The sequence below is a fragment of the Natrix helvetica genome, assembly GCF_964273705.1.
Source record: "Natrix helvetica genome assembly, chromosome: Z".
In the NCBI taxonomy this organism is placed as follows: Eukaryota; Metazoa; Chordata; class Lepidosauria; order Squamata; family Natricidae; genus Natrix; species Natrix helvetica.
Window position 1 is genome coordinate 57895736 of NC_138554.1, and position 72089 is coordinate 57967824.

The window sequence follows — 72089 nt, forward strand, 5'->3', positions numbered from 1 at the left end:
AACCACTGCATTCGTACCTTTGCAATGTTGGGATGCCCAATTGTCCAACACACACACAATTGGCTTGCCCTGCGGTTCTCATGGCCAGGGAATTGCAGGGCGAGCTAATTAGACTCACAAACATGCCCTGAATTAATCAAAAGAGGAAAAATACCTCGGCCTCCCAGCCCTGCAAAACAAAACTCAATCCTTGTTTATTTACTTTGAATCAATTGAATTTTTCAATTTCTAATTCGACCGCTTATCAGAGGCATTTTCAACAAAAAACAAGTTTGCCTCTCTGGTATATTTACACCAATTACCAGACAAAACATGGTTAGGACCGATTACTTTAATTACTTGGGGGTGGGGCTAGGCTGCTGTGTTTACATCTACAGGGTCCAGCCAAAGATGTTGTGCCACCAACCCCTGACTCCTATCCCAGAGATGGCAACGGCGACTCTACACCAACCCGATCCTGTCATGCCAGTCATCATTATCACACATCAGTCGCAGAAGAAGATCAAGGTATGTAAAAAGAGAAGTCACCTTCTGGTTGGTGATTCAATCGTAAGAGATGTTAATTTAGGAGAGGATACGGAGGTTTTAAAAGAGGTCAGGTGTCTGCCAGGTGCTACTGCCAGCAGAGACAAGAGGCGTATTCTTAAGATAGTCAAGAATGCAAGTAAGGACTGTGACGTTGATGCTATTATACATCTTGGCACTAATGATCTATCCCAGAAAGATGTACTTTCTGTGCAGAATGATTTCCAGAACTTGGGGTATGAACTTAATAGTATAGGTTGTAGGCTTATCTTTTCAGAGGTTTTACCTGTATATAAGGAACAAAAAGGGAAGGGCCAGCGTGTAGCAGAGTTTAATGTTTGGCTAAAGGAGTGGTGTAAAAGGGAAGGCTTTGGTTTTATTAGTCATGAAGCCTGTAGCTGGTCCAATGAAAAACTGTACAAGAGATGGGTTGCACCCATCCAAGAAAGGAACTGAGTTACTTGGCATTAAATTCACAGATTTTCTTGATAAACATTTAAACTGAAGAGTGGGGACAGAGAATTAATAGATACAGAACATCTCTGTCCCCAGCAAACTAAAATTCATAGGGTTATAAATGCATGTAACATAGATGTGTGTGTGGGTAAGATTATCACTCCTGCTGTCAAGCAAAACCAAGCATGTAATAGTGATTGTCATACCATGTGCATGAATCACACAAGTGGCAAGAAAATAGGGGCAGTCAGGCATAATACAGGTTATGTAGACAGTAAACACAAGGTCAATCAAAATGGACTCAAATGTCTATATACCAATGCACAGAGTATGAGGAATAAACAGAGAGAATTAGAAATTCAAGTAAAAGAGGGCAGATATGATATTATTGCCATTACAGAAACTTGGTGGGATGAAACTGACAAATGGAACATACAGCTAGAAGGATTTAAATTATTTAAAAGAAATAGACCAAATAAAAGAGGAGGTGGAGTTGCACTATATATAAGAAATAACTACGTCTCTACAGAAATAGAGCACAACAATAATGAGAACTATCTTGAATGCATTTGGGTCAATATTAAAGGTTGTGGGGGAAATGACATTGCCATAGGTCTATACTACAGGCCACCCAACCAAGCAGAGGAAGAAGATGAACTTTTTGCTAGTCAGCTAACTAAAGTATGTAGGAAGCACACCACAATAGTAATGGGAGATTTTAACTACCCTGACATCAACTGGGAAACAAACTCTGCACCAAGTGGAAGATCCAACAGGTTCCTAACAAACCTAGCAGACAACTTTGTTTTCCAAAAAGTAGAGAAGGAAACCAGGGGATCAGCCATACTGGACTTAATTCTCACTAACAGAGAGGAAATGATAGAAGGTGTTGAAGCCATAGGAACCCTGGGGGCAAGTGACCATGCAATATTGGAATTCAACATTATCCAAACACAAGTAGTAGAACAAAGTCAAACTAGAGTCTTGGACTTTAAGAAAGCTAATTTCAATAAACTTAGAGAGAGCTTGGGAAAAATTCCATGGATGAGAATCCTCGAGGGGAAAACAACTCAAGAAGCTTGGGAAATTTTGAAAAATGAGATTAGAAAAGCCCAGGCTAACACAATACCAATGAAGAAGAAAAACAACAGCTCCCAAAAGAAACCAGCATGGCTGCATAAACAACTATCTGACAAACTGAAAGACAAAAAAAGTAAGTATAAAAAGTGGAAGGAGGGGGACATAACTAAGGCAGAATATCAGCAAATAGCCCGAGCCTGTAAAGATGAAGTGAGAAAAGCTAAGGCTCACAATGAAGAAAGGCTTGCCACAAAAGTAAAAATTAACAAAAAAAGCTTCTTCCAACATGTTAAAAACAAGAAAAAAGTTAAGGAAACAATTGGTCCATTGCTAGGAGAAAGTGGCAAGAAGGTGACAAGCAACAGGGAGAAAGCAGAACTATTTAACTCATGTTTTGCATCTGTCTTTACACAAAGGGATAAAACAGTCCAACCTTTCAAAAGCAGCACCACAAAATTAGGAACACAAATTGAAATAGGGAAGAAAATGGTAAGTGAGCACCTGTCTACCCTAGACGAGTTCAAATCACCAGGACCGGATGGATTACACCCCAGGGTTCTGAAGGAACTAGCAGATGAGATCTCAGAACCACTGAATTATATCTTTCAGAGATCCTGGAACACCGGGGAACTACCAGAGGACTGGAAAAGAGCTGATGTGGTTCCCATCTTCAAAAAAGGGAAAAAATTAGATCCAGGAAACTACAGACCTATCAGCCTAACCTCAATACCAGGAAAGATTCTGGAAAAAATAATCAAGCAACGAATTTGCGAACACCTAGAAGCAAACAAAGTAATAGCCAAAAGCCAACATGGATTTGTCAAAAACAGATCATGCCAGACTAATCTTATTGCATTCTTTGATAAAGTGACAAAATTAGTGGACCAGAGGAATGCCGTTGATATAGTTTACTTGGACTTCAGTAAGGCTTTTGATAAGGTAGACCATAACCTACTACTAGATAAAGTAGAAGAATGTGGGTTAGACAGCATCACCACCAGATGGATTGGTAACTGGCTGACCAACCGCACTCAACGTGTAGTTCTCAATGGAACTGCATCTACATGGAGGGAAGTATGCAGTGGAGTACCCCAAGGCTCTGTTTTAGGCCCAGTACTCTTCAACATCTTCATCAATGATTTGGATGAGGGAATAAATGGGGAACTCATCAAATTTGCAGATGATACCAAGCTGGCAGGAATAGCCAACACTCCAGAAGATAGGCTTAAGATACAGAAGGATCTTGACAAACTTGAACATTGGGCACTATCTAATAAAATGAAATTCAATGGTGAAAAGAGTAAGGTTCTACATTTAGGCAACAAAAACGGAATGCACAGGTACAGTATAGGTGATACCTTACTCAGTAGTAGTAGCTGTGAAAGGGATCTTGGAGTCCTAGTGGACAACCATTTAAATATGAGCCAGCAGTGTGCAGCAGCTGCCAAAAAAGCCAACACAGTTCTAGGCTGCATCAACAGAGGGATAGAATCAAGATCACGTGAAGTGTTAATACCACTTTATAATGCCTTGGTAAGGCCACACTTGGAATACTGCATTCAGTTCTGGTCGCCACGATGTAAAAAATATGTGGAGACTCTAGAAAGAGTGCAGAGAAGAGCAACAAAGATGATTAGGGGACTGGAGACTAAAACATATGAAGAACGGTTGCAGGAACTGGGTATGTTTAGCTTAAGAGAAAGAAGGACTAGGGGAGACATGATAGCATTATTCCAATATCTCAGAGATTGCCACAAAGAAGAGGGAGTCAAACTATTCTCCAAAGCACCTGAGGGTAGAACAAGAAGCAATGGGTGGAAACTAATCAAGGAGAGAAGCAACTTAGAACTGAGGAGAAATTTCCTGACAGTGAGAACAATTAATCAGTGGAACAGATTGCCTCCAGAAGTTGTGAATGCCCCAACACTGGAAGTCTTTAAGAAGATGTTGGATAGCTATTTGTCTAAAACGGTATAGGGTTTCCTGCCTAGGCAGGGGGTTGGACTAGAAGACCTCCAAGGTCCCTTCCAACTCTACTATTGTATTATAGATAGTATCCAGTGACATGGGGAGGTGTGAAGAATTTAACCACCAAAGCGCATCCGAGAATTTGTGTGCTGCAATTTTTGTGTTGATTGATAATAACTGTATTTTGAGCTGTCATATCACCCACACATTCACTTGAACAACACATGAAACAAGACTTATATGTACAGCTTGCATACATCACACAAACTGATGCCTTTTGTTTGTCTGTAGTGTATATATGGAAAATTTGCTTTCTACATGTTTAATCCCAAAACCACTTCTCACGTTGCCCCAGGGTCAGGTTTATGCTTTGTATAGACAACTGCAGGGATATCCCTCTCCTGATCATAGCCCCTTTTCTAGCCCTTTGTAAGAAGATGACTTTACAAACCATCACACTATGAACAAAACTTACTCAGTGACACTTTTTATCTAATTTCCTGCGGAATTGTGCATCAAACGGAATAGTTCTGCCACAAGGAAGCTCTCCAGCATTACAGACCCTGCACAAAAATCCTTCCACTGCCTGGCACCTGCCCTGAGAAACCATGGTCTCCAACAATCCTGTGCAAACATGGAAGGGGATGGACCTCTCTGATGCCTTTAGTGGATGGTGGTCAAAATTGCCTGGTTTGCAAACTGTAGTTGCGCTTATTGGAATGATTGCTTTAGGCTGCATAATATTACCCGGTGTTTTGCCAATCTTTGTTCATACTATCTCAAATAGTTTGTCATTGTTAACTGTTCCTGATTGGAACACATATATGGAATTTGGGACTGGAATAAATTGAGTAGTAAATGCGGGTTGAGATGGATGCCCACTGGGAGGTCCCAAATTAGAAAGCTGTGCTTGCAAAGCTAAAGTAATATCGAAACCATCTTAACAGGGACTTTCAAACTGAGGAAGTAACAGCTTGCAATGTGGAAAATGTAGCTGCACTGTGTATATTTCTGCATATCCTGTTCCAACCACATAACCATGAACTGTATGAAAATTTAATCTAAGTAATTGTTGTATTGAAATTGATGATAGTGGTCATGTAATTAAGGAAATCACTGACAGAATGATGAAAATTGCCCATGTTCCTGTACAGACATGGACTGGATTTGATTTTGGAGGTATGTTTGATGGTATTTTACCCAAATTCCCAGGTTTAAGAGCTGTTTTTATATTTGTTGCAATGATTGCTATGGGATGTATATTATTTATTTATTTATTTATTTATTTTATTGAACTTATTAGTCGCCCCCTCTCCCCACAGGGACTCGGGGCGACGTACAGAGCAATAATCAAGATAGCACCATAAAATCGTGCAGAGGAGGTAAAAATAAGTCCATAAATAAGCATACTTACAAAGTTTAAAACCCCAAAAATATTAAAAACAAAATTTCCCATTGTAAAATGACCTGGGGTGGCAAGATAGTAACGTTATGCCAGGCCGGCTTAACAAAACAGGTAGGTCTTCAGCTTCATACGGAAGGAGCGAAGATCGGTTGTTGTCCGGATGTCTGGGGGGAGGTCATTCCAAAGGGTAGGGCCCACCACAGAGAAGGCCCTACTCCTGGGCACCGTCCCCAGGCACTCTCTAGAGGACGGCACCCGGAGTAGCCCCTCCCTGTGTGAGCGAGTGGGTCGCAGGGATGTATGGGGCAGGACGCGATCCCGCAGGTAACTAGGCCCTGTGCCATGGAGCGCTTTGAAGATGGTAACCAGTACCTTAAAGCGCACCCGGTAGGCCACAGGAAGCCAGTGCAGCTCGCGCAGGATAGGTGTTATATGGGAGAATCTCGATCTCCCCATAATAACCCGCGCGGCTGCATTCTGGACCAACTGCAGTCTCCGGGTGCACCTCAAGGGGAGCCCCATGTAGAGAGCGTTACAGTAGTCCAGGCGGGATGTCACCAGCGCGTGAGTGACTGTGCGCAAGGCCTCCCAGTCCAAAAGGGGCCGCAACTGGCGCACGAGGCGAACCTGGTGGAACGCCCCCCTTGCCACGGCCGCCACGTGATCTTCTAAGGTCAGCCGATCATCAAGGAGGACGCCCAAGTTGCGCGCCCCTTCCACCGGGGCTAATTGCTCATCCCCGATGGTCAGCGATGGAATATGCTGATTGAATCGGGAAGCCGGGAACCACAGCCACTCTGTCTTGGAGGGGTTGAGCCTGAGCCTGCTGTCATCCATCCAGACCCGTACGGCTTCCAGACATCGGGTCATCACTTCGACCTGCTTATTACCCTGCTTATTACCTATTTTTATGTTGGTGCCAACAGATGAAAGTAAGCAACCCTTGCTACATTCCTCCTCGGATAACGATTCGGAAGATGACGCTGAGAGTATGGTAGGTGCGGACACAGGAAGCTTGGGGTCGGAGGGCAACTCGCGACCTGAGATAGCACTCACCTCCATGGACGTAAAAGCTCCATGTTTTCAGCTTTAATAAAGTAAAAACAGAGGAGATGTAGCTAACATGCCTAACGACATAAAAATACCACATCCTTTGTCAAGCTAAAGCACCTGCTGTTTACGCAGAAACGCTAAACCACAAAGCCTGTCCGGAGAACTCCGGGCATGAGAGAAAACCACATCCTATGGAAAGCTTTTAACCTGCTTAAGTTTTGCCCTGCAACAGGCTTTTAACCAATCATGTAATCGTGTGTTGTATTACGAAAACCCTTCTTGTATGCCTTAATAAATACCATCTCAATCAGCCAGTGGGGATTCTTTTGGCATCTCGCTGAGCTGGTTGATGCGTTTTAACACATCATGGTGTTCGTGCTTCCTTAGCAGAGCCAGACCCACCTAGCTTAGGCTCACCCTAACGAGGGTTCTCACCCCTTCAGGGGTCCACAAGCCTAGCTCAGGTGCACCCTCACGAGGGTCCCAAAAGCAGACGAGGTCGTTGCCGTGTGGCAGCCAGCCGCACAATCACAGTAACCCACAGCTATAGGATTCTTGTGGGTCTTGAAATAGTGGCATTTGTAAAAGCAAGATGGCACTGACACCTCCTCACCTTTTTCCATGCATAAACAAAGGGACATCACATCATTTGTATGGGTGCAATTGCCATCTTACTTTTTTGCCTCCCCTCTGTCCAGAGAACAGTGACTTAATCTTGTTTTTATTATTCCCAACATCTCCAGATCATGCTGCCAAACTGTTGCAGAAAATGACAGGCTTTAGACTTCTCAGGATACAGGAAAAGTTTATTTGGCAGCCAGGTTCAGAAACGTTAGCCCATGGCTAATATTGCAAATTCTGAACAACCTTTATTATTGATGCACGCATTCTTACACATTCTCAAAGACAGTGTAACACGGAAACACTTAACTCATTTCTTATTGATTACCTTGAGAAAAAAGCCTTATAAGGAGATGGGGATCTTACTTCTCCTTTTGTTACAGGTATGGACTACGTGCCATTAACGAACTTTAATTGAACCTTGTGGTTTTGGACTTTTGACATAGGGACATTTGCTGGAACATGTTGTGGTTGAAGGCTGATGACATTTTCCTGTCCCTTTAAGCAAGCTTCTAACTGTCCCTTTTATGCCACGTCTTCATTCTTATATTTTAATCCATATTTTATTCTACTTTAAAACCTCAGCAGCAAAATTGTGCACTTTTAGAAGCATATTTTTTCCTGATTTTCTCCAATTGAAATAAGAGACAAATGTATTGAAGTATTTTGTCCCTTGATTTAAGATGGAGAACCATTTCTTGTACATATTACTCATGCAATACTGTAGTATGTTTGTGTCCATTCGCATTTCTTGACTCATTTGTGCCTATTTATGACTTTTATTACCATTTATGACTTGGGAGGCTCAAGGACAGCCGATAGGGTAATCAAGGGCAAAAGCAAGATACAAGTTATGAAATATTGATGGGCCTTTTTTCTGTTTGATTGTAGGCTATACTTGTTTGTATTGTTATTTACACAATGAACCCATAATGCATTTTGTGACTATGATTGCTTCTGATTTCAGTTGGTTCTGACGTTTTTCAGGAGGGGAGGGGGCTAAGATTGTATTGTGATTTCCATGCCTAAGGGGTGGGGACAGAAGAGTCTTTCTTTACTCCTAATTTAGCACGTAATGACTATATCAGGGTGGTGCTCAAATAGAGATAACATTATGAAATGAAATGTAAGGTAACAAAAGACATTAATATTTGAAGCAGAGTTATTTATTGGTTTAATAGTTACAAAAATGAAAAAATAAATAAATTCAGTTTAGTTGGATCAGAGATGAAAAGAAACAATAATCTAGTAAATTAGGATGCTTCAGCTTTTAACATCAAAAATAGTGTCTTATCTGAGGAAAAATGATATACTTTGCTGAAGATAAGAGTAAGTGCTATTTTTTTTAAAAAAAAAACCTGATCAGACTATTTGCAAAAATAAAATGCCTACTACCAAAATGAATTAAGCAGTTTTCAGAATGAAAGAAAAAGAGGGAAGATTATAATATAGATTATATAACTAAATAGTAAATAGATAACAAAAAGTACTAAGCAAATCAATGAACATTGTGTGTGTGTGTGTGTGTATTAATAAAAAGAAATTGAATATATATTTATTGATGTTTCTTTTAATAGGAATATTCTGTTCTGATCCAACATGATAATTTGAGCAAAGGCTTAGAATCATAAGTGAAAGATTTAGTCTTTTATTGCAAGAGATGATTCAGATCAATGTAAGTGCAGAGTAACATAAATTGAGGGCAATAAATGCAAATAATTTATTTTAAAATAAGTACATGAATATATGAACCAATGCTGGTCAATACTTAGGTAAAATAATCATTGAGAAGGCTATCATAAGCAGGTCAAACGTGAAGAAGGAAGACTATATTTACTGCAAGTTCATAATACAGAAGAAGATAAAAATCAAGTCCTGGTCAATAAAATATTGCAATATATTCCTAATTTCATCTCTCCATTAGTCTTGAAAACTAGTTAGAATATCCAAAATTATTCTACATTCATGGAATTTGTTGATGACAATGGTTTTTACCTTTCATCAAAAGAAAACACACTCATCAAATATTTTGGTTTACAATATTCACATTTTTTGCCATTGAATTTTTAGTTATTATTTCTTTATTGATATTTAGTTTATTTAAGGAAAGTTAAAATACCAAAATATTTTTTAAAAAGAAACAACACAACAAACAAGGCATTAAAAAGAAAAAGTCAGAAAAAAAGACCAATCAATATACCAGTGATGGCGAACCTATAGCACGTGTGCCACAGGTGGCACGCGGAGCCATTTGTCAGGGCACATGAGGCACTGCCCTGTCAGCTGGCTAGCACGCATGTGCACGCTTGCCAGCTGAGTTCACCCTTTTTAAAAGCTATTTTTTGCCTCCCCAGGCTCCAGAGCCTTTATAGGAGCCTGGGGAGGGCGAAAAGAGCCTCCCCCACCCCCCCAGAGGCCCTCAGGAGGCTTCATGAGCTTCCCTGAAGCCTCCGGAGCGCAAAAAAGCAGTCCTATGGGCAAACCGGAAGTTCAGGAATGGACTTCCAGTTTGCTTGGAGGTTTGTTTTGACTGCTCCGGAGGCTTCAGGGAAGTGTCCTGAAGGCCCCTGAAGCCTCCGGAGGGCTTCCGGGTTTGGTTTGGTTTGGTTTGGTTTATTTGGATTTATATGCCGCCCTTCTCCAAAAGGACTCAGGGCGGCGTACAACATTAAAAAACACACATCCCAAAAGTTGAAAAAGATTAAATCCATTTCCAAAAAAACAAACCGAATAAAAAAAAAACTAATACATTTAAAATAAGTTAAAATTAAAATTAACAGGCCAGGCCGGCTTGCTGGAAAAGCCAACTTTTTAGGGCGCGTCGGAAGGACCGGAAATTCGACCTGTGGCACCGCAACCTTGCACTTGGTAGTTTTGAGTTTCAACCCCACACCTCGGAAATGATGAAGCACGGTACGCAAATGGGACAGGAGGTTGGTCAGGGAGCGGGCTGATACCAGGATATCGTCAAAATAAGGCACGACGCCTGGTATACCCTGTAAAAGCCTTTCCATTAAATTTTGGAAAAGTCCAGGTGCCACACTGACTCCAAATTGGAGTTGGTTGCACTTGAACGCACCCCTATGCATGACAATTGTTTGGGCTTCAGCAGTTGCCTCATCCACAGGCAACTGCTGATATGCTTGGGCGAGGTCTAGCTTTGCAAATATGGTCCCCTGCCCCAGAGAGTGCAGCAGATGCTGCACTACGGGCACAGGGTATGCGCTCTGCTGTAGGGCATGGCTCAAAGTGCATTTAAAGTCAGCGCAGAGACGCACAGACCCATCGCTCTTTACTGGGGTCACGATTGGGGTTTCCCAACGGGCGTGACCTATTGGCTCTAACACGCCTTGGGCCAGCAGCTTATCAATTTCTGCATCCACCTTGGGTTTTAACGCAAAAGGTGCCCTATGCGGCTTCAGCCATCGTAGAGGAACCTGGGGGTCAAGGTTAAAGGAAATGGGAGTACCAGTGTACTTCCCCAGACCTTCCCCGAAAACATCAGGAAATTCCTTAATGAGCATATCCAAATGTGGATTGCTCTGAATTTGGTTAATGCCTGTAATAGCCAGCCCTAGGGCTTCAAACCACTCTAACCCAAGCAAGCTTGGCCGGGGGCCTTTTACCACAATGAGGGGCAACCTTTTGCTATATTGTTTAAAAACCACCCTACAAAAATATTATTCCAGTACAGGAATTGATTTCCCCTGGAAATCCCTCAACTTTAATAGACACGGCATCAAACTGGCTTTAGATATAGCAGGCACAATTCTTTTAATTATTGCCCAAGATATAATAGAGACAGCTGAGCCTGTGTCAATCTCCATTTTGCAGGGTCTGCCTTCCAATCTAACCATGAGGACTATTTTTCCCCTTGGACTGTGGATAATCTGATCCACTTCAGCCTCTTCCCTGTCTTCCTGAACAGAAAAACAGGAATCCCTTTTTCTGAAATTCTGGGGTCTGCCTGATCTGAAAGGTTTTCTGCCGTACTGACTGCTGCCTTGCGAGTTGCCTTCTAGCGCGCTCGCACAGGGCACAGCAGCCCTGCAGACTTTCGCTAAATGGCCTCTCTTCCCACAACGGAGGCAGGTTGTATTTTAAAATGACACTCTACTCTGTCATGCCTACCTCCGCATCCGGGGCAGTTCGTTTGGGGAAGACTCTTACCCTGCTGACCTCTGGTTTGCTCCGCCTTCAAGTGATGTACATCATCATTTCCGTCAGCTCCGTCCTCACTGAAAATGTCTTCATGGTGAATGTTCTAGCTGGGAGAACGCGGGTGGACAGACAGGAGGTGAGCCAGGACTTCAAGCAGCTAACAACTTTAATGATAACAGGTTGCCAAACGCGGCACTTCACAATTCGCATGTCTCAGCTAACTGGCAATAGCTGAGCCCTGTTTGGCAGCTTTTTATATATGCTGGCTGTCAAACAGGTAAACAATCAGCGACGAACACAGGACCCTCTAGCGGAACAGACCAGAGGGAAAACTATCAGTGACGTGCGGTCAGGGGAGGCAGGGGAGGCAGGGCCTCACCTCTCTTCATGAAATAATAGTATATAATATTATATACTATATATATATAATATTATAATATTCTATACATTCGTCTGGCCACGCCCGGGAGCTGCGGAGGCAGAAATGTTGTCGGCGCTTCCGGATGACGAAGGCACGCAAACACGCATCTACCCAGCTGTCTTTTCCAGCTACCTAGCGCTCTTTTCCACCGATCGCGCACATTGTGCGTGCAAGAAGGAAACGTCCGCGGCGAAGCCCTTGTCGCCCCGAGCTCTTGTTTGCGCTTCCGCCCCTTTTTCTTCGCTCCATCCCGCTCCGGCTCTGGAAGGGCCGGCGAGGTTGGCTCCAGCCGAGAGCGACAGGGAGGAGAGGAGGGGGTAGCTGCGGGCTACCTTCCGCCCCTGCCGTGCGCGCCTCGCTCTTGTCGGAGCCTCGGCCGCCCGCAGCTTCCACTGAGAACCGCAACTCCGCCTGCCTCGCCAAACCAATTTTGAAATAATTCTTTATTCCAAATGCGCACGAAAAGCGTGCACGATCGGTGGAAAAGAGCGCTAGGTAGCTGGAACACAAACACTCATCTACCCAGCTGTCTTTTCCAGCTTTTCGTGCGCATTTGGAATAAAGAATGATTTTGAAATTGGTTTGGCGAGGCGGGCAGAGTTGCGGTTCTCAGTGGAAGCTGCGGACGGCCGAGGCTCCGACAAGAGCGAGGCGCGCACGGCAGGGGCGGAAGGTAGCCCGCAGCTACCCCCTCCTCTCCTCTCTGTCACTCTTGGCTGGAGCCAACCTCGCCAGCCCTTCCAGAGCCGGAGCGGGATGGAGCGAAGAAAAAGGGGCGGAAGTGCAAACAAGAGCTCGGGGCGACAAGGGCTTCACCGCGGACTTTTCCTTGTTGTGCGCAAAACGCCTCTTTGGTGGGAAACCGCTCGCTGTTCTTGCGCACCTCTCCAGCCACCGCCTTAGAAGTGAGTCGCGTGGACGGAGCTTTGGGGCTGAGGAGAGAGGCAGGGACGGAGGGAGTGGGGGGAGAGGAGCCGGCCCCCTCACCCCCAGGCAATGGGGAAAGCTTTCCCGAAATGGGGGGGTATCACGGGAAATAAAAAGGGCGCGCGCTGGGGGGGGGGACAAAGGAGGCTTTGGTGCGCCTTAGAGGTGGGTGGGAAAGCAACGAAAGGGGCAGCGAGGGCGGGTGGTGGCTGCAGGCGGCAAGGCTTGAGCGGGGTGAAAGCGCAGCCCCTTACGTTGCTTTCCCATTCACCCCGCTCAAGCCTTGCCCGAGGGAGCTGGGGATCGGGCTTTGGGTTGGTGGGAGACCTTGAAGGAGTGGGGGGGGAAGGGACTGGCGCCGGTGGAGGAAGCAATGCTACGCGGATCAGTGCACTCCGCGGTCCTCTTAATGTTCACTCAGGAAGGCGGAGAATGGGACCACGTGTGCTGCACACATGGTCTCAATCCCCGCCTTCCTGATGACGTCACCAGCCTCCCCAGCCATAACCCTCACCGCATGTCACTGAAATCTATAATACATAACAAGGTTGGCAGAAGCTAGGACAAGTAATGGGAGCTCACTCCATTATGTGGCACTAGGGATTCAAACTGCCGAACTGCCAATCTTTCTGATTGACCAGCTAAGCTTCTTAGCCACTGAAATGTTATCCTGGTATAGGTTTTTTTTTCTTGAATCAGCTGCATTTTAATTCAATAATGGGAATAAACAAACATAAAAAGAAATGCTGGGGAAAAAGGAAGAGAAAGATAAAAACATTAATGTGAAGGGTTTTTTTCTGATTAGAGTGGAGAATGGTATAATTTCTAGTGGAATGTTTTTAGTCAAAAATATCCTAGCCAATTTTGACTGAAACAAATGGTTCCACTGGATCTGCTAATTTTAACTTTTAACTGACTGCATCCTGTCTATATTTCTGCTTTTCTCCCTTTGTTCACATCTGAAGCATCACAATTTAAAAAAAAAAGCAATTTATGTACTATAAAATTTAAAATACAAGATGGAATGTGCACAAGTTAAACAGATCTAGCCCAGAAACTAGCAACATTAATTTCGTCCTGTCACATTACCATGAGCCTCTTATGCTGCTCTTTTGCCTAGCAGGAAACAGGCCAAAATCCCAAGTTCGTTCTGAAGAATTTCCTCACTTTGTTTCTGAAATATAAATATAGTAACCAAACAACAGTAACCAGCCTATGACTGGCAATTCTTATTATTCCAGATTGTACTCAACATCTTGATTGATGATACAATTATATACTGTACACGAACATTTATAGCCCTTCTGGCGCTGATTGGGACTTTATGTTGGACTGCATTGCTGATGAGGACTAACAAAGTACATGACTCATAGTCACCCAATAAGCATTCATAGCTGAGCATGGATCTTGTTGTCCCTATTCTAGACAACACCCTAGTTACTGTGCCATAGTGACTCTTTATAGTGACTCTGTATAACTGATATACACCGCTGGCAACAGACAAATTCCAGAGAAAAAACGTAATATTTTTTCAATAAACTTATTTACTTTAAACCATGCTGCTTTGTCTGAGTTCAAGCTTCCTGGGAGATGGCATGTGGTTGAATTCAAGCAGGGATTAATACCTCCCTGCAGAAGGAGGTAGTACCACTTGCCCTAAAGGAGGTCGTGGTATGCCCCTTTATCATTCTTGGATAGTCCAACATACCCTTGCCTGAGAGTCCCACTCAGCCCCAAAAGGGTTATTTTCGTCCATTCTCCAATCTTCCTTTCTTTTAGAAAGATTGTAGAGAGGCATGTAGCTACAAGGGGTCCTGGAGGAAGTGGATTATCTGAACCCTTTTCAGTTTGAGTTCAGGCTGGGACACAGCATTGAAAAGGCATTGGTTGCATCTGTCAATGACTTTTGGAGGGCTCAGGATAGATGTAGTGCAATCCTTCTGGCCCTTTTGGATCTTTCAGTAGCTTTCTATATCATTGACCATGGTATTCTTCTGGACCAACTTCAGGGGTTGGGAGTGGGAGGCACTGTGTTATAATGGTTTTCAACCTCCATGAATGGTTCCAGTCAGTGTTGGTAGGAGAGGGGAGGTTGAGTTCTAGGCCTCTGCAATGTGGGTGCTTCAGAGCTCAAGCCTTTTGCCACTCCTTTTTAACATCTACTTGAAATCACTAGAGAATGCTATCCATTGGTATGGGGTTCAGTATCATCAGTATTCTGATGATACTCAATTATACACCTCCATCCCCTAGCTAGATAAACGATATAATGATGGAGCTGGCCAAGAGCCTAGAGACTATTAGGGTCTGACTGGGGAGGAACCAGCTTCAACTCAACCCAGGTAAGTTGGAGTTGCTATAGGATTATTCATTTTTGAGTCTGGTTGGGGTGGAATTTCTTTGGACTGAGCTGATATGAAACTTGGGACCCTTCTGGACTCACAAGGCCTACTTGAGGAGGAGGTGACCGCCATGGCTAAAGAGGCCTTTGTACAGGTTTGTCTGGTGTGCAAATTGTGTTCTTTCTGAGACCAGGTTGCTTTGCTTACATTCACCCATGCCTTGGTCATCTCCTGTCTGGATTATTGCAATGAACTCTACATGGGCTGCCTTTGAAGTCCACAGTTCAGAATGTAGCAGTGTGCAAATAAAGGGGCCCCCTATATTTGTCCATGGTAACTCCTCTGATGTATGAGCTGCACTGGCTTTCAGTTTCTTCCTGGGTGCAATTAAGGTCCTGGTCATTAAGGTACAAGCAACCAGAACCACTCATGAATAACAACAGCCAGAAACTTGATTGTTTACCACCTATGTTACAAGAATTTCACCAGACTACTGGCTTTCCCCTGTGAATGACCAGTTAAGCCTTGTGGAGGAGGTCAATCTTATGTTGCTTATGGCTGTGCAAGGATCCCAAGTCAATTTCTTAGCTAAGTTTTAGGTAGCTGTTGACTAATTCAAGCTAATTCTTGCTAACAGAGCTGAAGTGATATAAGGGATCAAAGTTCTTGGAACTTTGGAAGAGAACGATCATGTCATATTAGAATTGCAGACACAAATAATAGAACAAAATCAAACTAGTTATTAGAACATAAGAGCTGATTTCAACAAATATAGACTTTGGGCAAGATTCCTTGGGTAAAATCTTAAAAACAACTCAATTCAAGAATCTTGGAAAAGCCTAAAAATGAGATTGTAAAAGCCCATTCTAGCACAGTAAAACTGAAAAGAAAAATAAGGGATTCCATAAGAAACCAACATGGTTACATAAACTGAAAGATAAAAAGGACAAGAAGTTTCAGGCAGCAAGGAAAAAGCAGAACTACTTAATTCATTTTTGCACCTGTCCTTTCATGAAAGATAAAAAATAGTCCAACCTACCAAAACTGTATCTTAATTGACAGACTAGGAATACAAATCAAAATCGGTAAGAAAAAGTAAGACAACATCTATCCAGTTTAGACAAGTTCAAATCACCAGGAACAGATAGATTATAGCAAACGGATCTTAGAAGCACTGAATCATATTTTTCAAAGACATTGGAGCCCTGAGGGACTACCGAGGACCGGAAAAGAGCTGATGTTGTTCCCATATTCAAAAAAGGAAAAAAAATGTATCTAGGAAATTACAGACCAAGCAGCTTGACATCAATATTTGGGAAGATCCTAGAAAAGATAATGAAGTAATTGATCTGTGAAGAAATGATGGATATGACTTTATCACAGAGAGATACAAATCAGAATAAAGAGAAATTTATTGTCAGTGACAACTATTAGTCTTGGACTTAGAATAACTTTTATTATCACTTTGAATGTGCACTAATTGGCATGCATTAAAATGAATATAAAAAGAAATAAAATCAAAATTAAATAAAAATAAGAGTCACCACTATATACACTAATATACACATAATATACACTACATTAACATGACTAAATAAATAGATATTAAAGTATGCATATACCCACATATATTATACAACACAGAGAAACAACACAGTATAGTTCAGATGTAAACATGTGCATTGTGAGAAAAATGAATCTTGTGAATTTACCAGATGGATGGCATAAACAATAAAGCTATTACAGAATCTGGTAGTCCTGCTAGAAATACTTTGAAACCTCCTTCCAGAGGGAGGCAACTTTCTAAAATCAACATTGATCACCTTTGTTTTATTAATATTTAGAACCAGGTGACTTTTATTGCACCAGTCCACCAGAGCCTTCACCTCTTCCATATAATAATAATAATAATAATAATAATAATAATAATAATAATAATAATAATAATAATAATAATAATAATAATAATAATAATTTTATTTGATTAGCCGCAACCCTCTCCCGAAGGACTCGGGGCGGCGTACAATCAAAGCAAATAAAATACAGATAAAGACAACATACATACATAAGATACAAAGACATATACATGTGCATGGAGGAGGTAGACTAATAAGTGAAGACAATTAAAAAACACAATTTAAAATCCCATTAAATCCCATATAAAATGTCATTGTCATTTTAATGTAAATGTAAATTTTCATTTAATGTATTAGTGCAATGTATTACATTTAAAGTGGTAATAAAGTTATTCTAAATCTAAGTTCTAAGTCTAGTCAGTTGAATTGGCTGCCTTTGGAAATGTGGGTGCACTACCACTGGGATTTTTAACAAGAGATTGAATAGTCATTTGTTCAGAATGGTATAAGATCTCCTGCTTGACTAGGAGGTTGGAGTAGAAGATCTCAAAGGTCCCTTCCAACTCTGTTATTATGTTAGTTTCTCACATTAGTGCTCCTTTAAATCTCTATTTAGCATAGGGCCAAGCTATCTGCATGATCACTTTTCCCTAAGGACATCTACTATGCTACCAGGTCAGATAGGATGGACAAGCTTAGTACTAGGAAGCTTGTCCTAGTAGGCAAGCTCCCATCCTAATAGGCAAGCTTCCTTCCTAGTAGACAAGCTCCTATCAGATGACCTAAATATTGTCATGCAATGGGAATTAAAAAGTATGCCTCTTCCATGGCAACCCCTAACCTATGGAACCCTCTGCCCCCTGAAGTTCAGCAGTCATCCACCCTTTTAGTTTTCTGTAAGGCTTTAAACACCTTTAAATTCCCCCCAAACATTAGGAGAAAATTAGATAATCACATATTGGAACAAACTGGCACTGGATTTTTGTTGTTTTTAATGTTTAAAAGGTCAGCCTTTATAGCTTTAATATGATTTTATATCTTTTCATTTTTGATTGGGAGCTTCCCAGATTTGGTTGAAAGGTTATATAGTTGCCTATATAAATGTTTTAAATAAATAAATATCTAATTGATCACCTATTAAATTTCAGGCATATGATGAGGTCAATAGTTCTAACTTATTCATTCGAGATTGAGGAAATAATAATATGAAAATATTGCAATCCCAAGACGTGCCAAAGGGCATCCAGCAGGCCAAAGTTGAATATCATCTCCTAGCCTGCTTTATTCTTCTTCTTATTTGAGAGTTAGATACGCTGTAACACTATGGTATAATTGTTCTTTCTTGCTCTTACCTCTTCCTTCCAAGAGCCAAAGGCTTTCTGTTTCTTCTGAATGTGGAGTCTGCTGAGTGGTTGAGTACTATTCTAAGATTATTGGCTTGGGTATCCCCATAAACTTCAGAGGTTGACTGATGAGGAAGACCATCTTACTCTTTTTTATCATCTTTGATTTGACTAAAACAGGTAAGTACTAACAAGAACTTGAAAAATCTATTTTATCATTGTATTTTTATTGAGTCTCTAGTTGGTCACATCTAACTTTCTGCTTATTCCAAAACACATGGTATATATACTTCTATCTCTTGGAAAAGTTAAACTGGAGTTGACCAACGCCTCATGGTTCATTTTGGTGCAATTGCAAAATATCTGAGATAAAAGAACTATAGGTTTTGGAATATTCTTGGGAGGGATGGGAACTGGGGAGAGAACTTCCTCTGGGTATAAAGATACAATTTCATTAAATGTCTCATCCTAGGACGAAGCAGCAGAACTACTGAGTTTGAGTTTTTGACCATGGGTATAAGTGACGGATCCTGTGAATTTGCTGGCTCTGCCAAAATCAGAATGTATCATTGATTCTAGAACTGCTGGAATCTCCAGTGATACGACTGCTGCTGCTTCTCCCCAGCTGAAAACACCCCTCCTAGCAGGGCCATAGTTCTGGTTCCTCTTCCCCTTCTGAACCCAGCTTGTATTTTGGGAGTTGTTGTTTCAATTTATTGCTGAAATCTGGGAAGCAAACTGATTTTTAAAAGAACTTTTGATCACTTTTATGTTCTCCATATCTGTTTACAAAAACAAAAAGCACTTTAATTGTATAATACTTTGTTCTATAAAGTTTTACTGCATTTTTTCCAAAGTAAAAAGAAAATGTAAATCTAGAATAGAAAGGGGATGAAAAAGGAGTAATTTCTGGAATTTTCATGCATAGTTTTGCAAGAGTGTCATCATTGACATGAAATTTCATTTGCAAAATTCCATATGCCACACAAAATATTATATCAACAAATTCAGAGCAATTCAGAAATCTCAATTTTGAATTGAAAATTGAGATCAGAAAACTTAGTTTGTATAAGATTGCTATGTCCCTAAAATACGCAGGAGTTTTTAATTAAAAAAGGAAGTCAAAAGGTTCCACTACATATTTTAAAATGTTGACATAAATTCAGTGTAATATTATTGTCAGTTGTACAATAGTCCTTAAGATATAATCTGTCATTTAATGGCCAATCAAAGTTATGCCAGACTCCTCAACTAATGATCTGACTTCGAAATTATGCCTGCTACAGCACCCCTGCAGATTATTCACCTTTACAAGATGTAAACAGTCCCTTTGTGGAGATGGGAGCGGCTAACAAATCTAATAAAAATAAATAAATATTATTGACAGTCTTACAGTAGCTAGAAATTAGGAGTAACACTTCAGAAATAGTAAATGGTATTAAAAGGCATAAACTGTTATAACTACAGCTCAGTATCGTAGGCACGCAGTAACTAAAGCGATATAGGATTTAAATTGGGAAGATACAGAATGGGGGGAAAGATGGGGAGAAGATTAGTTATGCAGTTTGAGGTTACATGTGAAATAGACTAAAAGTATCTTATCAATTAACAACTGTGAAGTGTAAAATTCCATTGTGCTTGTTGAGTTTTTCTTTTGACTTCCGAATGCATAGAGCTTTCATTCAATTACTGTTAAAGTTTCTTTTTTTTTCAAAATCTGTAGTAGGAGGGTGTTCCAGGAGATTGAAATACTAGAGGTATCTATCCATATATATTATATTACAACTGTGAGTTTAGATGAAATTCCTTGACTCCTAGCTGCTGGTATAAACTGACCTTAAAACTTAATTTTTGTAGTGTAATCATGAGGAGCCACTATCCAGAATACATATGGGCAATCTCACAATCTTACCTTTCTTTGAAAATTTCACCAGACAGCATCCAGTAACTGACTGTGAATCTCCCCCGTAATTATGATCCCTCCTCCCTCAGGGGCACTGGAAGTTCAATTTTTCTATTGAAATTAATATTGTCAGTGCCTAACCATAGGACCAATTTGCGCTACCTGCCTAGTGAAGTACCCCCCTAGTAGCTACATTCAGATGAATGTTAGAGTTGAAAAAAGCCATACCTTTATGTAGTTTAGAATGGCTTTTGCAGCTATGTAAGATCATAAATGCAGAGAGACATAAGTTATAATGCCCATGTTTGAGACTGATAATAGATCTTCCTTTTCCTTCTCTCTTCAACATGCAAGGAATAAAGATTAATCCTTGTAGTTCAATTACAGTCATGAATAAGTTTTTGTATTATTCAAGAACCCTTTCTAAACAGCACACGAATCATTTCCGAACGTTTATTTTCTTAATGATTACCATGTCAATTTCTGGGATTTCTTAGGATGTTCGCCTTTAAGGCTTTAATTCTAATGTTAGAATTTAACGTTATCTAATAAATCCCTCTGTAGGTTTGCCTCATAGCAATGTGTTTGATGCATTCCAGATTGAAAGAATTTGTTATGTCTACCCTAATATTAGTCAACAATTGGTTTGATTGTCTAGTACTGCTACATTATACTCAGTTTCAGTGAATGATTGTTTCACAGTAGACTGTTTCTTGATGGCTCAATTATGGTTCCTTCCCCAAATCTGACTGACTTGTTCACCCAATCTGCATGTAGCTATAGCTTCATTGCCACTGTTTTTTTAAATTTCACTACAGTCCAGTTACTTTTTGATAGTATAACAACCTTCTGGGGAGAGGGGGCGGTCTAGAAATCTAATAAATTATTATTATTATTATTAATAATTATTTTTGCATAGAATTCTCACTGTATTCTTACCATGTTCCCCCAAAATGACCTTAAATAAGCACTAGGGCTTATTTTGGGGAAAACATTATTTTAGGGTGATCTCCCTGTCTGGGTACTCCACCTATCCAGCACAAGGGATGGCAAATATGTGGGGACTAACAGTATCTGGCAGCAGCTGCAACCCACTGGTCATTTGGTCAGTGCATTATGGGGCTGTGCAGCCCATTCAATACAGGTGAGTTGATTTACACTCCAAGTAGCAGACAGAAGTGCAGGGGGGAGGCAAGTGATCTGAGCATACTGCGTAGACTATGGGAAAGCCAAGAGTTTTGCCCTTGGAGTGGCTGGATGGCTGCAGTAGGCTTGCCTTTGCATGGCAGCTACAGCAGCAGATGGAGGCAGAGGTGTGGGGTGGAAGGCAAGCGATCCACAGGCAAGCCAAGAGATGCAAAGATGAGCCTCCCATGGCTGCTGGCCACTCTGGCCCATTGATTCTTGGCTTTCCCGCAGCCCGCACAGCGTGACCAGATTACATGCTTCCCCCCACCTCTATCTCCAATGGTGCTTGCACAGGAATCAACTTACTTGCACTAGGCACCTGTGGGTGCTGCCAAACAGCATCGGCCCATGCATGCTTACCGCCTGCTGTACTGGCCATGCCCACCCCCTTCACTAGGGCTTATTTTTTGGGGTAGGGCTTATATTAGGCACACACATAAAAACAGGCTAGGGCTTATTTTGGGGAAAACACAGTACTAGAATGCTATGGGAAAAAGCTTCCCCATGAACTTTGTTCTGGTAATTGCCAGTGTATTCTGATTCTTGGTCACATTTTTTGTAGTCTATTGGGAAAGAGATCTTTGCTTCTTTGGCTTTCTCTATTCTAGAGTGGCTTGCAATTTAGGGTTGTTGTTTTTTTGTCCTCTGATTGAATAAAAAAAACCTGTCTTCATGTTTCTATACCAGGATTTGACTGTAGTGTGTAGTTGACTTCTGGATGATCTAATTGCCATCATACTTTTGTTTATAACACACAGCCCAGTATTTATGAAAATCAAGGCATGGACTGTTCTTCCATATGTTGCCTTGGTTTAGAGCAGTGGTTCCCAAAGTTGCCGGTATCGCCATCTGGGAGGGAGGAGGGGTGACTTAGGGGGGCATTAAGAGGCAAGAGGGGCGGTAGGGGGGTGCTAAGAGGCAAGGGGGAGGTAGGGGGCACTAAGAGGGTGAGGAAAAAAGATCATGTATTGTGTTGGCTGCAGAGGGTGTTGCCCCTAGGTCGGTAACTTCCCCTTAGCTAATTCTCAGATGGAAAGGAGAAACTTGCCGAGCAGAAGATGGACTGTTTAAAGCCCATCGGTGCGGGCAGAAGGATGAAATTACCCAAACAAACCTGGAAATAGCTGTGAGTTTCCTTTTAAGCAACGTTACCACCCTCCCCTCCAATCACTGCCTTCCTCCCAGGAGAGGGGTGCATGCCTGCCCCCCAACATCACCAGAATCTTAACTGACTGGCTTGGCTTGTGAAAAGGTTTTTTTTTAATGGTCGGTGGGTGGGGAGATCGTGCACAGTGTTGTTAGGGGTGGAAAAAACCCCACCAATCAAATTCTAGTTGAGCTTGTGAGAGAGCTCTTTGCCACTGTTTAAAAAATGGTCACATATTTTATGCCATCCTTTTCGTTTGCATGGAGACGCTGCTGGGTAAAAATAACTGGGGGGGGAGGGGGTGATGAGCGGAAGTGCGGTCGCTCCCTTTTGGTGGTGTGAATTTTGGCTAGGGAGGTTTGGATTACCATCAGGAGGGAGCTCGCATTGCAATCTTCCATTTCTAGCCTTGGAAATACGGGTGTTGTTAAACTCACGGGAGCTTTCTTTGATATAGGTATAGTATACTGTTGTGGCCCAGCAGGTGCCGTTGCCGCTGCCACCAGACTCCGAGAGTGAGGGCCCCTACGAGTCAGCTCCAAAGGAGATGGGGGACCCTGGATAGGGTTCGGACGCTGAGCAGGGATCCGAGAGTCTGGTCGGCCACCAGGAGGCGCCTGAGGCATGGAACAGCCAGAGGAGGGGGGCTCCCGATGCCATGCCTTGGAGCAGCAGGGAAGAGTCATGAGACAGTGAGTCAGAACTCAGCAGGGAGTTTCTGGATGCCTGTTACCGCCGCGCCCATAGACGCAAGGAGAGTGGGCATAATTATAGGTGGTAAAGAGCTCTCAGCTGCTGTTTGGGAGGCTCCCTTTCCAGGTTATAAAAAGGGTTGACTGTGCATACGCCCTTTGCAGCAGTCAACAGAAGACTTATGCCAGAAGTTCTAGTCTGGAATTCTAGCAAGCTGGATAGCTGCTTTTGTGTTCTGTTCCTGTGAGTTTTGTCTTGGTGGCTTGCTGCCACGGAACCTCTTGTTTGTTTGTGCAATAAACATTGTTCGCTTGTACTGTTCCGGAGTGTGTTCTGTGTGGGCAATGGAGGAAGGGGGGTCAGAACAGTATACTATATGTATATACTACTATAGTATAGGTCAGGAGTCCCCAAACTTGGCAAGTTTAAGACTTGTGGACTTGAACTCCCAGAATTCTCCAGCCAGCATAGCTGGGAGTTGAAGTCCATAGCTGTCTGGAGAATTCTGGGAGTTCAAGTCCACAAGTCTTAAACTTGCCAAGTTTGAAGACCTCTGGTATAGGTCCTCCTGCTTGAGCAGGAGGCTGGACCAGAAGACCTCCAAGGTCCCTTCCAGCTCATTTATTCTAAACTAAAGTTTATAAAAGCTCCACTCAATGCTGGTCGCGGGTGGATTTTCTTTTAGGATATGTGTTTAGTTTTTGAAATATCTCCATTCCCATCCTCTCTCCTTGTGGAATTACTGGTTTTGAATAGTTGGTTCGGCGAGCAGAAGGGATGTGACTATCCAGCTAAAGTTGTTTCTGACATTCTAAGACTTAGATGTCTGAGTGATATCAGGATCTTCTTTTGATGGAAATTCCAGATTGGGTGATAAATCCATTTTCAGATACTGAGGAAGATGGGGTAGTGGAGGAACAACTCATAGAGCTGCAAAATGACATTGAGGTGAAGCCAAAGTTTAAAAAATTTTAAATTTAAGAGTTTTGGTTACAGATAGAAATTTCTGATCGCTATCCTGCACTATGGGCAGTGGTTAAGAAGCTCCTTGTTGCAGAGGAGGAGGGGGCGAAGTCACAATGAAACGACACGCAATCTCAATGCTCTGAGATCGCAGTCAACACTTTTGCCACTGGGAGGTGCAAATGGATCTAAACCATCCCGAAGAGATGGTGAACAGGAAGATTACGTCTTGCTGATCTTATGGATATCACAAAATCCCCCAAAGAAGCAAGAGAAGATCTTCAAGCTGGTGATAAAAAATCCAGCCATTGCTGACAAAGTCAGGGCGGCTCCAAAATGAACGATGTGGAAAGAGAAAGTGTTTCCAGTTGGTGAGGAATTTTTATTGTTCTAAGAAAAAGGGACTGCCTATAGAAACATAAAAACCAATTTAAAGCAAAGAATACAATACAATACAATACAATACAATACAATACAATAGTAGAGTTGGAAGGGACCTTGGAGGTCTTCTAGTCCAACCCCCTGCCTAGGCAGGAAACCCTATACCATTTCAGACAAATAGCTATCCAACATCTTCTTAAAGACTTCCAGTGTTGGAGCATTCACAACTTCTGGAGACAAGCTGTTCCACTGATTAATTGTTCTAACTGTCAGGAAATTTCTCCTCAGTTCTAAGTTGCTTCTCTCCTTGATTAGTTTCCACCCATTGCTTCTTGTTCTACCCTCAGGTGCCTTGGAGAATAGTTTGACTCCCTCTTCTTTGTGGCAACCCCTGAGATATTGGAACAATGCTATCATGTCTCCCCTAGTCCTTCTTTCTCTTAAGCTAAACATACCCAGTTCCTGCAACCGTTCTTCATATGTTTCAGTATCCAGTCCCCTAATCATCTTTGTTGCTCTTCTCTGCACTCTTTCTAGAGTCTCCACACCTTTTTTACATCATGGCGACCAGAACAGAATGCAGTATTCCAAGTGTGGCCTTACCAAGGCATTATAAAGTGGTATTAACACTTCACGTGATCTTGATTCTATCCCTCTGTTGTTGCAGCCTAGGACTGTGTTGGCTTTTTTGGCAGCTGCTGCACACTGCTGGCTCATATTTAAATGGTTGTCCACTAGGACTCCAAGATCCCTTTCACAGTTACTACTAATTAGAAAGGTACCACCTATACTGTACCTGTGCATTCCATTTTTGTTGCCTAAATGTAGAACCTTACTCTTTTCACCATTGAATTTCATTTTATTAGATAGTGCCCAATGTTCAAGTTTGTCAGGATCCTTCTGTATCTTAAGTCTGTCTTCTGGAGTGTTGGCTATTCCTGCCAGCTTGGTGTCATCTGCAAATTTGATGAGTTCCCCAGTTATTCCCTCATCCAAATCATTGATGAAGATGTTGAAGAGTACTGGGTCTAAAACAGAGCCTTGGGGTACTCCACTGCATACTTCCCTCCATGTAGATGCAGTTCCATTGAGGACTACACGTTGAGTGCAGTTGGTCAGCCAGTTACGAATCCATCTGGTGGTGATGCTGTCTAACCCACATTCTTCTACTTTATCTAGTAGTAGGTTATGGTCTACCTTATCAAAAGCCTTACTGAAGTCCAAGTAAACTATATCGACGGCATTCCTCTGGTCCACTAATTTTGTCACATTATCAAAGAATGCAATAAGATTAGTCTGGCATTATCTGTTTTTGACAAATCCATGATGGCTTTTGGCTATTACTTTGTTTGCTTCTAGGTGTTTGCAAATTCGTTGCTTGATTATTTTTTCCAGAATCTTTCCTGGCATTGAGGTCAGACTGATAGGTCTGTAGTTTCCTGGATCCAATTTTTTCCCTTTTTTGAAGATGGGAATCACATCAGGTCTTTTCCAGTCTTCCGGTAGTTCCCCGGTGTTCCAGGATCTTTGAAAGATATAATTCAGTGGTTTTGAGATCTCATCTGCTAGTTCCTTCAGAACCCTGGGGTGTAATCCATCCGGTCCTGGTGATTTGAACTCGTCTAGGGTAGACAGGTGCTCACTTACCATTTTCTTCCCTATTTCAATTTGTGTTCCTAATCTGATTTTTGTGGTGCTGCTTTTGATAGGTTGGACTGTTTTATCCCTTTGTGTAAAGACAGATGCAAAACATGAGTTAAATAGTTCTGCTTTCTCCCTGTTGCTTGTCACCTTCTTGCCACTTTCTCCTAGCAATGGACCAATTGTTTCCTTAACTTTTTTCTTGTTTTTAACATGCTGGAAGAAGCTTTTTTTTTGTTAATTTTTACTTTTGTGGCAAGCCTTTCTTCATTGTGAGCCTTAGCTTTCCTCACTTCATCTTTACAGGCTCGGGCTATTTGCTGATATTCTGCCTTAGTTATGTCCCCCTCCTTCCACTTTTTATACTTACCTTTTTTGTCTTTCAGTTTGTCAGACAGTTCTTTATGCAGCCATGCTGGTTTCTTTTGGGAGCTGTTTTTTGTCTTCTTCATTGGTATTATGCTAGATTGGGCTTTTGTAATCTCATTTTTCAAAATTTCCCAAGCTTCTTGAGTTCTTTTCCCCTTGAGGATTCTCATCCATGGAATTTTTCCCAAGCTCTCTCTAAGTTTATTGAAATTAGCTTTCTTAAAATCCAAGACTCTAGTTTGACTTTGTTCTACTACTTGTGTTTGGATAATGTTGAATTCCAATATTGCATGGTCACTTGCTCCCAGGGTTCCTATGGCTTCAACACCTTGTATCATTTCCTCTCTGTTAGTGAGAATTAAGTCCAATATGGCTGATCCCCTTGTTCCCTTCTCTACTTTTTGGAAAACAAAGTTGTCTGCTAGGTTTGTTAGGAACCTGTTGGATCTTCCACTTGGGGCAGAGTTTGTTTTCCAGTTGATGTCGGGGTAGTTAAAATCTCCCATTACTATTGTGGTGTGCTTCCTACATACCTTAGTTAGCTGACTAGCAAAAAGTTCATCTACTTCCTCTGCTTGGTTGGGTGGCCTGTAGTATAGACCTATGGCAATGTCATTTCCCTCACAACCTTTAATATTGACCCAAATGCATAGAAGAAGTTAGCGGCGAAATTGAATTTTGGAATGGTTTTGGACAGTGGTTATTTTACTTTTAAATGTTATTTACATGGATTGAATCTATGCAAACCTTTTCAAATGGATGGATTAAGCTTTCTTCTTCTAACCTTTGTTTGTGACTCTCTGTAAGCTACAGATTAAATTTTTCCTCTTTTATTGCTGTGGGTATTTTCTTTTTAATGTATTTAAAGATTGGAACTGTTTTTTAAATTTGATGTACAAAAAAGATACAAAAAAACAATAACCCCACCCCGGAGGCTGGGTGGCATTGCTGTTTGGAGTTTTTGTGTATCCAAAGACGGAACCTTTTTTCTTTTTTTTGTTTTTTGTTCCCACGGATTACTTTGACTTTCCAATTTGAAATATAAAATAGTTATAAAAAGAAGCTTTTTAACAGTGTTGCAGTGCTCAAATGCTGGGAGGCTTTTTCGAAGGGAGTCTGGGTGCATTCAGATGGAACTTTCTTTGTTTAGACTGACGGCTTGGCTACAGAGTGTTTAGAAAAAAACCCCCAGATGTCCCTTTGAAGTGCATTCAAGTGAAAACAACTGTCTTTGTGAACGTATGCTTAATCTTGTTGACCTTCCAAGTGAAAGCATCTCAAGAAAACATAGAGTCTTTAAATTTGCAAGGAATGTTTTCAGAATTACAAAAATTATTAAATACAGAGGAACAATTTGAGAGAAAACTGGAGTATTTGGACCATATAACAACAATATATGATGAAAAAATTGAGGATGTTTTTCAAATGCAAAATGAGGTGATTGGAATTCAAAAAACCAAAGTGGAAAATGAATATAAAGAGACTAAATCTGTCGATATCTATGGCAATTGGTTTATTTCTGAAAAAAAGAAAGAAAAAAGAATGGAAAATTGAAAGAGGAATTAAATGGAAAGGAAATACATTCTAAAGGACAAGATATAGAAGAAGAAGAAAAAAATGAAGAATTTATGGACTATGAAACCCTATCTGCAAAAACATTGATAACACTGCTGACAATCAAAGACAAACTGAACAAGGAAACAGAAAGAGGGCATCAAGAGTACATGAGAGACTTTACAAGCAAGGAGTTGCTAAGAGAAGTCCATACAGACTTGATCAAGAAGATGTTTAGAAGACTAGTTCCACAAATGGCAGAAAATAGATTGTTTTGTTTCTGAAAAGATACAGGTTGATAGATGGAAGAGTATAATTTAAAACTAGCTAAACTTAGTGAAATTCAGTGATAATAGGTATAGTTAAATAAAAAAATGATAATGATAATAATGTATTCAATGTGTAGTGTTATGCTAAGCAATAATTGGATATGAATACTGAATGATACCCATGAAGGGAAGGTAGAAACTCTTTTGGATTATATATAAAGGTTAATAATAATAATAACAATAAAAAAGAACTAAATTAGACACAGTTAAGTTTTAATTACTGGGGGAAAATATTATGATATAGAATATAGTCAAGTAAAGAAAGATAATGATAATAATCTATATACATGTATGGGTATAATATAAGGAAACTGGATGCAAATAATAAACAGTGATTTGGAAAACTTAGAAAACTTAGCTATTAAACATTATGGATGTTTAGCTAGAATAGGATATAAGGATTCAGTGTTAATGGAGGATTTTAGAAATAGTAAATGAAATGCCAGTATGTGGTTATGTACTAAATTTTGGTATATTTTATGATGAAGGACGTTTAAACAATCATAGTCAAATAAAAGTGGAGGTATGATGATGATAATATGTATAAACATCTGAGTTAAGATATTAGAGTTAATATGAACTATACTTGATGGAAGAGATGCACGAAAGCCTTTTGTAACCAACTGATACATTTTCTACAGTATGTAAAGAAGGAAGATTTTTATGTGTTATGTTTGTTTTGAAAATTTAAAAAAGTACATCTTGGGGAAAAAAGAAGCTCCTTGTTGCATTTCCAACATCATATTTGGTGGGACGTGGCTTCAGTGTGGTCATCCAACTTCTCTCCAAGCAAAGAAATTGACTCCAGATTACTGAATGTGGTGATTTAAGACTCCTGCTAAGTGACTTAAAACAGATGTTGGGAAAGTGGTATCACTTCATCAAGCCCATCCATCACATTAAGAATTTATTGAACAGTGAAGTAGTTACTAAATTTTACTGAGTTTACTAAGTTACTAGTTACTAAGGTTCTTGATAAATGACTGTCAGACTTTGAAAACCTGGTATCACTGGATCATGTTCAACAATTTTGTTGAATTAACATTAACTAAAAGGGTTTTTAAATTGGATTTTGAATAAATGTGCAATTGTTGCAGTTTTGAATTTTACTGTTACTATCTTCCTTCCATTGTGCAAACCACTCAGTCACATGACAACCCCCCATCCACGCCCACCAAGCCATGCCCACAGAACCGGTAGTAAAAAAAATTGAATTCCACCACTGGGTGGGGGGCACCGAGGATCAGTTTGTAGCACCAAGTGAGCGGTGGACTGAAAAAGTTTGGGAACCACTGGTTTAGAGGATGTGACACACTTAGTGACCAGTATTGAAAATTTCTGGGATAATGTGGATAACTATTTTCTTCCAGGTGCTCTGGTTCATATATGCTCTTGGCAAGTCTGTGCTTTCTCAATTGTAAACCCTTGCTGCATCTATTGCTCTTTACTCAGTTGCCATATGGAAAGGTTGACTTTCATGTCCTACATTCCTTTATATGGTATAGTGCAAAGTGGGACCTAAAACAGAATTTTGGGGTACTCCACTGCTCACTTCCCTCTTAGTAGCTATTGTTCCATTAAGAACTACATGTTGAGTGTAGTTTGCCAGCCAGTTGAAAATCTATCTGGTGGTGATACTCTCCATGAGCCTCGGTGACTAGAGTGTTAGAGTGAGGTTAGTAGAGGTTAGAGGGCAGTACTGCAGGCTACTTCTGCTGCTTGCCAGCTGCCAGTAATTTGGCAGTTCAAATCTCACAGGCTCAAGGTTGACTCAGCCTTCCATTCTTCTGAGGTGGGTAAAATTGTTTTGGGGCAATATGCTGACTCTGTAAACTATACTTACAATGATATGCTCTAAAGCACTATAAAGCGGTATATAAGTCTATGTGCTATTGCTATCCATATTTTTCTAACTTATCAAGAAGATTGTGGTCTACTTTGTCAAATGCCTTCCTGAAACCCAAGTATACTTTGTCAAAGAAAGAAATAAGATCTGTTTTTGACAAACCATGTTGGCTTCTGGTTATAACTCTTTGCTTCTAGGTGTTTATAGCTCTGATGCTTAGTTAACTTTTCCAGGATATTCCCAGCTATTTATGTCAGGCTGTGGGGTTTTATTCATTTTTTTTCAATGGTTTTGAGTTCCTCCAGAACTCTGAGATGTAATCCATCATGTCCTGAAGGACCTTGCAGATGTGCTCTCAGAATCATTGAACCATGTCTTTCAAAGATCATGGAGCACTAGAGAACTACCAATGGATTGGAAAAGAGCTAATGAACTATCCTTACATTTTTTTGTTAGTGAACTCTTTTCAATTCTCAGTTGAGATCATGACTTTACAATGAAATATATTACTTACTGCTACCACATTCTTATGGAATTTCTCCAGCATCTCACTTCTTCATTTCATAAGAAATATTCAGGTGTATCTAGCAGAATCATTAATGAAGATAATAAAATGTAGGTTACCATATGGAGTCCAAATGAAACACAGATTAAGAATTATAGGGGGCATCTTGGTCAACTGAGCTACTCTTAGATAATAGTGCATAGATTGTAGCACCTGTATTTCATCAGTGTGCAATGAAGAATATTTGCACGCATGTCACCATGCTCTGGTTTGTAGGTCAATCTATGTGTTCAGAGACTATATTCTGGTCATCAATACAAATTCTGGATACATTTCTTATAAGTGTTAGATTATTCTATTTTTTTACAGTCCTGCTAGTGAGGTTGTACAGTCTGTAATATGACTACAACAATAAGAATGAGGGACAATAAGAATCTTCACTCGGTTTTGAAATGTGCACATTTTTGCCTAGAAATAAGCAGTAACACTATTATTGATCAAACAATCATGGAAATCAGGTTTTCTTCTAGACCAGACATATATTTCACTGGAATCCTATTTAATGTTTATGTATACAATTAGATTTATATGCCTAAGCATCTTGCATAATAACCTTGGAAGCTGAAAAAATCCATATAAATTAATATCTCAGAACTGACAAATATATGAAACCTATAATGACCTCTGAGATAACAACAAATCTAATACATTTCTTCCTCAGCAGAAACAAAACTCTCACCAACGAAGATCAACCCCACAAAGAATGATGTTGCTGTGAGTACAGCTTTGACTGGAACATACTCTGGGGAAACTCACATTTCCTCATGCCACACAAGCAACACCATCAATGATGTCACGACAAAGACTGATAAAAAAAGCTCTCCTTTTGCTGAAACCCATAGCATTACAACTTCCCCCTCAACAAAGACCAGCACCACAGCAAATGAAGACACTAAAAGCACAGCCCCCATAAGCACTATCTTGGGTGAAAGACACACTTCCTCAAAAAGGCTCAGCAGCACACTAATAAAAGCTAGTAAGTACAAAGCTGAAATAAGTGCTCTTTCAAGGGCAAGAGATAGCATAGAATCCAAACGAGATGTGTTAAGGGAAGTACACAACTCAGAAAAGTACTCCAATGATACCACTAATCATGTGAATACTACAACAAGTCCTACAATGGTTCTTAAAATTACTAAAACTCTATCTGGAAAGACAAACATGGGGGGGAAGCACACCTCCCAGAAGAAATTTGACACTGTTGAGGGTGATGTCAAGATAAATGCAGTTTTAACTACATCGCCCTCACCTGAAATTCAAACTTCATCACAGGACATCTCAGGAACCATGAGCGATTTTGACAACAATTCCGAAATTATAACATCTGAAGTACGTGAAACATCTAGTTCAGAAACAAATATCAGCGATTCAGCATCAACAAGCGCCCCCATGAATGATGTGCCCAGCTCCACAGGGAATGATGTCGCTGGGACCGCAGAAGTGCTTTCACCAAATACTCTACGGGGGGCAACACAGAGCTTGACAACATTCAGCATGCCGGGGAACAATGGGACTGTAACCTCAGCTTTTACAACTTCTCCTTCACATTTAACAGAGAGTCACCCCACCCAGGCTGATATCAACATGAATAATTCCGCTGAAACCATACCATCCACAAGTTCTCTGTCCTCCGAGACACTCAGTTCCACAACAGTGCACAGTTTACCAGAAAATGCCACTGGCACAGCAACGGATGCCACTTCAAAACCCGCATCCGCAAGTACTCCCTCGGCAGAAGCACAGGTCTCACCAACCACGCCCAGCCCCACAGGGAATGACGTCGCTGTAAGCACAGCTTTGACAGGGACCCACTCCGAGCAATCCTACGCTTCTTCATACCATACCAGTAGCGCCTTCAGTGACGTCACCACAAAGGCAGCTTTCTTCACCTCTCCCTCCACTGCAAGCCAGAACTCTGCATCCTCACACAGGCCCTCAGCGGAGCCCGGCACAACAACGAGGGATGCCACTGCAAGCGCAGCTTCCACAGGTATTCCCTTGGATGAAACACACACTCCCTCAACTTCTCTCAGAACCACAGGGATGCAAGCCAGTAGACACACAGCTTCAACAACTGCTCCTTCAGAGAAAACAGACAGCCCTCCACCCAGTACGAATCCCACCGAGAATGATAGCGGTATCACCCTGGCTACCATCAGGACTACCTCAGTTGAGACACACAGCCCTGCAACCGCACACAGCCATTTAACCGATACGAGTTCCACAACGGCTCCTGCGGCTACCGGAACCCCATCCCAAAACACTCCCTTGGGGGAAACGCACACCTCCCTGACCACGCTCGACAGCACCGGGGGAAACACCACCATCGACATAGCTTTAACTACATCCCTCTCACCTGAAAGTCATACCTCCTCATCGGATTCCACTAGGACCTTCACCGATTTCTCTACCACCATCACTAGTGCAACATCTGCCGGCCATGAAACGTCCAGCTCAGATACAGATCTCAGCCACTCAGCATCTGCAAGCACCTCACCGAGCAACGTGACGAGCATAGCGTCCACGAGTGCTATGTCGGGTGAAATACGCACTTCTGCAAAAGCCCCCAGCGCCACCACGAGCGATGTCAATCCTAGCACACCTTCCCCAAGTCCTTTGACTGCAGAAACCCCTGGCTTCCCAACCTACAGCAGCCCCACCATCACTGATGTCAACACAACCACAGCTTTCATGACTTCTCCTCCAGGTGAAACAGCGAGCAGCACCGCAAATGCAGGCCTCACCGGCAGCGAGGGAAGTACAGCCATTGATCCCACACTTTCCCCCGCAGATCAAACTCCAGCTCCCACAGAAAAAGACAGCACCACAGGAACCCATGTCATTACAACTCCAGCTGCAACAAGAACATCCCCCCAGGAAAAAACAAGCCCATCCGCGGAAGCCAGCAGCACCATAATTCATGTCAGCCCTCAAACAGCATCGACTTCACTCTCAGGGGAAGAATATACCCGTACATCAAGTGGCAGCATGTCGACAAAGATCACTACTAGCCTCAGCGATGGGACCCCAAGTACCCTACCCGGGACAATGCAGAGCTTGACAACGTTCAGCATGCCGGGGAACAATGGGACTGTAACCTCAGCTTTTACAACTTTTCCTTCGCGTTTAACAGAGAGTCACCCCTCCCAGGCTGATACCACCATGAATAATTCCTCCGAAACCACCCCATCCACAAGTACTCTGTCCTCCGAGACACTCAGTTCCGCGACAGTGCACAGTGCACCAGAAAATGCCACTGGCACAGCAACGGATGCCACTTCAAAACCCGCATCCGCAAGTACTCCCTCGGCAGAAGCACAGGTCTCACCAACCACGCCCAGCCCCACAGGGAATGACGTCGCTGTAAGCACAGCTTTGACAGGGACCCTCTCCGAGCAATCCTACGCTTCTTCATACCATACCAGTAGCGCCTTCAGTGACGTCACCACAAAGGCAGCTTTCTTCACCTCTCCCTCCACTGCAAGCCAGAACTCTGCATCCTCACACAGGCCCTCAGCGGAGCCCGGCACAACAACGAGGGATGCCACTGCAAGCGCAGCTTCCACAGGTATTCCCTTGGATGAAACACACACTCCCTCAACTTCTCTCAGAACCACAGGGATGCAAGCCAGTAGACACACAGCTTCAACAACTGCTCCTTCAGAGAAAACAGACAGCCCTCCACCCAGTACGAATCCCACCGAGAATGATAGCGGTATCACCCTGGCTACCATCAGGACTACCTCAGTTGAGACACACAGCCCTGCAACCGCACACAGCCATTTAACCGATACGAGTTCCACAACGGCTCCTGCGGCTACCGGAACCCCATCCCAAAACACTCCCTTGGGGGAAACGCACACCTCCCTGACCACGCTCGACAGCACCGGGGGAAACACCACCATCGACATAGCTTTAACTACATCCCTCTCACCTGAAAGTCATACCTCCTCATCGGATTCCACTAGGACCTTCACCGATTTCTCTACCACCATCACTAGTGCAACATCTGCCGGCCATGAAACGTCCAGCTCAGATACAGATCTCAGCCACTCAGCATCTGCAAGCACCTCACCGAGCAACGTGACGAGCATAGCGTCCACGAGTGCTATGTCGGGTGAAATACGCACTTCTGCAAAAGCCCCCAGCGCCACCACGAGCGATGTCAATCCTAGCACACCTTCCCCAAGTCCTTTGACTGCAGAAACCCCTGGCTTCCCAACCTACAGCAGCCCCACCATCACTGATGTCAACACAACCACAGCTTTCATGACTTCTCCTCCAGGTGAAACAGCGAGCAGCACCGCAAATGCAGGCCTCACCGGCAGCGAGGGAAGTACAGCCATTGATCCCACACTTTCCCCCGCAGATCAAACTCCAGCTCCCACAGAAAAAGACAGCACCACAGGAACCCATGTCATTACAACTCTAGCTGCAACAAGAACATCCCCCCAGGAAAAAACAAGCCCATCCGCGGAAGCCAGCAGCACCATAATTCATGTCAGCCCTCAAACAGCATCGACTTCACTCTCAGGGGAAGAATATACCCGTACATCAAGTGGCAGCATGTCGACAAAGATCACTACTAGCCTCAGCGATGGGACCCCAAGTACCCTACCCGGGACAATGCAGAGCTTGACAACGTTCAGCATGCCGGGGAACAATGGGACTGTAACCTCAGCTTTTACAACTTTTCCTTCGCGTTTAACAGAGAGTCACCCCTCCCAGGCTGATACCACCATGAATAATTCCTCCGAAACCACCCCATCCACAAGTACTCTGTCCTCCGAGACACTCAGTTCCGCGACAGTGCACAGTGCACCAGAAAATGCCACTGGCAGAGCAACGGATGCCACTTCAAAACCCGCATCCGCAAGTACTCCCTCGGCAGAAGCACAGGTCTCACCAACCACGCCCAGCCCCACAGGGAATGACGTCGCTGTAAGCACAGCTTTGACAGGGACCCTCTCCGAGCAATCCTACGCTTCTTCATACCATACCAGTAGCGCCTTCAGTGACGTCACCACAAAGGCAGCTTTCTTCACCTCTCCCTCCACTGCAAGCCAGAACTCTGCATCCTCACACAGGCCCTCAGCGGAGCCCGGCACAACAACGAGGGATGCCACTGCAAGCGCAGCTTCCACAGGTATTCCCTTGGATGAAACACACACTCCCTCAACTTCTCTCAGAACCACAGGGATGCAAGCCAGTAGACACACAGCTTCAACAACTGCTCCTTCAGAGAAAACAGACAGCCCTCCACCCAGTACGAATCCCACCGAGAATGATAGCGGTATCACCCTGGCTACCATCAGGACTACCTCAGTTGAGACACACAGCCCTGCAACCGCACACAGCCATTTAACCGATACGAGTTCCACAACGGCTCCTGCGGCTACGGGAACCCCATCCCAAAACACTCCCTTGGGGGAAACGCACACCTCCCTGACCACGCTCGACAGCACCGGGGGAAACACCACCATCGACATAGCTTTAATTACATCCCTCTCACCTGAAAGTCATACCTCCTCATCGGATTCCACTAGGACCTTCACCGATTTCTCTACCACCATCACTAGTGCAACATCTGCCGGCCATGAAACGTCCAGCTCAGATACAGATCTCAGCCACTCAGCATCTGCAAGCACCTCACCGAGCAACGTGACGAGCATAGCGTCCACGAGTGCTATGTCGGGTGAAATACGCACTTCTGCAAAAGCCCCCAGCGCCACCACGAGCGATGTCAATCCTAGCACACCTTCCCCAAGTCCTTTGACTGCAGAAACCCCTGGCTTCCCAACCTACAGCAGCCCCACCATCACTGATGTCAACACAACCACAGCTTTCATGACTTCTCCTCCAGGTGAAACAGCGAGCAGCACCGCAAATGCAGGCCTCACCGGCAGCGAGGGAAGTACAGCCATTGATCCCACACTTTCCCCCGCAGATCAAACTCCAGCTCCCACAGAAAAAGACAGCACCACAGGAACCCATGTCATTACAACTCCAGCTGCAACAAGAACATCCCCCCAGGAAAAAACAAGCCCATCCGCGGAAGCCAGCAGCACCATAATTCATGTCAGCCCTCAAACAGCATCGACTTCACTCTCAGGGGAAGAATATACCCGTACATCAAGTGGCAGCATGTCGACAAAGATCACTACTAGCCTCAGCGATGGGACCCCAAGTACCCTACCCGGGACAATGCAGAGCTTGACAACGTTCAGCATGCCGGGGAACAATGGGACTGTAACCTCAGCTTTTACAACTTTTCCTTCGCGTTTAACAGAGAGTCACCCCTCCCAGGCTGATACCACCATGAATAATTCCTCCGAAACCACCCCATCCACAAGTACTCTGTCCTCCGAGACACTCAGTTCCGCGACAGTGCACAGTGCACCAGAAAATGCCACTGGCACAGCAACGGATGCCACTTCAAAACCCGCATCCGCAAGTACTCCCTCGGCAGAAGCACAGGTCTCACCAACCACGCCCAGCCCCACAGGGAATGACGTCGCTGTAAGCACAGCTTTGACAGGGACCCTCTCCGAGCAATCCTACGCTTCTTCATACCATACCAGTAGCGCCTTCAGTGACGTCACCACAAAGGCAGCTTTCTTCACCTCTCTCTCCACTGCAAGCCAGAACTCTGCATCCTCACACAGGCCCTCAGCGGAGCCCGGCACAACAACGAGGGATGCCACTGCAAGCGCAGCTTCCACAGGTATTCCCTTGGATGAAACACACACTCCCTCAACTTCTCTCAGAACCACAGGGATGCAAGCCAGTAGACACACAGCTTCAACAACTGCTCCTTCAGAGAAAACAGACAGCCCTCCACCCAGTACGAATCCCACCGAGAATGATAGCGGTATCACCCTGGCTACCATCAGGACTACCTCAGTTGAGACACACAGCCCTGCAACCGCACACAGCCATTTAACCGATACGAGTTCCACAACGGCTCCTGCGGCTACCGGAACCCCATCCCAAAACACTCCCTTGGGGGAAACGCACACCTCCCTGACCACGCTCGACAGCACCGGGGGAAACACCACCATCGACATAGCTTTAACTACATCCCTCTCACCTGAAAGTCATACCTCCTCATCGGATTCCACTAGGACCTTCACCGATTTCTCTACCACCATCACTAGTGCAACATCTGCCGGCCATGAAACGTCCAGCTCAGATACAGATCTCAGCCACTCAGCATCTGCAAGCACCTCACCGAGCAACGTGACGAGCATAGCGTCCACGAGTGCTATGTCGGGTGAAATACGCACTTCTGCAAAAGCCCCCAGCGCCACCACGAGCGATGTCAATCCTAGCACACCTTCCCCAAGTCCTTTGACTGCAGAAACCCCTGGCTTCCCAACCTACAGCAGCCCCACCATCACTGATGTCAACACAACCACAGCTTTCATGACTTCTCCTCCAGGTGAAACAGCGAGCAGCACCGCAAATGCAGGCCTCACCGGCAGCGAGGGAAGTACAGCCATTGATCCCACACTTTCCCCCGCAGATCAAACTCCAGCTCCCACAGAAAAAGACAGCACCACAGGAACCCATGTCATTACAACTCCAGCTGCAACAAGAACATCCCCCCAGGAAAAAACAAGCCCATCCGCGGAAGCCAGCAGCACCATAATTCATGTCAGCCCTCAAACAGCATCGACTTCACTCTCAGGGGAAGAATATACCCGTACATCAAGTGGCAGCATGTCGACAAAGATCACTACTAGCCTCAGCGATGGGACCCCAAGTACCCTACCCGGGACAATGCAGAGCTTGACAACGTTCAGCATGCCGGGGAACAATGGGACTGTAACCTCAGCTTTTACAACTTTTCCTTCGCGTTTAACAGAGAGTCACCCCTCCCAGGCTGATACCACCATGAATAATTCCTCCGAAACCACCCCATCCACAAGTACTCTGTCCTCCGAGACACTCAGTTCCGCGACAGTGCACAGTGCACCAGAAAATGCCACTGGCACAGCAACGGATGCCACTTCAAAACCCGCATCCGCAAGTACTCCCTCGGCAGAAGCACAGGTCTCACCAACCACGCCCAGCCCCACAGGGAATGACGTCGCTGTAAGCACAGCTTTGACAGGGACCCTCTCCGAGCAATCCTACGCTTCTTCATACCATACCAGTAGCGCCTTCAGTGACGTCACCACAAAGGCAGCTTTCTTCACCTCTCTCTCCACTGCAAGCCAGAACTCTGCATCCTCACACAGGCCCTCAGCGGAGCCCGGCACAACAACGAGGGATGCCACTGCAAGCGCAGCTTCCACAGGTATTCCCTTGGATGAAACACACACTCCCTCAACTTCTCTCAGAACCACAGGGATGCAAGCCAGTAGACACACAGCTTCAACAACTGCTCCTTCAGAGAAAACAGACAGCCCTCCACCCAGTACGAATCCCACCGAGAATGATAGCGGTATCACCCTGGCTACCATCAGGACTACCTCAGTTGAGACACACAGCCCTGCAACCGCACACAGCCATTTAACCGATACGAGTTCCACAACGGCTCCTGCGGCTACCGGAACCCCATCCCAAAACACTCCCTTGGGGGAAACGCACACCTCCCTGACCACGCTCGACAGCACCGGGGGAAACACCACCATCGACATAGCTTTAACTACATCCCTCTCACCTGAAAGTCATACCTCCTCATCGGATTCCACTAGGACCTTCACCGATTTCTCTACCACCATCACTAGTGCAACATCTGCCGGCCATGAAACGTCCAGCTCAGATACAGATCTCAGCCACTCAGCATCTGCAAGCACCTCACCGAGCAACGTGACGAGCATAGCGTCCACGAGTGCTATGTCGGGTGAAATACGCACTTCTGCAAAAGCCCCCAGCGCCACCACGAGCGATGTCAATCCTAGCACACCTTCCCCAAGTCCTTTGACTGCAGAAACCCCTGGCTTCCCAACCTACAGCAGCCCCACCATCACTGATGTCAACACAACCACAGCTTTCATGACTTCTCCTCCAGGTGAAACAGCGAGCAGCACCGCAAATGCAGGCCTCACCGGCAGCGAGGGAAGTACAGCCATTGATCCCACACTTTCCCCCGCAGATCAAACTCCAGCTCCCACAGAAAAAGACAGCACCACAGGAACCCATGTCATTACAACTCCAGCTGCAACAAGAACATCCCCCCAGGAAAAAACAAGCCCATCCGCGGAAGCCAGCAGCACCATAATTCATGTCAGCCCTCAAACAGCATCGACTTCACTCTCAGGGGAAGAATATACCCGTACATCAAGTGGCAGCATGTCGACAAAGATCACTACTAGCCTCAGCGATGGGACCCCAAGTACCCTACCCGGGACAATGCAGAGCTTGACAACGTTCAGCATGCCGGGGAACAATGGGACTGTAACCTCAGCTTTTACAACTTTTCCTTCGCGTTTAACAGAGAGTCACCCCTCCCAGGCTGATACCACCATGAATAATTCCTCCGAAACCACCCCATCCACAAGTACTCTGTCCTCCGAGACACTCAGTTCCGCGACAGTGCACAGTGCACCAGAAAATGCCACTGGCACAGCAACGGATGCCACTTCAAAACCCGCATCCGCAAGTACTCCCTCGGCAGAAGCACAGGTCTCACCAACCACGCCCAGCCCCACAGGGAATGACGTCGCTGTAAGCACAGCTTTGACAGGGACCCTCTCCGAGCAATCCTACGCTTCTTCATACCATACCAGTAGCGCCTTCAGTGACGTCACCACAAAGGCAGCTTTCTTCACCTCTCCCTCCACTGCAAGCCAGAACTCTGCATCCTCACACAGGCCCTCAGCGGAGCCCGGCACAACAACGAGGGATGCCACTGCAAGCGCAGCTTCCACAGGTATTCCCTTGGATGAAACACACACTCCCTCAACTTCTCTCAGAACCACAGGGATGCAAGCCAGTAGACACACAGCTTCAACAACTGCTCCTTCAGAGAAAACAGACAGCCCTCCACCCAGTACGAATCCCACCGAGAATGATAGCGGTATCACCCTGGCTACCATCAGGACTACCTCAGTTGAGACACACAGCCCTGCAACCGCACACAGCCATTTAACCGATACGAGTTCCACAACGGCTCCTGCGGCTACCGGAACCCCATCCCAAAACACTCCCTTGGGGGAAACGCACACCTCCCTGACCACGCTCGACAGCACCGGGGGAAACACCACCATCGACATAGCTTTAACTACATCCCTCTCACCTGAAAGTCATACCTCCTCATCGGATTCCACTAGGACCTTCACCGATTTCTCTACCACCATCACTAGTGCAACATCTGCCGGCCATGAAACGTCCAGCTCAGATACAGATCTCAGCCACTCAGCATCTGCAAGCACCTCACCGAGCAACGTGACGAGCATAGCGTCCACGAGTGCTATGTCGGGTGAAATACGCACTTCTGCAAAAGCCCCCAGCGCCACCACGAGCGATGTCAATCCTAGCACACCTTCCCCAAGTCCTTTGACTGCAGAAACCCCTGGCTTCCCAACCTACAGCAGCCCCACCATCACTGATGTCAACACAACCACAGCTTTCATGACTTCTCCTCCAGGTGAAACAGCGAGCAGCACCGCAAATGCAGGCCTCACCGGCAGCGAGGGAAGTACAGCCATTGATCCCACACTTTCCCCCGCAGATCAAACTCCAGCTCCCACAGAAAAAGACAGCACCACAGGAACCCATGTCATTACAACTCCAGCTGCAACAAGAACATCCCCCCAGGAAAAAACAAGCCCATCCGCGGAAGCCAGCAGCACCATAATTCATGTCAGCCCTCAAACAGCATCGACTTCACTCTCAGGGGAAGAATATACCCGTACATCAAGTGGCAGCATGTCGACAAAGATCACTACTAGCCTCAGCGATGGGACCCCAAGTACCCTACCCGGGACAATGCAGAGCTTGACAACGTTCAGCATGCCGGGGAACAATGGGACTGTAACCTCAGCTTTTACAACTTTTCCTTCGCGTTTAACAGAGAGTCACCCCTCCCAGGCTGATACCACCATGAATAATTCCTCCGAAACCACCCCATCCACAAGTACTCTGTCCTCCGAGACACTCAGTTCCGCGACAGTGCACAGTGCACCAGAAAATGCCACTGGCACAGCAACGGATGCCACTTCAAAACCCGCATCCGCAAGTACTCCCTCGGCAGAAGCACAGGTCTCACCAACCACGCCCAGCCCCACAGGGAATGACGTCGCTGTAAGCACAGCTTTGACAGGGACCCTCTCCGAGCAATCCTACGCTTCTTCATACCATACCAGTAGCGCCTTCAGTGACGTCACCACAAAGGCAGCTTTCTTCACCTCTCCCTCCACTGCAAGCCAGAACTCTGCATCCTCACACAGGCCCTCAGCGGAGCCCGGCACAACAACGAGGGATGCCACTGCAAGCGCAGCTTCCACAGGTATTCCCTTGGATGAAACACACACTCCCTCAACTTCTCTCAGAACCACAGGGATGCAAGCCAGTAGACACACAGCTTCAACAACTGCTCCTTCAGAGAAAACAGACAGCCCTCCACCCAGTACGAATCCCACCGAGAATGATAGCGGTATCACCCTGGCTACCATCAGGGCTACCTCAGTTGAGACACACAGCCCTGCAACCGCACACAGCCATTTAACCGATACGAGTTCCACAACGGCTCCTGCGGCTACGGGAACCCCATCCCAAAACACTCCCTTGGGGGAAACGCACACCTCCCTGACCACGCTCGACAGCACCGGGGGAAACACCACCATCGACATAGCTTTAACTACATCCCTCTCACCTGAAAGTCATACCTCCTCATCGGATTCCACTAGGACCTTCACCGATTTCTCTACCACCATCACTAGTGCAACATCTGCCGGCCATGAAACGTCCAGCTCAGATACAGATCTCAGCCACTCAGCATCTGCAAGCACCTCACCGAGCAACGTGACGAGCATAGCGTCCACGAGTGCTATGTCGGGTGAAATACGCACTTCTGCAAAAGCCCCCAGCGCCACCACGAGCGATGTCAATCCTAGCACACCTTCCCCAAGTCCTTTGACTGCAGAAACCCCTGGCTTCCCAACCTACAGCAGCCCCACCATCACTGATGTCAACACAACCACAGCTTTCATGACTTCTCCTCCAGGTGAAACAGCGAGCAGCACCGCAAATGCAGGCCTCACCGGCAGCGAGGGAAGTACAGCCATTGATCCCACACTTTCCCCCGCAGATCAAACTCCAGCTCCCACAGAAAAAGACAGCACCACAGGAACCCATGTCATTACAACTCCAGCTGCAACAAGAACATCCCCCCAGGAAAAAACAAGCCCATCCGCGGAAGCCAGCAGCACCATAATTCATGTCAGCCCTCAAACAGCATCGACTTCACTCTCAGGGGAAGAATATACCCGTACATCAAGTGGCAGCATGTCGACAAAGATCACTACTAGCCTCAGCGATGGGACCCCAAGTACCCTACCCGGGACAATGCAGAGCTTGACAACGTTCAGCATGCCGGGGAACAATGGGACTGTAACCTCAGCTTTTACAACTTTTCCTTCGCGTTTAACAGAGAGTCACCCCTCCCAGGCTGATACCACCATGAATAATTCCTCCGAAACCACCCCATCCACAAGTACTCTGTCCTCCGAGACACTCAGTTCCGCGACAGTGCACAGTGCACCAGAAAATGCCACTGGCACAGCAACGGATGCCACTTCAAAACCCGCATCCGCAAGTACTCCCTCGGCAGAAGCACAGGTCTCACCAACCACGCCCAGCCCCACAGGGAATGACGTCGCTGTAAGCACAGCTTTGACAGGGACCCTCTCCGAGCAATCCTACGCTTCTTCATACCATACCAGTAGCGCCTTCAGTGACGTCACCACAAAGGCAGCTTTCTTCACCTCTCCCTCCACTGCAAGCCAGAACTCTGCATCCTCACACAGGCCCTCAGCGGAGCCCGGCACAACAACGAGGGATGCCACTGCAAGCGCAGCTTCCACAGGTATTCCCTTGGATGAAACACACACTCCCTCAACTTCTCTCAGAACCACAGGGATGCAAGCCAGTAGACACACAGCTTCAACAACTGCTCCTTCAGAGAAAACAGACAGCCCTCCACCCAGTACGAATCCCACCGAGAATGATAGCGGTATCACCCTGGCTACCATCAGGACTACCTCAGTTGAGACACACAGCCCTGCAACCGCACACAGCCATTTAACCGATACGAGTTCCACAACGGCTCCTGCGGCTACCGGAACCCCATCCCAAAACACTCCCTTGGGGGAAACGCACACCTCCCTGACCACGCTCGACAGCACCGGGGGAAACACCACCATCGACATAGCTTTAACTACATCCCTCTCACCTGAAAGTCATACCTCCTCATCGGATTCCACTAGGACCTTCACCGATTTCTCTACCACCATCACTAGTGCAACATCTGCCGGCCATGAAACGTCCAGCTCAGATACAGATCTCAGCCACTCAGCATCTGCAAGCACCTCACCGAGCAACGTGACGAGCATAGCGTCCACGAGTGCTATGTCGGGTGAAATACGCACTTCTGCAAAAGCCCCCAGCGCCACCACGAGCGATGTCAATCCTAGCACACCTTCCCCAAGTCCTTTGACTGCAGAAACCCCTGGCTTCCCAACCTACAGCAGCCCCACCATCACTGATGTCAACACAACCACAGCTTTCATGACTTCTCCTCCAGGTGAAACAGCGAGCAGCACCGCAAATGCAGGCCTCACCGGCAGCGAGGGAAGTACAGCCATTGATCCCACACTTTCCCCCGCAGATCAAACTCCAGCTCCCACAGAAAAAGACAGCACCACAGGAACCCATGTCATTACAACTCCAGCTGCAACAAGAACATCCCCCCAGGAAAAAACAAGCCCATCCGCGGAAGCCAGCAGCACCATAATTCATGTCAGCCCTCAAACAGCATCGACTTCACTCTCAGGGGAAGAATATACCCGTACATCAAGTGGCAGCATGTCGACAAAGATCACTACTAGCCTCAGCGATGGGACCCCAAGTACCCTACCCGGGACAATGCAGAGCTTGACAACGTTCAGCATGCCGGGGAACAATGGGACTGTAACCTCAGCTTTTACAACTTTTCCTTCGCGTTTAACAGAGAGTCACCCCTCCCAGGCTGATACCACCATGAATAATTCCTCCGAAACCACCCCATCCACAAGTACTCTGTCCTCCGAGACACTCAGTTCCGCGACAGTGCACAGTGCACCAGAAAATGCCACTGGCACAGCAACGGATGCCACTTCAAAACCCGCATCCGCAAGTACTCCCTCGGCAGAAGCACAGGTCTCACCAACCACGCCCAGCCCCACAGGGAATGACGTCGCTGTAAGCACAGCTTTGACAGGGACCCTCTCCGAGCAATCCTACGCTTCTTCATACCATACCAGTAGCGCCTTCAGTGACGTCACCACAAAGGCAGCTTTCTTCACCTCTCCCTGCACTGCAAGCCAGAACTCTGCATCCTCACACAGGCCCTCAGCGGAGCCCGGCACAACAACGAGGGATGCCACTGCAAGCGCAGCTTCCACAGGTATTCCCTTGGATGAAACACACACTCCCTCAACTTCTCTCAGAACCACAGGGATGCAAGCCAGTAGACACACAGCTTCAACAACTGCTCCTTCAGAGAAAACAGACAGCCCTCCACCCAGTACGAATCCCACCGAGAATGATAGCGGTATCACCCTGGCTACCATCAGGACTACCTCAGTTGAGACACACAGCCCTGCAACCGCACACAGCCATTTAACCGATACGAGTTCCACAACGGCTCCTGCGGCTACCGGAACCCCATCCCAAAACACTCCCTTGGGGGAAACGCACACCTCCCTGACCACGCTCGACAGCACCGGGGGAAACACCACCATCGACATAGCTTTAACTACATCCCTCTCACCTGAAAGTCATACCTCCTCATCGGATTCCACTAGGACCTTCACCGATTTCTCTACCACCATCACTAGTGCAACATCTGCCGGCCATGAAACGTCCAGCTCAGATACAGATCTCAGCCACTCAGCATCTGCAAGCACCTCACCGAGCAACGTGACGAGCATAGCGTCCACGAGTGCTATGTCGGGTGAAATACGCACTTCTGCAAAAGCCCCCAGCGCCACCACGAGCGATGTCAATCCTAGCACACCTTCCCCAAGTCCTTTGACTGCAGAAACCCCTGGCTTCCCAACCTACAGCAGCCCCACCATCACTGATGTCAACACAACCACAGCTTTCATGACTTCTCCTCCAGGTGAAACAGCGAGCAGCACCGCAAATGCAGGCCTCACCGGCAGCGAGGGAAGTACAGCCATTGATCCCACACTTTCCCCCGCAGATCAAACTCCAGCTCCCACAGAAAAAGACAGCACCACAGGAACCCATGTCATTACAACTCCAGCTGCAACAAGAACATCCCCCCAGGAAAAAACAAGCCCATCCGCGGAAGCCAGCAGCACCATAATTCATGTCAGCCCTCAAACAGCATCGACTTCACTCTCAGGGGAAGAATATACCCGTACATCAAGTGGCAGCATGTCGACAAAGATCACTACTAGCCTCAGCGATGGGACCCCAAGTACCCTACCCGGGACAATGCAGAGCTTGACAACGTTCAGCATGCCGGGGAACAATGGGACTGTAACCTCAGCTTTTACAACTTTTCCTTCGCGTTTAACAGAGAGTCACCCCTCCCAGGCTGATACCACCATGAATAATTCCTCCGAAACCACCCCATCCACAAGTACTCTGTCCTCCGAGACACTCAGTTCCGCGACAGTGCACAGTGCACCAGAAAATGCCACTGGCACAGCAACGGATGCCACTTCAAAACCCGCATCCGCAAGTACTCCCTCGGCAGAAGCACAGGTCTCACCAACCACGCCCAGCCCCACAGGGAATGACGTCGCTGTAAGCACAGCTTTGACAGGGACCCTCTCCGAGCAATCCTACGCTTCTTCATACCATACCAGTAGCGCCTTCAGTGACGTCACCACAAAGGCAGCTTTCTTCACCTCTCCCTCCACTGCAAGCCAGAACTCTGCATCCTCACACAGGCCCTCAGCGGAGCCCGGCACAACAACGAGGGATGCCACTGCAAGCGCAGCTTCCACAGGTATTCCCTTGGATGAAACACACACTCCCTCAACTTCTCTCAGAACCACAGGGATGCAAGCCAGTAGACACACAGCTTCAACAACTGCTCCTTCAGAGAAAACAGACAGCCCTCCACCCAGTACGAATCCCACCGAGAATGATAGCGGTATCACCCTGGCTACCATCAGGACTACCTCAGTTGAGACACACAGCCCTGCAACCGCACACAGCCATTTAACCGATACGAGTTCCACAACGGCTCCTGCGGCTACCGGAACCCCATCCCAAAACACTCCCTTGGGGGAAACGCACACCTCCCTGACCACGCTCGACAGCACCGGGGGAAACACCACCATCGACATAGCTTTAACTACATCCCTCTCACCTGAAAGTCATACCTCCTCATCGGATTCCACTAGGACCTTCACCGATTTCTCTACCACCATCACTAGTGCAACATCTGCCGGCCATGAAACGTCCAGCTCAGATACAGATCTCAGCCACTCAGCATCTGCAAGCACCTCACCGAGCAACGTGACGAGCATAGCGTCCACGAGTGCTATGTCGGGTGAAATACGCACTTCTGCAAAAGCCCCCAGCGCCACCACGAGCGATGTCAATCCTAGCACACCTTCCCCAAGTCCTTTGACTGCAGAAACCCCTGGCTTCCCAACCTACAGCAGCCCCACCATCACTGATGTCAACACAACCACAGCTTTCATGACTTCTCCTCCAGGTGAAACCGCGAGCAGCACCGCAAATGCAGGCCTCACCGGCAGCGAGGGAAGTACAGCCATTGATCCCACACTTTCCCCCGCAGATCAAACTCCAGCTCCCACAGAAAAAGACAGCACCACAGGAACCCATGTCATTACAACTCCAGCTGCAACAAGAACATCCCCCCAGGAAAAAACAAGCCCATCCGCGGAAGCCAGCAGCACCATAATTCATGTCAGCCCTCAAACAGCATCGACTTCACTCTCAGGGGAAGAATATACCCGTACATCAAGTGGCAGCATGTCGACAAAGATCACTACTAGCCTCAGCGATGGGACCCCAAGTACCCTACCCGGGACAATGCAGAGCTTGACAACGTTCAGCATGCCGGGGAACAATGGGACTGTAACCTCAGCTTTTACAACTTTTCCTTCGCGTTTAACAGAGAGTCACCCCTCCCAGGCTGATACCACCATGAATAATTCCTCCGAAACCACCCCATCCACAAGTACTCTGTCCTCCGAGACACTCAGTTCCGCGACAGTGCACAGTGCACCAGAAAATGCCACTGGCACAGCAACGGATGCCACTTCAAAACCCGCATCCGCAAGTACTCCCTCGGCAGAAGCACAGGTCTCACCAACCACGCCCAGCCCCACAGGGAATGACGTCGCTGTAAGCACAGCTTTGACAGGGACCCTCTCCGAGCAATCCTACGCTTCTTCATACCATACCAGTAGCGCCTTCAGTGACGTCACCACAAAGGCAGCTTTCTTCACCTCTCCCTCCACTGCAAGCCAGAACTCTGCATCCTCACACAGGCCCTCAGCGGAGCCCGGCACAACAACGAGGGATGCCACTGCAAGCGCAGCTTCCACAGGTATTCCCTTGGATGAAACACACACTCCCTCAACTTCTCTCAGAACCACAGGGATGCAAGCCAGTAGACACACAGATTCAACCCCTGCATCTTTAGGCATCCCAACTGTTATAATTAGCACATATAGAACTTTTAGTAGTAGCACTCCTGCCAGTTACCTAACTCAATCGAAGGCGACCAGTAGTCATTCAATTACAAAAACTAGTATTTTGTTGTCTAGTATTAGATCCTCAACGATCAAAACTACTGCTGCCAAGAGCAGCAGCAATCCTTCAACCAGCAAAAATATTATTGACAGTAGTTCCAGTACCCCTTCCATTACCAAAACTACTAATTCAAATAGTACTAGAAGCCCTTTGTCTATTATAACCAGTTCTTTAAAGAGTACTAGCAGTGCTTCCTCTATAAAAACTACCACTGGCAAGAGTACTGGCAGTACTTTCACTACCAAAACTACTACTCCCAGGAGTACAAGCAGCCATTCTACTACAAAAACTACTACTGGTAAGAGTACAAGCAGCCTTTCCAATACCAAAACTACTACTGCTAAGAGTGCTAGTAGCCTTTCTACTGCCACAAGTACAAGCAGCCTTTCCACTACAAATGGTATTAGTGCTAAGAGTACTAGTAGCCCTTCCACTGCCAAAACGACTACTGCCAGGAGTACTAGCAGGCCTTGGACTACCAAAACTACTACTGCCAAGAGTACTAAAAGTCCTTCCACTGCCAAAACTACTACTGCCAGGAGTACTAGCAGGCCTTCGACTACCAAATCTTCTACTGCCAAGAGTACTACCAGCACTACTACTGCCAAGAGTACTAAAAGTCCTTCCACTGCCAAAACTACTACTGCCAGGAGTACTAGCAGGCCTTCGACTACCAAATCTTCTACTGCCAAGAGTACTGCCAAAACTACTACTGCCAAGAATACTAAAAGTCCTTCCACTGCCAAAACTACTACTGCCAGGAGCACTAGCAGGCCTTCGACTACCAAAACTACTACTGCCAAGAGTACTACCAGCACTACCACAAGTGGTGAGTATCATTTTTTCATTTGATCTATATGTTTGGTAATTCTTATTTTAAACTTTTCAAAAGTCCTGACAATGTTTTTCCCTTCCTGTGATCCAAGTATGGTGACTTTGGTGTGAAGCACTAAAGGATCTTCTAATTTTTTTTAGAATGGGTTTAGTTTAGGGCAAATAGAGTGTGAATGGGATTATCTACTATTCATCATATTTCTATCAAATAAAGCCATTGACATAATGTCTTGTAAGTGTCCCTGTGACAGAAGCATAATCATGAGGTGATTCTCCCTCCATAATCTGCTAATGATATTTGTGGCTTTCCCCATATAGGGACTGCTCCCTCGTCTCTTACTATGAGGAATCCTGTCTGGGGTAGCTGAGAGCGATATTTCAGCACCAGCTGACAGTCCACAGGGAGCTCCCCTCTGTTCTGGGAGATTGGGGGGATTGACATCTCCTTGTGCCAAGTTCTAGAGCAAGGGAGCACCAATCATTAATGGTTTGTGAAGATTATTTTATATTCACAGAAGAATTGTTTTTAATCTGGCCTTGCCAAATGTTGGTTTGAAGGAGGGTTTTATTATGCAGAACTCCCTCTCCAATGTTCCTCTGGAGACAACTGTTAACGATTAACATTTTTTTTGAATAATTGCATTACAGTGTTTGTATCTTAAGAAAGGAAGGTCAGTATTGATTCAGAACATCAGGAAACATTTAAAAATGATGAATAGAATGTTTTTCTAATGAAAAAAGAGGCAAGAACTTCTTTTTTAAAAATAAGAGAATTCTTAATTGCATTGATTTCATTTTCCACTTCTTTGCTTAAAAATGATCAGCCTCCCCATCCTTCCTGTCATCTAATGCCACTTTAGAGGCTGAAAGAGTGAGGAGCTATTTGTCATCATATGAATGCATGTAAGCTCACTTCATCTATTCTGCTGCATTGTTTATTTTTTATACATTCATACTGTGATAAAGAATTACATTTCTATGTAAATTGCTGCATTGATTGTAACTTTCAAATTAGATCTATATAAGGGGACTTCTCTGTTCCAGGGGTATGCCAAAATGGTGGAACCTATGATGGACTCAAGTGCCTCTGTAATGAGGATTTATTCTATGGACCCAAGTGTGAGTTCCTCTTGGATGAAATTCCAGTCTCTGAATGTAAGTTCAACCAGGGACAGCGTGATTACTTTTTCCTGATGGCAGCCTAAAACAAATTCTTGTTTCCATATATGTTGGATTATCATACTAGAATAAAGAGATTGCAGAGGGAAGAAATGTGGCTTAATTAAAGGTCACTTATAGTGCACGTAAACTGGGAAACTGTAGGGAAATAGATTGTTCTCCATTCCGTTCTGCATTCAGTTTTGGTCGCCACAATGTAAAAAAGATGTGGAGATTCTAGAAAGAGTGCAGAGAAGAGCAACAAAGATGATTAGGGGACTGGAGTCTAAAACATATGACGAACGGTTGCAGGAACTGGGTATGTTTAGAGAAAGAAGGACTAGGGGAGACATGCTAGCATTGTTCCAATATCTCAGGGGTTGGCACAAAGAAGAGGGAGTCAAACTATTCTCCAAGGCACCTGAGGGTAGAATAAGAAGCAATGGGTGGAAACTAATCAAGGAGAGAAGCGACTTAGAACTGAGGAGAAATTTCCTGATAGTTAGAACAATTAATCAGTGGAACAGCTTGCCGCCAGAAGTTGTGAATGCCCCAACACTGGAAGTCTTTAAGAAGATGTTGGATGAAAATTAGATGAAAATAAAAATTAGATGAAACCTGGCTCAAAAACAGTAACTGTGAGATGGACCTTGGACTCCTACTGCATGATTACCTAAATATGAGCCAGCAGTATATGGCAACAGCCAAAAAATCTAATACAATCCTTGTATTAGACAGAGGCATAGAATCATGAAGTATTAGTACCACTGTATAAAGCCTTAGTAAGACCACACATGGAATACTGCATCCAGTTTTGGTCACCACATAATAAAAAGAGACTTTGGAAAAAGTGCAGGGAAGAGAAACTAAGATGATTCTAATGCAGTGATGGCTAACCTTTTTGCCATCATGTGCCAAAAGCGGGGGGAGCACGAGGGGTTGTGTGCTGGAGCTGACAGGGCAACACCTCGTGTGCCCTAAGAAATGGCTCTGCATGCCACCTCTGACATGTGTGCCATAAGTTCGCCATCACGGTTCCAAGGCCTGGAGACAAAAACACATGAAGAACAATTGCAGGGTTTGAGTGAGGCTTGTCTAGAGCACTGGCCCCCAACCTTTTGGGCACCAGGGACTGGTTCTGTGGAGGGAGGTTTTTCTGTGGACTGGAGGGGGCATGGTTTCACAAGCTGCCTGCGTCCCACTGATGAGGCTTTGTTTGTTTGTGGCCTACAGCAGGCCCATGAACTGGGGATTAGGGACCCCTGATTTAGAGGGGAAAAAAAGAACTAGGGGTGGTATGATAGCAATATTTCAGTATTTGAGGGGCTGCCACAAAGAAGAAAGAGCTCATTTTGTAAAGCACCAAAGGGCAGGACAAGAAACAACGGCTAGAAACTAATCAAGGAGAGAAACAACCAGGAATTAAAGAGAAACTTCTTAACAGTGAGAACAATTAACCAGCAGAACAATTTGCCTTCAGAAGTTGGAGGTATGTCATCACTGGAGGTTTTAAAGAAGAGACTGGGCTGCCACTTGTCTGAAATGGTATGGGGTCTCCTACTTGAGCAGGGAGTTGGACTCGAAGACCTCCAAGGTCCCTTCCAGCACTATTCTGAATTTAAAAAATGTATCAGTAAATAAAAAATGAGTTTTGAAACCAGATGAGGACCTTTGGATTTAGGCATTTGAAACTGTGTTGGAGAATGGGAACACATTCACCTTTTTCCTCTCACATTTTAAAATTCCTTTGCAGGGGAGTAACTTGTTGAGGTTCATACAAATATTTATTTCCCTCTCTTTTAGTATCTGTGACCGTTACTGTCGATGCTCAGGTGAGGGTCACTAACAAAGACTACAGCGAATCTCTGGAAGACTTAAACTCTAACTATTATCGGGAAATTGAGGCTCAGTTTAAAGAGGAGGTAAGATTTACTGGATCAAGGAAATAGCCTACATCTGATCAATGTCACCATCAATGTAAGGTATCTTACACTCTTCTTTAACCAAGGCCAGCACTCCTAATTCATACCAAGAATGTGTCTTCTTCCCAATCAAAAACTCGCTTCTTGGATTCTCAGCTTTCTGCAGCTGGAGAATTAGACAAGACACAGCACAGACCATCTACTAAGTGCTTTAGGAGGCTTGCTTCTAATTCAAGTCTCTTACCTGGCATAGGTTTCTTTGCTTATGAAGGCTTTCTTTTACTTTTTCTACCTTGTAGATGAGAGTTGTTTATGGTGACATCCCTGGATACCGTGATGTGGAGATCTTACGAATGAGGTGGGTGTCTAAAAAGAGACTAATTTATTCTTTGGGATGATGAGGCATCAAGTGAACTTGAATATGGGTAGACCTTTTCTCCCATTGTGGATCCTCTTTTTTCATTTGAGTAATTCCTCTTTAGGAAGAGGGACATGGTGGCTCAGTGGCTAAGACACTGAGCTTGTCGATCAAAAAGATCAGCAGTTTGGCAGTTTGAATCCCTAGTGCCACATAACGGAGTGAGCTCCAGTTACTTGTCTCAGCTTCTGCCAACCTAGCAGTTCGAAAGCATGTAAAAAAAGACAAGTAGATAAAATAGGAACCACTTTTGGTGGGAAAGTAATAGCGTTGTGAACTTGAATATGGGTAGAACTTTTCTCCCATTGTTGATCCTCTTTACATCTAAGGGGGATGAAAAATATTCTTGCAAGTTTAAGTAGTTAAAACTGAACTAAAGTCCAGGTTGAAATCCCACTCAGTTATGAAGCTGCCAGAGGAACTTTGGCCTAGTCTGACACTTTTATTCTAAGCTTTCTCGGAAAACTGTTGTGTGGATTAAATGGAGTAGAAATTGTTAGATACTAGCTTCAGTTACAGTAGTTTCCACTAAAGTCTTCTGTTTCTGGTGGTAACAGAGGTTTAATCTCATTGGTTGAAGGGTCTGACAGCTCCCTATAAAAGGGCTGCTGTCAGGCTCAACCTTCGCTGGATTGTTCTCACTTGTTGTGTATTAATAAAGAGTTGTTGCTGCCTTTAGCCTTGTGTCCTTTCCATTACCTGATCCAACACTGGCGACGAGGATGGGATTGGAAGGAAACTAGGCGAACCCAAAAAAGTGTAGCAATCCAGCAAGTAAAGCCAGCCCAGAGCTTAGCATGGCTTCGAGCAGCCATTTTTGAGTGGCAAATTCAAAACGCCCTCAGAACACAAAATGGCCATGCATGCCCCACCGACTCCGTATGATCCAGTCACCAAGCACTGGGAATCGTATATGCTGAGGTTCGACTGCTTCCTCGAAGCCAACGACCTCATAGGCTTTTCTGAAGGCCACAAGAAGAACATGTTCCTTGGTTACTGTGGACGGGAAGTGTTTGAAACTGTCAAAGAGCCAACGCCGCTACAATTGGTCGCTTGGTCCGTGCTCCAGCAGACGCTGAGGACTCACTATGCTCCCAAGGCATCTAAGCACGTCCGCCAGCACAAATTTAATATTCGCAACCAGAGGGAAGGTAAATCAATCAATGAATACATTGCAGCACTACGAAAGACCACAGCATACTGCGAGTTCCGAGACCTAGACAAACTTATTCTTGACCGCGGAATATGTGGTGTGTGGGACATTAATTTACAGAGGAGATTACTTATCAAATCTAACTTAATTTTCAAATTGCCTTGGATGAAGCTAGGGCATCAGAATTGGCCATCAAGGCCACAGAGACACTGCAGCGTCAAAGCACTCTGCAAGATGCAAGGAAGAGCACACACATACATCGTGAGGCTGCAGAGGCTGAGAGCTCTGAAGGCGAAGAAGATGACAGCTGCTGCGTGCGCAGTAGCCGTGCCAAGCCGGCGCGTAAATTTGAAGCACGATTCCCGCCTTGCGCAAGTTCATTGTTCTCTTAGGAAAGGCAGCATTATTGTGGAACATAAAGTCATATTCCAAGTAGACATCAAGAACAATGAGGAAATAATCCAACAGAGGGTGCAGAATATTACAAAGAAAGTGAATCACTCCTTGGTAGACACCCAATCTGATAGAGACTGCGACAAGGATTCAGGTATGATCTAGCTTGGTAAACTCTTCCGCTTGAATGTGATTTCCTTTGACTGAAAATAAGCAAGATTCCTGGCAACTTCTTCTTTTAGACAAGAGTGTTTTTAGAATAAGCCACTTTTTTCCTGCAGGAACAGACATCCTTTTGAATGACTTCCCCTTGCCACAAAATTTAATAATGGGGGATAGAGCAAGCTATCATATCTGTGCTGCAAGTCTCAAAATAGCCACTAGATGGCGGCAAATGCATCCATATAAGTGTCACAGAATAATGTTGCAGGATCCAGTCTGGGTCCAAAAATTTACTTTCCAAGCTTTCGGATTCATGCTGGAGCCCATCCTCAGGGATCTTTCTTTTACTGGAATATGCACTTTAGGCTATTCTTTGAGTCATATTCATGTGCTGTCTTCCTTGTCACTGCGTTTATTTCGTTTGCCAGCTGTGCCTACATTCTGAGTTATACGGCAGAATGAACTGTTTCTTATCAGCAATGATTTACTGTGCATGTCATACATTCCACATACCTTCACTTAATTTTTTTCCTTTGTCTGCCTGCCAACGCAGACAGGAAGTCTCTGCCAAGATGTAATTATTTAGTTAGTAAGTTTGTATTTTTACTTTCTTTACAATAAAATGTTTTTCTTAGATTATGCTTTGGGTTTATTTTTGCTTATTTCAAAAGTATGCTTCAAGGATATGCCAAGGTCCATACTTCATTAATTCCAGGGCGGAATTCACACCCTGACAAATGGTAGCAGAGGATGGTTGATTTATGGCTTTTTCTTGCTCATTATTTTTGAAGATAAATGCCTAGGCTAATTAAGACAGAATGATTTATCTCGCGACTGAGGAACACTGATTTAAATTGCTTCTAAGATGCTTAAGAAGAAAAAGAAATTAAAATAATTTTCTGCAAGACATTCCAATGGCTCCTGCCTCTCCAATGAAGAAAAGAAAAGCATTTTACAAAGATTTACAACCCTTGAAGTCCAGTTTGCTCCAGCAAACTGGACTGGGTGAAGAATCTGCTATGTGAGAAATGTTCTTACACAGATCTCAAGAAGATAAAGCTGCTTCTGAAGGTGACACGTTCCGACTGAGATCAGTAACACATCCTTCTAATTATGCATGCTCCCAAACACTTCTTAGAGATTTTGAAACACTCGGTGCGAGGCCAAGGCTTTCACAGCTGGAGCAATTTCACTCCCACACAGAAAGATAAATGTATAATTCTCCCCGAACCTCTGAGCAAGCTATGGAAAGCTATCGTGATCAAATAGAATATTATGAATGTCAGCTATTTCATGCCAAAAAGGCTTATTCCATGCTCAAGTCAGATAAGAGGGATTCTCATGCTTTTCAAATTTCTGAAAACGCCATCTTGCCTTCTTCTCAAAAGCCTAAGACACACACCCTGGAGGATATTGGGTCAGGAAAATCAGAACAGAGAGCTGTGTACACGTCACAATTGTCACATGATCTCCTTTGTGCTCCAATTGCACATGCCACGCAGGCAGAAATATTACAGCCAAGAACTGTATGGCAGCACCATCTCCTGGCAGAAATAATTTACTACAGAGAGCCGACATGCATGTTAAAATTCAGGGTGCAATGCAACAAGTGCCTCCACAGGCCCAATTTTCAGCACCCCCTGGAGGTGCCAGAGCCTTCTTAGATGCAGCACAACAGTACTTAATGCAGCCTCCAGCAAGCCATGCTTTTATTGCTGCTCAAGCACCGGCCCCAGCTGTACTACAACAACCACAGGCTAGATTACAGCGACCACAAGTGCAACAACAAGCATTTTTACCTGCCCAGCAAGCTTTTCAAATGCACATTCCTCAACAGGTATTTTCTGTCCCTCCATTGATGATGAGGCATCAAGTGAACTTGAAATCCCACTCAGTTATGAAGCTGCCAGAGGAACTTTGGCCTAGTCTGAAACTTTTATTTTAAGTTCTCTCAGAAAACTGTTGTGTGGATTAAATGGAGTAGAAATGGAGTTCATTTCTAGTTCTAGTTCATTTTGCATTTGATGGAGGAAAGGGGTGGGGCTATCACAGTCTTTAGCATATCTTCATGGAGCAATAAATGGTAGTTCAGGAATTGTTCTTCTTTCATTATTCTCTTAGGAAAGGCAGCATTATTGTGGAGCATAAAGTCATAATCCAAGTAGACACCAAGTACAACGAGGAAATAATCCAGCAGAAGGTGCAGAATATTACAAAGACAGTAAATCAATCCTTGTCAGTCATCCAATCTGATGGGGAGTGTGTCAAGGATTCAGGTATGGTCTAGCTTGGTAAACTCTTCCGCTTGAATGTGATTTCCTTTAACTGACAAATAAGCAAGATTCCTGGCAATTTCTTCTTTTAGAAAGAGTGTTTTTAGAATGAGCCACTTTTTTTCTGCAGGAACAGACATCCTTTTGAATGGCTTCCCCTTGTCACAAAATTTAATAATGGGGGATACAGCAAGGTACCATATCTGTGCTGCAAAAACATCCTCTTTTTTGCCTGAATGAAGGCAAATATAACTGTCCCAGGATAATGTTGCAGGATCCAGTCTGGGTCAGTAACTGGCACCAGAGATTTACTTTCCAAGCTTTTGGATTCATGCTGGAGCCCATCCTCAGGGATCTTCCCTTTACCCGAATATGCACTTTGGGCTATTCTTTGGGTCATATTTATGTGTTGTCTTCCTGTTGGTTGATTGGTATGTTGATGGCATGGAATTGGCTGCTGTTTCCTTATGCTGCCAAAGCCTTGGCTCTTAAGTACCTGATAAGCTGGTGGTAAATCAGCACTTCTGTTGACTGACAAGGACCTGTTTCCCAGACTTCAATCATTTACCTGGCTATGTTTGTAGCTGCACAGCCAACAATTTAGTAGCTTCAAACTTGTATGTATGTCATTGTTCATTGCAACGTGAGACTATCAACGAGTTTGGCATCCTCGCCTGACCACTCACTTGTATTCTTGCAGTGGCTAACTTCCTTCCTGCCTGTCCTACATAGTCACAGGGGCAATCCATGTAGGGGATCCAGTAGATTACATTAGTATATCTCACCTCCAAGAGATCTTTGCAAAGTTTGATTTGTCCTCATATGATAGCCTCTGGACAATGGGAGTTCCTACTTGCAGATTTCGGAAGCTGTGTTCTTCTGCTTCTGAAATACTTTTTATGTATGGCAGGGTAGGCCAAACAATTAGCCTTGTTCTCACCCTGCCATATCGTGTGTGATGATTTAGGACAGGGAGGAAGCTAAACACCAGATTGCAAGAACAGAAGCGAGTGGTCAGAGGAGGTGACTCATACTCACTGTTAGCCTCACAGTGCAATGAACAAGGATATACATTCTAAAATTGTTGGCCGTGCAACTACAAAGACAGCCAGGTATATGATTGAAGCCTGGGAAACTGGAGGCCCTAGTCAGGCAACAGAAGACTTTTAAAAATCTAAGACACTGATGAATGATTGACATATCATTTGATGATTTATTCTTCCCCAGATTACTTCAAAAGAATAATTATTTTGGTGCCAGGGATCCTATTTAATATCACAATGTTTTTAATGCAGAAGAATTTTGAAGGAAATATACAGGTATATAACCACCCCAGATAACTAATTCATACAATTATACTCTTTTTTCCAGGACCAAAACTGTGCTTTGTTCCTTTACCCAACCCAATTCTAAATTCAGGTTTTTCATACAATGGTAAGTTTCAGATGTGTCAAGATTATTGGGACTATGCTTTATATTTCCAAATTATGAAATTGTTCAATCCACATTTTAAATGTAGAATTGCTAAAAGTACCACTGATATCTGAACTGCTGGCTTTCCATACATAAATGAAAGTCCCTAGAAGCATTGTTGATATATAGATGCAATCCACCAATCAAGTCAATCCATCTCATCAAATTACTTTATATCAACTTGCAGTGTCAGTCCCAAAACTCAATCATGGCAGGCCAAGAGGACTCACCAGACCAAATCCACGGAGAATCACTCACTCACTCAGCCAGCCAGCCAGCCAGCCAGCCAGTCATTCAATCTTCTCCAGCTCCTATATGTCCATTTGTAGCATTAGCAGTGAGGCAATGACAGGAGGCGAAGGTGAAGAAAAAGCTGTGCAGGTCATGCTAACAGATGTTCTTCATTTATGTTCTTCATTTATGTTAAAGTGCCAATCCTTGAGCCAGCAGAAAAACTTATGGGCATCAATTGTCAGACCCAACACAGACAGTACTAACAGACTGCCTATGATGCAGTCCTTCCTGTTAAATGTAGAGCAAGCTAAGGAAAGGGATTGATGGATTCCCTGGCTTCATTTCATCTCCCATCAAATGCAGGAAATCAACTCTCAGTCATTCTTGCTAAAGAGTGGCATGGCTGGGGCAGAGTCCAAAGAAAGATGGAAAGGATGAGTTTTCAGTCCCCACACCTGTTTTGCAATAGAATTTTAGTGCTTCCCTGCAGAGCTATGCCACCTATAAATTCTTTCAGTTCTTACAATCATCTCTCTCTCTCTGTCTCTCTCTTCCTCCCCCTCCCACCTCCCCCTCCCCCTCTCTCTCACTGTAGTTCCATCATAATGACAACTCCTTCTTGCTCATCTTGCTATCTTTTATTTTCTACCACGGAAGGTATTTTTCAAAACTGCTTTTATTCTGTTCATGGGATAGTTGGAGCGGGAACAGGATGATCTTGCTATGTCTGAGCAAATTTGCTGCGTTTCAGTCACCAACTCATAGTTTGTTGCAGAGTAGAACTTGTTGGTTTGGCCTACATGTATTGCCCATATTTCATTATATATTTAGCACCTCTTTTTTTTCCAGACACCTGCAAAAATATAAGTGATACAAAGTATGGAGACTACTATTATCCCCACATAAGGAATGGTACTGTGTTCTGCATCTCGAGATGTTTCAGTGGCACTCAAGATTCCATGAACTGCTTCAATGGTGTTTGCCGGCTCTCTGAAATAGGCCCCCACTGCATGTAAGTAGACAGAAGGAGGAGTATCGAAGGAGTCCTTAGATTCTACAACCCAGCAACTACTTAAATCTTCATTAGTTCCTGGTTCTAATAGGGTACTCTTCCACCTTCCTAATTTTTTCTGCCTGTAGAATCCTACATTTTCTGTAAATTTCATGCCAAGGCTGTTATAATGTAATTATCAAAATATATTCAACTTGTAGAATTTGAAGAAAAATGAAGAAAATGAGAAAAGCAGAGAAAATGACCTATTTGGAATGCCAAACTGCGTACAATGAAAGAGAATCTTGATATAGTTTGGTTGGTCCCAAAGGACTCTCTTGGAGTACTGAAACCACCATATAACCTACAAGGCCTGAGTGATTTGAGGGATTGCAGTGTTTAGGAATGGAGGAAAAGCATGAAATTCCCTAAATTCTAAAATGAGACAACTTCAAGAAAATTTTAAATGTTTTCTTCCCCTGATCTATGGAAGGATTTGGAGCTTGATTGTCGGTTTCAGTCTTTATTTCTTTGGAGGCTAAGTTAAAAGCTGCTCAGAAATTCATTGCTGTCATGACAATCATGCAAATAGCTAGAAGCTTGTTCTGGTTCTTACTTTGGAGAAGTCATTTATGATCCATGTATGGATAAAATGTATGTCACTTTATGTCATGGACAGATTACTTTCTAATTATATAGAAACTCCCCACCAAAACCAAACTGGGGCAGAAGGGGAAATAGAATGATCAATTAGATCAATTAGAATGATCTCCCTAGGGAGATCCCTAGGATTTCCAACAGAAAATTTCTGAATAACCATGAAGGTAGTTCCATGGTGACTCTGAGTTCCCTAAGAAGGATTTGGTGAAAGTCTTGAAAGAAATTGCTTCCAAATGACTTCTCCCTGACTCAGGAGCATTTCATGGTTCAACACAAGAGATTCCCAGAACACTGGAGACTTAAAATTAAGAACCGGCACAACCAAAGTTGGGAATGAACTCAAAGTTCTGCTTCCACTCTGCAATAAGAATGGTGTCATTACTTCTCCAATCTTCATGTATTAGCAGACTGCCATGGCAAGTTAGTGCAATGAAATGCTTTCTGGTATGTCCAATTTATTTTAGTAGAATTCTACACAGCTCGCAAACCTTGATTTGATTCCCAGTATATTTCTGGGTGCTTTGTTGTTACCTAGAAAGATCTTTGTGGTTTGGTTCCTCAATTTCTGCAAGCCTATTTCCTCAAAGCAGACTCTTCCCAACCTATGCACTGTATGGAAATGTATCTGGTTTGAGTTGCTCTCTGTAGATGGCCTGGGTGCTGATGGAAAAGCTTTTCCCATAGCAACCTTAACTCTGGAATTCTATTTTTATGTCCTGAAAAGTTAGGATGGCTCCCTTCTTACTAAGACACCAGAAAATAGGTTGCAGAAATTTGACATTGCACAGATCCTGAGAATTGTGGTTTACTGTCTACTAGTATTATATTATTTGGCTTTTATGTTTTCATGTTTAATTATTTTAATTTTATAATTTTTCAATGAAGTTTTGCTTTTGGGAGGTACCCAGAACCTTCTGAAGTGGACAGCCTTCTTTATCAATTTTTCTCTTTCCCATAGTTGCAATAATTTGGATATATACTGGTACCAGGATAGTTACTGCCAAACACGTGTCCAAAAGACTGCCCTGGGCCTTGGTCTTGCCCTGGCTGTGCTCTTTGTGGTCAGTAGCATCCTGGCTGTGTTCCTCATCAGAGCCAAGCAAAAGAAATCTAAGAACAGGTAAGAAGTTTATGGATGCATAGTAGTAACATCGAAACTGGACCAAGGTCCTTCTGACAGAAGATGCTCTAATAATTTAGAATACCTGAAATTTTTCAGAGGAATATATGGGAGCAATGGTTATTTTGGATTATTTAAGAGATGAAAAGCCTACCACTACTAATGAACTGAAGAGCTGGCAGCTCAACGTGAAGAAAAACTCCTGATTTTAGTGTTTGTTTATTCCAATCATGTATATATTTTTTTCTTGTAGATGGTTTGATGATACTGAAGTCTGGTATAGACAAGAAACAGAAGAAGAGTGGATACCATCTGCGGGCCTGATCATCATAAATAAACCAGAAATTTCATCCTGGAATGGTAATTATTTATTCTATTATTAAGGAGAGGAATTAGTGGCAAACACAGAAATTTAGTCTGCTGAGAGTCACAACTGGTTCCCCAAAGCAAGGATTCAAAGCTTTGATGAAAACCAAGGAACTGCTATTTATGTATTCAGAAAGACCATTATTGGGATGAAAGGGATTTCATGTTTACAACCGGTAGGTCATTTTATACTGCTTTGGATTTTTCTTTAGAACATCAAAAACAAAATGAAGCCCTGAAACCATATATCAGCCCAGAAGATACTTCAATACAGGTATGTATAACTGAATGCCTTTTTTTCAAAAGAAAGCAGATAGTGTATGTGGTCTAATCTGGAACAGGGATGAAAACATATAGGCTTATGAAATATGCCAAGTGTGTAGAATAGATTTTGTTCACTCAGGGTTGAATTCTTATTTTCAATTTTGATTGGAATCATGTCAAAGACAAACATAAGCCTTAATTGCAGCCTGATTTTAATAACTGCAATTCATCCTAACCAAAAGACAGTGTTAATCTTCTCTGTTTTGAGACATCTGCCATTATAATTTTTCAGTTCTGTGAACAATTAGATTTAATTAGATCCTTATTATGTGGTGTGTTTCCTACATACATTAGTTAACTAATTAGCAAAAAGTTCATTTATTTCTTCTGCTTGGTTGAGTGGCCTATAGTATACACTTATGGCAGCATCATTTTTTCCCTTTTGTGTTGATCCATATACATCCCAGAAGGTTCCATCCTTTGTTGTGTGTATCTCTGTAGTGAGGATGCGATCTCTAACATATAATTCAACTCCACCTCCACTTTTGTTAGGTCTGTTTCTGCTGAATAGTTTGTATCCTCCTATTAGCACATTCCAGTCCTGAGTTTCATCCTACCAAGTTTCAGTAATGACAACTATATCATACTTGCCCTTGCATACTAGTATTTCAAATTCACCCTTTGTTCCCTGAAATATGAGCATTAGTTTATAGGTATTTAAGTTCTTTGTGGATTACCCTGGGTATGCTTCCTACATCTCCTATTTTGCACCTGCATTTTCCGTTTCTTTACCACCTACTCCTTACTTGATTGTTTATCTAGTGGTTTATGCTTGGAATTAGGACCTAAAGTTCACGAAGATTGGTCATCTTCCCCCCTCAATTTCCATTTAATCTTCCAATAAGATGAACCACATGTCTTCCTAATATATCCTTTCTGGTTCTTGTGAGGTACAGTCCCTCCCTTGCCAGGAGTCCTTCATGAAGGTAAGGCAGACAGTTGTGGAGGAACCTGAAGTTTTCTTAATGACAATTTTTAAGCCAGTGGTTCATTTCTAAAGGATTTCTAAAATCCTTTGCTCCCTCATTGGATATTGGCTTTTTGTTGGAAGTGTACAGGTAACCCCCAAGTTACAAACACCACTTTAGCACCTGTTCGAAGTTACATGATAAGCACCCCCTAGTGTTTACAAACAAGTTTGGAAATTTTGAAAGTTGAAGTGAATTTGTTCCTTTTTTATTTGAAAGAAAGGCTTCCCCATGATGGCCTATATCAGGGGTGGGGAACTGTGGCTCTTTTGCGACTTGTGGACTTCAACTCCCAGAATTCCAGAACCAACATAGCTGCCTCAGGAATTCTGGGAGTTGAAGTCCACAAGTCGCAAAAGAGCCACAGTTCCCCACCCCTGGCCTATATGGTACCCATTATCACCATAGGATATAATTTGCCAAAGCACTATTGGGAATGGTGCCTGTTGGGAAACAGTTTTTACAATCACGGGCAATAATTAGAACCTATTTTGGTTGTCCCTAAGTTGAACTTGCTAATGGCCTTCTACACACATGCACACACACACACAGAGGGGGAGAGATAAATATTTTCCCTGTTTTATGAAACTTGACTATTACCTAACTAAGCAAAATACCTGGATTGCAGAAATACAGATGATCACAAGAGATCAGCAAACAGATACAGAAAAGTCTAACTCTCTTTTCACTATCCAGGTATGGTAGCTCTAATAACGTAGTTATATATTGCTGTCATATGATTTAAAAGAGTAAGCCTAGTTTCAAACAAATTTTTCTTTCTCATAGACATTAGAATTAAATTTATATTTCTGTTTTGCAACTGTATTTCCAGAATCCAACAATAGCAGCTAACTACCGATTTTCTACTGAGACACGTTCTGCATCTTTTTCTTCAGTAGCTGAGATGAACAATTAAATTAGCTTCTTAACAATTGTCTAATATCTACATCACAAAAAGACTGATGTGCTGTAAGAATGATATAAGAATGTGTACATTTTCAATTATCTTATTTCTTAAGTTGTCTGTTAATAAGCAAAAGAAACTATTTATTGACTATTACATAAAAGAACCAGGTAAGAATGATCAAAATTGTTTACATGAAAAATCACGATAGCACTTTTTCTATAAAAAAGACTTTATTATATTTCATGTAAAAGAACTATATAATATTATAGATTATATTATATATAAAATTTACAGGTCGTCCTTGACAGTTCACTTAGTGACTGAAATTAGAACAGCACTGAAAAATGCTTTATGAGTTTTTTTCATACTTATGACCATTGCAACATCTCTATAGTCTTATGATCAAAATTGATTCATATTTACGATGGTTGCAGTATCCCAGGTCATGTGATCACCTTTTACACCCTTCTATAAGCACAATTAATGGGGAAGCAAGATTCACTTAGTTATGTTACTAATTTAACAATTGTAATGATCCATTTAACAAGTGTGGCAAGAAACATCATAAAATGAGACAAAATTCACTTAACATCAGATTCACTTAGCAACAGAAATTTTGGCCTCAAATGTGATTGTAAGTTGAGTCCCTTTGGGAGAGGGGGCGGTCTAGAAATATGAAATAAAGTAAAGTAAAGTAAAGAGGACTATCTGTTGTCAACAGATACATACTGTATGATCATAATTTAGATTAGCAGATCTAAATTTGCTAGGTAAAGCAAAGCAAAATTGATTGACTAGCTTTTACTAAAAATATTTTATTTATTTATCAAATTTATTGATTGCTCATCTTTACCATATGATAAAAATAAGAACAATAAAAAGAATAAAAACAATTATTTTTCAGTTTGAGAAAAAATTTAAACTGAACCCAACTTTTATCATACTTTTTCAATTCTTTTGGAAAGATAAACTTAGTAATCAATATATCTTCATGGTGATGGATGGGAGGAAGATTAATAACTGTTGAAGAAGGTTACAAAAATTGTCTATGTTCCAGCTACACTTTCCCAAATTGGTGCCCTATTGGGCTGTAATTCCCATCCTCCTCAACCAACAAGTTTATACCTGATTTTCAGAGCTAACAGAAATGTCTTGCCAAATAAACTGCAATATCAATAAAAATCTGATTGTTCTGAATCTGGCTCTCTGGAACTGTGGAATATCTAATTTATTTTTTAAAAATCCTATATAATTAATTGCATATATTTAAGGTATAATATACCTTAAATATTAAGGTATTTAAGGTATAATATTCCCATAGATATTTATTTATTAATCCAATTATATTAATATTATGTTATATACACTTAAATTTATAATTTAATATATGTATACTTTATATATGAATAAAATAATTAAAAATGAAATTTGGCAATGTTTATGGAATAATATGCTTAGACATGCTTGGCTTTACAAGACCAGCTTGAAAGACCTGCACATGGATTAGAGAACAAATGAAAGTATACGATTTCATCAAGAGAGTAAAGGCATTGAAATGGAAATGGCCTGGTCACATGGTATTCTGTCCCGTGATTCTAATGAATATGCAGACACAGGCTTGGCTGTCTGCCATGACTAATTACAAAGATAAAACCACCCCTTGGCTAGGATCCTAGAACGCTATCTTGAAGAAACCAAGATTAGACTTACGGAATGCTTTCTCAATGGCTAGTAAAATGGACTGTTGTTTCCTGCAAAGATTCCCCTCCTGTCGCTCCACCTATAAACTCTTTGGGAGGGGCCACAACAGTAGCCAGCTGTCCCTATTTCCTTCTATGACGTCTTCTCCACAGCTGCTCCCTTCTCCTCTCAGCTCTATGCACACACATATCAGGGACAACCTCCCTCGTTCCTCCTCACTGCTCCCTGACTCAATGGCATCTGCTGGCCAACAGGCCTCTCTAGTTCCTGCTCTGACTCCAAACACCCTCCAGAGTCTTCCTCATCCTCCAGAGCAATCCCACAATGGTCTGAGCTGTCAGAGTACACCAACAGCTCAGCCGTCCGCTGCTGGGCCACAACACATGGCAAGAAGAACTGATGGCAGGTGGAACAAGGCAATCATTGAATGGATCCCACTTGATAAAAAGCATCCACAAAAACGATCTAAAACAAGATGGACCAATGACATCAAGTATTATGGGCCCAGTTGGCAAAAGGAAGCTCAGGACTGTATAGATTGGAAACATGCAGAAGAGGCCTTCCTCCTGCAGTAAATAAACAATGGCTAAAATGATGATGATGATGGTCATGATGATTGATGATGATACATGAAAGAGAAGTAATGTGAAACATGAATAAAACCTATTTTTAAATAACTCATCAGTCATAATATCCTTTGAAGAAAAATTAATCTGTAGCAATGATTGTTAGTTCAATGGAAACTGCAGATTTTCTTCTAGTGGAAATTCAATATATGATATTGAGGAATTTGTTATCATGAAGAAATTACAGTAATTTTTCAATGAGAAATTCATATGTTCCCAATAAAAATGAGGAGAACTAAAGTTATGGCAGAAATAAACATACCTAATTATATAGCAATAGGGGATGGGAGTTTAAAATCTAAACCTAATGTTTAAGCAATTTTATATAAATAAAAGAACTCCAAATGCCACCCTGTAGGAGAATCTGAGAACATTTATTATTATATTATAAGCCTTTTGTTAGTAGCTGGTAATAAGGGAAATTTTTGGACAGAAAGAAGTTAAAAGTAAGTGCGTATAGTGTTTTTAATTTTCCTTGCACAAAGAATTGTTAAGTGCCATATCTGAAGCCACTGAATTCTAATCTATATAATACAAAGAGCCAAGCCAGAGGTTGAAATGCAGGGCAAAGAAGAACTAGAGCAGGATTCCATAGAAACACAAGTGTGAAGCAGGAGAACTGTTTCAACAAAGAGCAGAAAGGCACAATAACTTTTTTATATATAGCCCCAGTTTTGGGTTCAGGACAATTCACTGTGGCCAGATGGGCACCAACAGGTAGACATAGTTGGTGTCTGCAACTAGGTTGGTGTGGGTCGGTCAGTGTGGATGAGTTGGCATGGCTGATGAGCATAGGTGACTGGGTGGGTGTGCCTAGATCTACACAGAGGAATCAGCATGGTGCCAATATGTTGCCCCTGCTGAACAAGTTGCTTTAGCCCTAACTGGACATGGAGACAACTCAGCACCCCACCAGAAGAAACATCAGCCCCTAATGTGCTGGCTGATCATGCCTGGCAAGTCCCAGACTGCATGCCCTGCCGACCTTCCATCCGCTGACTGGGCCCACAGGGTTCATCCATGCCTGACTCAGCAGACGCCCTGCCACAATGACTGATAGAGAAAGGGGCCTGTGGCTTATAAGGCAGGACAGGGCAGAATTCCCAGTGGGCAGTGGGCACTTCTGAGCAGTGTGGACTGGCAGCAGCAGGAGCAGCAGTGCTGATCTCCCAGGAGGGACCACCCTGCATGTTGTGCAGCCAATGGCAAGCAAGTAGGCAGACGGTAGGGGGTAGTCGGCCGGAACCAGGAAGTGAGAAGTCTCTCGGTCCTGCCACAGCTCAGACAAAGTTTGTGCCAGCAGTGGACAAAGGTAGGTGTCTCCCAGGAATGCCAACAGCGGTGCCTGAGTGTCATCTGTGGCCCTAGTCAGGAAAGCAGGAGGCATACCCTCCTTCCCACCCTTGCCAATGTTTCCCCAGAGATGACGTGTCTTAGCTCAGACTGATTGGCACAGGTGGGCACCAAAATGCCAGTGAGGGAAACTCTTCTGTTGCAGCACCAGAAGCAATCATGCAGCCTGTGGGAACGGGGCTCGTCTCTAGCTCGATCCTTCCAGATGGGATACATCCAAAGATCCTTTCTTTGAGCCAAGTTCTGCAGTGCTCATAGCCAAAACAACCCCAGCAGCACAAAAAGAGCAAGTGAGGAGGATGGTAGATTTCACTGAGCGCCAAAATTTGTCTGTTTCCCCTGCTACCCTGCTCCATTTATGGAAGGGATCAAGCCATGGGCTGAACCAATGGAGACCTTTTCTTCCCCTGCAGGTAGCATCCCCCATTTTGCTGAGCTGCTTTGTTCACAGCAGAGTGTGGGGGGAGAGAAACAGATGTTCACCCTGCTCCCGTAAAACCAAAAGGCAAGAAATATGTCATGTAGGGGAAATTCTAGGTGTTGGTAGATCATATGTGGTGACAGTACTGGCTGAACCAGAAGACCTCCATTTCAACCAGTCTATTTGCTAACTCAAGCTATACAGCTGCCAACACATATATTGATACACCATGAAAGGGATCTATGGCAGGGTGGGTTTTGGCTGGCACTACTACCGGTTCACTCGTGTGCGTGCTTTGCTGCGTGCACAACTGAAAAACAAATTGGTGGCACTGACGGTGCTGACCGGGGAACCGGTTCGGGGACATGGCAGGCCAGGGTTGATGCCGGTTCCAGCAACCCAGGCCGCCAAACCACTACCAGTTCGGCCAAACCAGTCCCAACCGGTAAGAACCCACCACTGATCTATGGGCTTCCTTGTTGGCAAATAATGTGAGACTGAAATGGCTGTAATAGAAAACATCTCTGGCTTCAGCCAGCGCCAACATCAAGCATAACACCTTGGTGCCAAATTTGGGGGGGGGGGGGATAAACTGGGGGAGAAAAAATGTTTTTTGCCTGTTAGAAGATGAGAAAATGTCTTAATAAAGCAGGAGATCTGAAAATCCTGATAAATAGGAGTTCAAAAAGTCCTGCTTTCCCACATCTGAAGCCTTCTGCTGCTAGTCAAAAGCAGTCAATAGGTCCTGGACAGATCCTCCCTCTGCTGCATCAGAGTGGCTGTAGAAGCTCCAGACAGCATGCAAATAGATTTATTTATTTAAATTTATATGCTTCCCATCTCACTCTACAAAGTTATGGGCTGGGAAAGCATCGTGTGAAGGTGTCCTTCAGGAAGTTAAAGAAACAATGTTGGGGAGATGTGTGTGTGTGTGTGTGTGTGTGTGTGGTATGTGCGTGCATGCGTGCAGGGCTCTTTACAAAAGAAGCAATATAGGGATGGCACAGAAGGAAAGGCACCATCAAGTGTTCATGTTTTATAAATGGACCAATATACTTTAAAAAAATTGATAAAAGGAGCAGCTTTCTTGCATGCTCTCTTTCTCTCCCATGGGATATAATCTGGATGGTCTTTCAGAACCTTGAGGAATTCCTATTGGCATGGTTCCAAAGGACACTAGTAATTCATCCTCCTGCTTCTCTCCCCACCCCATTCTGTGATGTCCCTCCTCCATTTCCTTCAGAGTCATTTTTTGAAATGATTTTTGAAACGTCTTGAGGAAGAGAAAGCAGTGGAACTCATGTTAATTATATGTTGCTTGCTAAAGTGTTTTCCTTTTACTGATTCACACTTTCTGCGCCTCTCTTCTATGCTTCTTAGGAAAAGGGAGATCCATCTGGAAGCAGATTTAAGGTTATTGGTTTTTTTGTTTTTTTTTGTTTTGTTTTTATTGGATTTATATGCCGCCCTTCTCCCAAAGAACTCAGGGCGGCGTACAACATTAAAAAGCACACATCCCACTAGACGAAGATGGACATTAAATCTGCAAATATTAAAAGAAAAAGAATTTATCCAAAAGTGTAAGAGTGAGTTGGAACTATTTTTAAAAGAAAACACAAAAGAACAGACATCAATACAAAACCTATGGGATACTATGAAAGCCTACATACGAAGAATCATTATAGCATATTCAGCAAAAAGAAATAAAGAAAAATGGGCACAACAGAAAGTATTAGAGAAGGAAATTGAGAACCTAGAAAAAGAACTCCAAAACAAACCACAAAGTGACAAAATTAGAAAAGATTGGATGCTAGCGAAACACAAATTAAACATACTAGTCCAGGAGAAATAGTAAAACACTTAAAACTAATGAAGCAAAAAAAAAATGAGCAAGCAAATAAACCAGGAAGGTGGCTATCTTATAGATTGAGAAAAGAAAGAGAAAAAAGATTAATATATCAACTCCAAGAGGAAACGGGTGAATTGCAACACACAATGGAAGGGGAAAAAAAGATTGTACATAAATATTTTGAGAAGTTATATAAGGGGGAACAAATAGATGACAAACAAATACAAGAATATTTAAACAGAGAAGAACCCCCAGTAATACCGGAAGAGATGAAAAAAATGCTAACGAAACAAATAACAAAAATTGAACTGAAACTGGCAATTCAAAAACAGAAAAATAATAAAACACCAGGCCCAGATGGATTCCCAGCAGAATGGTACAAAACGATAAACGATCTGAATGAATCAATAGAACCCCTAATGCTGGAGATGTATAACGAAACATTGATGAAAGCAAAAATACCGAACACATGGAGGGAAGCATACATTACGTTAATATATAAAGAAGGTACCGACCAAAACCAAATTCAAAATTACAGGCCAATCTCGTTACTGAACGCGGACTATAAAATATTTGCAACAATAATAGCGGAGAGACTAAAAAAATTACTAAATGACTACATACACCCAGATCAAAATGGATTTCTCCCAACAAGACAAATTAGAAACAATACCAGAATAATAGCTAATATCTTGGAGTATTATGAGGTGCATACAGGGAAACAAGTGGCACTTGTATTCCTGGATGCACAGAAGGCATTTGATAATTTAAATTGGCAATACATGAAACAACAAATTAAAAATATGAATTTAAGAAATAAATTTGAAAGATTAATAGAAACAATATACTCTACCCAAAAGGCAAACATACTATTGAATGGGGAAAATACAGAGTCCTTTGAAATAACAAAAGGGGTAAGACAGGGCTGCCCACTATCACCTCTGCTTTTTATTCTGACACTAGAAAGCCTTCTGATACGAATTAGAAAAAAACAGGAAATAAGAGGAACCAAAATTAAAAATGAAGAATACAAAATACAGGCCTTTGCAGATGACTTAGTATTTATTATAGAAGATCCATTAGAAACAGGGAACAAGTTAATGCAAGAACTAGAAAAATATGGAGATGTGGCAGGATTAAAAATTAATAGAGAAAAGACTAAAATAATAACCAAAAATCTGAAGGAAGAACAGAACAAAGAATTAGAAAAAAACAATAGGACTCCAGGTAGTAAAGAAAGTCAAATATTTAGGAATATGGCTAACTGCAAAGTGCTCAACCATAAAAGAAAATAATTACACAAAATTAGTGCAACAAATAAAAAAAGACCTAGAATTATGGGGGAAATTACAACTATCGCTATTAGGGAAAATAGCAACTATAAAAATGAACATACTACCAAGAGTCCTATATCTATTTCAAATGATCCCCATAAAACTAGATAAAAAATTTTTTTTACCGAACTGAACAAAATAATACTAAAATTCATCTGGCAAGGGAAAAAAGCTAGGATAAAGCTGAAAGCATTACAGGACGATAGAAGCAGAGGTGGTATGGGGCTACCTGACTGGGAACTCTACTATAATGCAGCAGCACTAATTTGTATTAAAGATTGGATAAATTTAAAAAACAAAAGAATATTAGCAATAGAAGGCCATGACCTGCCAACAGGATGGCACTTTTTCTTATGGGAAGAGAGTAAAAAGAAGCAAAAATATTTCCATACACATTACATTAGAGAAGCATTGATTCGGGTCTGGAACAAAATTAAAGCAAAACACTATATGAAAATACCGGCATGGCTTTCCACCATGGAAGTCATGACACACCCCAATACGCTAGATCTATCAAAAATGGTTAGGTATAGTGAAATTTTAGATAACCAGGGGAATCTGAAAACGAACCAAGAACTAAAAGAGAACAATATCAATATAGATTGGTGGCCATACCTCCAATTACAATCAAGATATAAAAGAATATGGAATATATACAGAACTGCAACAAATAGACAAAATCTTAATTGGCCCAGAAAACAAATTTATAACGAAAATGTATAAATATTTGTTAGAA